This window comes from Camellia sinensis, chromosome 7, assembly GCF_055761805.1.
Source record: "Camellia sinensis isolate YWXY chromosome 7, ASM5576180v1, whole genome shotgun sequence".
NCBI classification, from domain to species: Eukaryota; Viridiplantae; Streptophyta; class Magnoliopsida; order Ericales; family Theaceae; genus Camellia; species Camellia sinensis.
The window spans coordinates 12,216,397-12,288,485 of NC_138967.1; the positions used below are offsets into that span (position 1 = coordinate 12,216,397).

At 37.3% G+C, this 72,089-nt stretch overlaps 2 protein-coding genes and 1 long non-coding RNA gene across 3 annotated transcripts; 2 read left to right on the forward strand and 1 right to left on the reverse strand.

Moving 5' to 3' along the window:
• Positions 1 to 9,498: 9,498 nt before the first annotated feature.
• On the forward strand, positions 9,499 to 13,590 carry LOC145794957 (uncharacterized). The gene is made up of 3 exons (XR_014334972.1): positions 9,499 to 9,833; positions 10,069 to 10,877; positions 10,967 to 13,590. It is a non-coding gene; the product is annotated as an uncharacterized LOC145794957 (long non-coding RNA).
• Positions 13,591 to 31,939: 18,349 nt separating this feature from the next.
• On the forward strand, positions 31,940 to 33,192 carry LOC114291862 (F-box/kelch-repeat protein At3g23880-like). Its single transcript, XM_028235746.2, has one exon. The coding sequence runs from the start codon at positions 32,059 to 32,061 to the stop codon at positions 33,190 to 33,192; it is 1,134 nt and encodes a 377-aa protein (XP_028091547.2). The 5' UTR covers positions 31,940 to 32,058.
• A 28,189-nt stretch (positions 33,193 to 61,381) lies between these two features.
• On the reverse strand, positions 61,382 to 62,730 carry LOC145795607 (zinc finger BED domain-containing protein RICESLEEPER 2-like). Its single transcript, XM_082880438.1, has 2 exons — positions 61,542 to 62,730; positions 61,382 to 61,446 (listed from the first exon to the last, which is right to left on the reverse strand). The coding sequence occupies exons 1-2, from the start codon at positions 62,728 to 62,730 to the stop codon at positions 61,382 to 61,384; spliced, it is 1,254 nt and encodes a 417-aa protein (XP_082736564.1).
• Between the last annotated feature and the right edge of the window lie 9,359 nt (positions 62,731 to 72,089).

Genomic DNA, 72,089 nt, shown 5'->3' on the forward strand with positions numbered 1-72,089 from the left:
CCATGCCAAAGGCACACTTAGACGCATTCAGGCGCAGCTTGTGTTTTTTGAGAATGGCGAACATTTCGGCCAAGTCGGATAAGTGGTCTCCTGCATGCCGGCTTTTAACCACCATATCATCAATGTAGGCCTCCATTGTCCGCCCAAGCAAAGGAGCAAACATCTTGGTCACCATCCTCTGAAAAGTTGCCCCGGCGTTCTTCAAACCAAAAGGCATGACTCGGTAGCAGAAGAGTCCCCTTGGAGTCATGAAGGAAGTAATCTCTCGGTCGGGCCCATGCATGGCAATCTGGTGGTAGCCGCGATAGGCATCCAAGAAGCTGAGCCGATTATGCCCAGCCGTCAAGTCCACAAGCTGGTCAATACAGGGCAAAGGGAAGCTATCCTTCGGATAAGCTCGGTTGACTGTCTTGTAATCGACACAAACTCGCCACTTCCCATTCTTCTTGGGCACCACTACTGTGTTGGAAATCCACCGAGGGTAGTGCACTTCCTGAATTGCTCGTGCCTCAAGCAAGTTTTTCACTTCCTCTGCAACTACCTCGGCGTGATGCAGCGCCGATCTCCTTGTTCGCTGAATGATTGGCTTTGCTCCAGGGAAGACATTGAGGTGATGGCAGATAAAACTTGGATCGAGGCCGGGCATATCGTAAGGCGACCATGCGAAGACTTCGATGTTGGTCATCAAAAACTCAACTATCTTGGTCTTTTCTTGGGCCGTGAGGCTGGAACCGAGCAGGAAGAACTTATCCCGCCGCTCCATATCAACTCGCACCTCCACCAATTCCTCAACAGCTTTGTCCTCTGCCTTGGTGCCTACATCGTCAAGAACTCCCCGGTCTTCCGGTCCTTCTATCTTTTGAACGAAGCCTTTGGCAGCCCGGCTCCCGTTTACTGCCACGAAGCATTGTTTGGACATGACTTGATCTCCCCAAATCTCCTCGATTGCCCCCATAGCCGACGGGAATCTCATCACCTGATGGTAGGTCGACGCTACGGCTTGTATGGCGTGAAGCCATCCCCTTCCAAGGATTAGATTGTAAGTAAAAGGAACTTACAACACCCAGAACTCCACTTGCTTGACCACGGATCCCGCTTTGACCGGCAGAATAATCTTTTCCAAAGGCCACTCCGGTTGTGAGTTGAAACCAACTAGTGGCGAAGTTGCCGGAGCCAAATCTGTCTCCCGGAGCTTGAGCTGCTTGAACGCGTCGTAATACATGATCTCGACCGAGTTTCCCTAATCGATCAAGATTCGTTTGACATCGAATTCCTTGACGTGGAGTGTTACTACTAAGGCATCGTTGTGCGGCGTCTGAATACGCTTTAGATCCCTTGAGGTGAAACTAATCACATCTTTCTCTACGGTCTTTCCCCTCTTGATGGCAGGTTGTACTAACAAAACCTCCCTCATATGTTCTACTTTTTTGATCATACCCCGGAATTCGCAAACATGCTCTGGTTCCACTATGCCGTGGATGACATTAATAACTCCTTGTGGTGGCGCATCTCGGTCATCCTGTCCCCTGGGCTCAACCGGAGCCTGGTTCGTCTTTACGCCCTCATTAATGTAAAGGTCTAGGTGTCCGGCCGCGACTAGCTCTTCCAGGTGTTGCCTCAAAGTCAAACAATCCTCAGTCCGGTGGCCTCGCTCCCGATGAAATATGCAACGATACCGCGGATTGTAGCCCTTTTGTCCATCGCCCAACTTAGCAGGAAACCGGACATACTCCTCGTCTCGAATTTCACTAAGTATGCGATAGATCGGAATCTTGAAGACCGTGGTTATGCCAGTCCTTGCCTTCATCCTTCTGTTTGCCTCCGCTACGTCATCTCGGGGGTAGTCATCCCGGTCATTCCGACGTCCTCTACCCCCGATTTTTGCGATTCGAGCCACGGTCCGATTCCTCTGCTCGGTCACTTGAGCGGCTGGACTCTTGCCCAACTGCATGCACTTTGCCTGCTGTCTTCTTGTCTGTTGTTACCGGAGTTGCCTTCACGGTAGATGCTGACGCATCATCCTCGACTCGGATGTGCTCATTGATGCGCTGCATGAGCTGGCCCATGGACGTCGGTTGGTGCATGGTAAGCGAGTCCCGTAGTCTATGTCTGACCGGGAGACCACGCTTGTATTGAGTGATTGCAAGGTTGACCGAGCAATCCAAGATCTCGTTGAAGGTCTCCCAATACCTGGAGTTGTACGCCTTCAGTGTGTCGCTCGGTTCCATCTTGACACTCAGTAGGTGATCAACTTCTTTTGGTGTTGGTTTTGAAGCGCGTGACAAAGGCTTCGGCCAGCTGATGCCACCTCTCAATACTTCCCTCCGGCAGCCTTTGAAATCACTTCAAGCCCAGTTCGCCCAAACTTGATGGAAAGATGAGGCACATAAGAGCATCATTCCGCCTATGTCCGGCCATGACCTGTTGGAAATGACTTACATGTATGTAGGGATCGGTCTTCCCGTCGTATAATGTGAACTTCGGCTGGTGGAAGCCCGATGGGAGAGGTATTGTTTCTATTTCCAGGGAGAAAGGGGTGGCATTTAACCTTGCCAAATCTGAATCCACTAGGAATGGCGCTGCTTGGCGGGGTGGAGGCATTCCGACCTCTTCGCTGGCGTGAACCCCGTAGGATAACCGCTGGAACGCCGGTATCCTTTGAGCTTCCCGTCGGCTAGCCCTTTCCTTTAAGACTGCCCGCAAATCCTCTGAATGAGCAGAGTAAGAGTACCTCGACGTCGTCACTGGACGTGAGGGCTGGTAAGTGCTATCTTGCGCGCTAGACTTCTCTGCATGCACGTCGGAATCACCAACCTTGTAACTTCTGGTAATAGAAATAGACGGAGTGCGTCGCTGACTCTGACCGCCTGAATGGCGGGGTTGGGTGCGCTCACTGTGGTCTCCCACTCCAGCTACACCCTTCCCCTTAACATGCCGCTTCAGCTCCTCCATCTCCGCCGCCATTCGCCGGATGACGGCGTCCTGGTCTCTTAGCTTGTGTTCCACACGTCTGGTGTGCGATTCTCTCCGTCGCCGATGACCGTCGGGACTCCGTGAATGACCATGACTTTTTCCGCGCTTATCCAGCGCGTCTGCCGACTGTCCTCCTGGGAATGTCTCCAGGTCCCCCATCGGAGTAATGGTGGGGTGTCCCTCTCTCCGTCTGCCTGACTCCGGAGTAACTCCGTCGATGGCGGACAACGGAAACTCATCGTTGTTCGCCATGGACGGTGATCAGATGAGCGTGGAAGACAAGGTTTTATCTACAAAGTTCCCACGGACGGCGCCAATTGTACGGGGAGCAAATATTCAGGCAAGCCCGTACTCCTTTCTTCCAGGCTCTGCTTCTATCCGATCAGCTGCGTACACAAAGGCGGTGAGCTACCCGGCGGTGTGTGGCCGGAAAACCCCTCCGACGGTCAAGTTAGAACACACACCAGGGGATAGATAGAGAGAAGGGAGAGAATTGTGTTTAATGTATGTCTCACCAAATGTTCATCTGCCCGCGTATGAGAGGCGCAGACATTCTTATATACCCTCTGTGCCCCCAATCTACTCCGAGTGATCTCTCAACACGTGACTCTACTATCCCATCCGTCAGCACAAATCTTGCTGAGCATCACCTAATCTCAACTGCCAGCTTACTCTGCTGGGAGCTCGGCAGCCGGTCAACATTATCTCGGCTACCAACGGCCATTCCACACTTAAGCCCAAGCGCTCCATAACCGAGCTACTCCAGGCCATGTTCAATATCGACCGTGCTCGACTACATTCCGGCAGAGCCGAGCTCGGCTCAGCTCATGCTGGTTGGACGTCGGCGCTCCCACGAAGTTAACTCTCGAACCGTGGAGCCCAGTGAGGCAGCGAACAATTGGGTTTAGCCCTCACTTGACCGGTCCTTGTGCCGTGAAGCACCGCCTCGTCAATGCCTAGCCTTGACCGAGCAACACTCTCTAGATAGGCCCAAAACTTCCACGGCCCAATGTGCTCAGCCCAAATCTGTCCGGCCGTTACCACGGCCCAATTTCAAATCATAAATCTCCCTCTCACCACCGAATTTCATATCCGGTAAACAAACAAAGGATATAAAAAAAGTGCGACCTACATGTTTATCTTTGTTTCTTAAATCTGGGCAAAGGGATATATCTTCCATTTCAAACAAGGCCTAAGAGCAGTCTAGATTCTTAAAAGAGAAAATTGTTAAAAAATCCAAAATAAGAAGGGTATAAGGTATTAGGTTCAGTGAATATTTTTTTTGATAAAAGATCCACTTTTTATAAAATAGTTTGGTGAAAAATCTTTTTAGACGTTTTGTTTTCAATTTTACCTCTTAATTTATCTGTTGACTTTTTTTATCTGTTTGACTTTTTTTGGACTATCAGTTCAAATGTATGTCTATTTATTCAAAATTTTTAACTATTTGTTCAAATATTTTTTTATCTGTTGAATTTTTTAACTTATATATGTTGAATTTCTTTTATCTGTTGAGTTTTTATAACTTTTTTTTTCTATCTGTTCTAATTGACACTTTTTTATCTTTTTATATTTTTTAAGTCATAACATCTCTTTACTTTTCTGCATATCTTTTCGTAAAAACTTAAAAAGTACACTTATTTAGATCATCCCAAACAAACCCATCCTATTTAAAAAAGAATAAATTACACTGACACCCCCTGAGGTTTGGTCCGATTACATCCTACTCTCTGATGTTACAGAAATTACATTTGCATCCCTATGATTAATAGTTTCATTTTACAAATCCCATATTTATATAAAAGGTAACAACTCTTAATAGAAAAACATATAAAATTATATTGAAAAAAAAGTAAAAGAAAGAAAAAAACCAAAAGAAGTAAAGAAAGTAAGAAAGAAAGAGTATATAAATTCAATGTCTTTTTGATATCAGTGTTAGTTCTGTTTAAATAATTAAAATAAAAAGATAATCAATTTAATTATTCAAATGTTAAGAGTGATATGTATTAAACTTAAATTTCAAAAGATGTAAATATAATTTATCCTTAACAAACAGCTAAAAACTAATCTAAAAAATAATCAAATATGTGTAATTTTTATCCGTAATTGGCTCTACGGACTGGACTGGATGGTTTTAGTCAACCATAATACACTAATGATATGCGGATTTTCTGTTCCACGAGCTTTTTCGGCCTTTTGCCTGGATGCGCGCGTGTGGGACCCATGCTTCACTCGCTTGACAGACCAGACATGAAAGCAAGAACGCGCTTTGTCAATTTTCGATAAACAGGTCGTGATGCACGCGCCACTGAGGAAGGTGGGACCAAATATAGGGCGACGCGTGATTATGAGAGTGATAGTGGAAAAGCATATTATTAAGTGGTTATTGGGATAATATATTTTTTGATTTTTTTATAAAAAAAAAATATGAAAAAAAAAATCACTTTGTTTGGTTTAAGTTTTCTAAAATTATTTTTTAGAAAATTTTATTTTCTTATTTTTTATATATTTTTTTTTGTTTTTGTTGAATTTTTTTAATGTTTTAAACAATTTTTTTTTTAATTTTTAGATATACCTAACATAAATAAATTAAAAAAGTATAATTTTTGTAAAAAAATCTTTAAAAACTTACTAAATATCAAAAATATATATTAAAAAATAAATAAAATTCAATATATTTTTCTTATTTTTGTGTATTTATTAATTTTTTGAAATATTTTTTCATAAATTTTTATTTGTTAGATACATCTAAGTAAGGTGTATTTAAAAAAATAAAAAAAATGTTTAAAATTTTAAAAATATTCATTAAAAACAAAAAAAATATGAAAAATAAAAAATCTATTTTTAAAAAACTAAATTGAAAAAATTAAAATCAAACACACAAAATATAATCTTAAAAAAATAAAAAAAATACACATTTTTAACGCATCCCTAACAACATCTAAGCTGTTGGATGTTATTGTAGGCGAATGTTGACCCTTAATTCATTAATGGGACCCACCTTACCCCCACTTGCCTTAATTATTATTTTCATTTATTTTGTTACCATAGTTTCAACCGTATAGTATTATTTTCCGGAAAGAATTACATAAAAATAAAATAGGATAAATTATATAAGTAGTCTTTATAATTTGTATAATGTGTTAATTTAGTCTTTTTTATTTTTATTTATTTATTATTGTTTTAATTTATTTAATTTTATCCTTTAATTTAACGAATTGTCTCATTTTAGTATGATAAATAACAGTTATTAAATTTGGTGAATAAAAAATCAAATTATGTGTCAATTTAATCCTTATAATTTACACAATATATTAATTTAGTCCCTGTCACAATGCCAACAATCAAATTTTTTCTCTTTGTTCGGGTCATTGTTGTGTTGGAACTTCAGCTTATGAATTTCCTTCGTTTGAATTTTTTTTCTTCTTTATATGAACTTCATAGGTATTAGTCCCTAATTGATCCTTACTTTCTGAAGATTGAACTTCACTTTTATATCTAGATTGAACAATCAGGTAGGAACCCTCCATCTGTCCGAAACTTGTCCCCAAATTGGATCTAATTGCACTTGACGTCTTTTAACCACTACAAGAAAACTGGGTATATGAGACGGAACTTTTTGCGACGGCACACTTGCCGTCTCAAAAAGTCACTTTTTGCGACGGCAGAAAATGCCGTCTAAAAAAAGCAGAGTATTTGCGACGGCACAATTTGCCGTCTAAAAAAAGCAGAGCATTTGCGACGGCACTAAATACCGTCGCAAATACTCTCATTTTTTGAGACGGCAAATAGTGCCGTCGCAAATGCTCTGCTTTTTTGAGACGGTAAATGGTGCCGTCGCAAATACTCTACTTTTTTGAGACGGCATTTTCTGCCGTCGCAAAAAGTGACTTTCGTGTTTTTTTTTTAGTGAATATTTTTAAAATTTTAAATATTTTTTTTAGATATACCTTACTTAGATGTATCTACAAAATAAAAAAATTATGAAAAAATATTTTTAAAAATTAATAAATACAAAAAAATGTATTGAATTATTGTATTTTTGGTATTTAGTGAATTTTTAAAAGATTTTTTTTACATTTTTTTTAATTTTTAAGTGTATTTATGTTAGGTGTGTCTAAAAATTTTAAAAAATACTTAAAATATTTAAAAAATTCAGTAAAAACAATATAACACGGAAAACAATAAAGTTTAATTTTCTCAAAAGAGTTTTTCAAAAACTCTAACCTAGCATAGTGATTGTGGTTTTGAGATAGCTTCATATATATACAGTCACAAAATGGTTTGAATAAATTCAACGGTATTTTTCTGTCACAAAAAAAATAAAAAAAAACAATGTCGTCTTACTCTTTTGATATACCATTTCTCTTTTCATTCATTTTTTCATCTTCCCGTCTCTCTGTCTCTATCTCTCTCTCTCTTCTCTTTATCTCTTTCACTTATCACTCTTCTTTCTATGTCTGCCTGTTTCTCTCTCTCATTCTCTCTGTGTCTCTCGCCTATCTCTATTCTCTCTATCTCTCTCATTTCTTTTTTTTTTCTCTCTCTCTCTCTCTCTCTCTTATCTTTCTCTCTCTCTCTATCTCTCTCGCTCATTTCTCTTCTCTTTCTGTCTCTCTCTTTTTCTGTGTCTCTCTCTCGTTCATCTCTTTTCGCTCTATTTCTCTTTCTTTTTGTCTATCTCTCGCTTATCTCTTGTTTCTCTCTCTTTTTCTATCTCTCCATCTCTCTCTCTCTATCTCTTTTTCTGTCTATCTCTCTCTTCCTGTCTCTCTCTCACTCATCACTCTTCTCTCACTCTCTCTCTGTCTACTTGTCTATTTGTCTATTTCTCCCTCACTATGTTCGCCTTGTTCACTCTCTTACTCTCATCTTCTCTATTTATCGAGCTCTTTCTCGATTTATCGATCCACTATAAGAAAATACACTTTTAGCAACCACTTTGTCTATCTCTCTCTCTCTCGCTCATCACTCTATCTCTGTCTCTGTCTCTCTCTCTATCTCTCTTCTTTATCTGTCTCTCACAAAATTAAAATATTTTTAAAATATTTAAAAAATTGATTTGAATTAAGTTTTGAAAAGAGTTTTGAATTATCTGTCTTCTTTATTTATTGAGCTCCCTTTCGATTTATCGATCCACTACAAGAAAATGTATTTTTAGCGACCACTTTGTCTCTTTCTCGCTCATCATTCTGTCTCTTTCTCTGTCTCTCTATCTCTTTTCTATATTCGTCTCTCACTCATCTCTCTTTCTCACCACCCATCTTCTCTACCACATTTACCACTACTGCAAATGCCATTTAACTACCACCACTCTTCTCTTTCTCTCTTTCACTCATCACTCTTCTTTCTTTGTCTGTTTGTCTATCTGTCTGTTTGTCTGTCTGTCTGTGTGTCTTTCGTTCATCTTTCTTCTTTCTATCTCTCTCATTTGTCTTCTCTCTATGTCTCTTTTGCTTATCTCTCTTCTCTCTATCTCTCTCATCTCTTTTCTCTCTGTCTCTCTCGCTCATCTCTTTTTTCTCTCTCTGTTTCTCTCGCTCATCTCTCTTCTCTCTATCTCTCTATTTTTCTATTCTCTCTCTCGTTCATCTCTTTTTGCTTTCTTTCTATATGTCTCTCTCATCTCTTGTTTCTCTCTATTTTTCTATATGTCTCTCTCTATCTCTTTCTCTCTTTGTCTCTCTGTCTCTCTATATCTCTTTCTCTCTATATCTCTTTCTCTCTTTATCTCTCTCTCACTTATCACTTTTCTCTCTTTCTTTCTCTCTCTGTGTCTGTTTGTTTGTCTCTCACTCTTTTGTTTCTCTCTCTTTCTCTCTATGTGTCTGTCTGTCTGTTTGTCTCTCTTCCCCATTGTGTTCACATTACTCACTCTCTCCCTCATCGCTTCTCTATTTACTGAGCTCTCCACTACAAGAAAATGCACTTTTAGCGACCACTTTGTCTCTCTCTCGCTCATCACTCTGTTTCTGTCTCTCTCTCTCGCTTTCTCTCCTCTATCTGTCTCTCACTCATCTCTCTCTCTCTCTCTCTTTCACTACTCATCTCTTTTACCAACTTCACCTCTACGACTACCATTACTACTACCATTGCCACCACTCCACTACCACTACTACCACTACTGCCACTACTACTACCATTACCTCTCTTTCACCCCTGCCACTCCATTTACACTACCACTACCACAACTTCACCACTAATTTCTTTCGCTATCACCACCACCACCACCATCTCTCTTTCACCTTTTTTTCATTAAAATATTTTTTATTAAAATATTGCCCCTACTTCTACCAAATAAAAAAAAATAATATTTTTTTTCATTAAAATAAAAATGAAACAAATAAATTTTCAATCTTCGTAACTAAAATAATATTTTTAATTTATTTTTCATTAAAATAATATTTTTAATTTTACCAAATAAAAAAAAAATTATCAACTATAAAAATTATTTTAATAATTTTTTATTTTAATAAAAAATACATTAACTATAACATTTGTGGGTGTGTAGGGTTTTGTTTGATGTGTAGGGTTTTGTTTGAGAACACACACAAAACAAACACCACAGAGCCGTCTCCTCTCATCTCCTCCTGCTCGCTCTCTCTCTCTCTCTCTCCATCTAGGGTTTCGCCTTCCTCTCTCTCTTTCACACAACGACGGCGCCGATCATCCGTCACCGCCGATCCTCCCTCACTCCCGATCCTCCCTCACCGTCGCTCGTACCTCACTGTCGATCCTCCTCCCTTACCGCCGCTGCTGCCTCCCTCTCTCTCTCTCTCACAAACGACGTTGACGGTTGCTCGCCCCTCACCGCCACTCCTCCCTCACTGGCGATCTTCCCTCACCGCCGATTTCAAAGGGTATCTCTCTCTCTCTCTCTCTCTCTCTGTGTCGGGATTTCGGATATAGGGGGTTTTCATACACACACACACACATATATATATATATATACATCTGTGAGTGTATATAGGGGGGTTTTTGATCTGTTACATATATGTAACAGATCAAAAACCCCCCTATATACACTCACAGATGTATATATATATATATATATATATGATCTGTTTTTTTTTTTGATCTGTTTTTCCCATACAGATCTGCCTAGTACTGCTACTCATACCAGCCTCTTTTAGAAGCAATTGGAGAGTAATTCAATTTCTACTCATACCGGCTGGGGGTAAGTATAGGATTGCAGTATGTTCTTTGTATGGTGTAGGAGCATTCTGTCTTCCCTATATATTTCTTCAGTGGACCTTACAATGGTTTGGAATTTTGGCTCATTCATGTTGCCAAAATTTGCAAGAGTTTCTGGAATAACTTAGATGAAAATGATAAAGATAAATTTTATGTAGAATGAAATTGCTCTTCGTTCATCTCTGAGGGGATGGTTCTGTCAGTTGGTGGTTGAGAGTAATCACTGAGCTAGTCTTGTCAAAGATCTGTATGATACGTTGAATAGGAGCTTATGTGCTGGATGTGGCATTGACATTTGGAATTCCAGGTTGTCTTAGAGAACAGTAAGTCATATTATCCATGTTCAAGAGTTTGATTGGGCTTGACAGACTTGTCTGCAGCAATTCAATGAGCAAGGGGGCACCCACATACACTACAAGAAAAGTAAAACAAAACATCTAAAACTCCCATATATATCCGTTCACTCAGAAGTCTCTACATAGTCCCTGCAGCAATTCAATGAGCAAAAACTGTACACGAATTTCTGACTTCTGTTGTTTGTAAGAAATATTTTGTTAATTTTTTTTTTCCTTTTTTGAATGTCATCCTTGGTTAGTGAGTGTATTTAGATTACAAGGGGATGTGGCAAAAATATTTTATGTTGACAGGTTCATGGGCCTGGGGCTGACATGGATACCTTGTGTGTCGGACCATCTTACGTAAATAGAGAGGTTGGTTATAGTTTGGGTCATTCTTTCTTGTTAGGTTTTGCAAATCCAGAAGCTTTATATTTAAAGGTTGATATGATGTTTGTCTGCAGGAAGATTTCTTTATTATATTGCATGATATGCTGGCTGAAATGGAAGAAATTACTGAGCTTCAACCAGTTCCAGATGCTTATGTCCCAGTAATGAAGTTCAAGTATCAGGGAAGACCTCTCTTTCTTGTTGCATGGTTGTTAACTATATTGTCTGCTATTTTCTCTCATTTTGAGGCCTTCCCTTCTCACTTATTATCTTCATTTTCCCTTTTCCAATCCCTGCTCTGAAATGATTTCTGGCAGTTCTATTGAATACACTTTTCTACTTTTGAATGTGTCATTAGATAGAATTTTTTTTCAATAAAATAAATTATTCTATTTTAATTTTGATAAATCATGCCTTGTATCCTGTAGAAAAAAGTGTTGCACGTTTGATGTTTACTCAATATTAACCCGCTTTAGTTTAGTCTGTTAGCATAGTCTGTTGGCATATGTCCAGTCTCGTTGTTGGTAGTATTAATCGTTAGTAATTCTCAACATAGTTTGTGTGAGATGAAAAAAAAAGAGTAAAAAATAAAAATAAAATCAAAGAAAATACTCAAATTATTTATGTAGGCGTGAAACTGACAGGCATATGTTTTTGTTTTTGATATTTTTATGTGGTCTAAAATCGGGTAGGTAGGGGTGCTATTTAACTCACCATAAAATCTAGCTTAATGGGTATGTTCTACAATTTCACGCAGGGTTCACTTGGGACTTGTATAAACTACCATAGACTATTCATCCATAAAAATGTCAAAACAGTTTGCTAATTGTTCTCCACAAAAGGCTTTAATTTTATTTATTTTTATTATTATTGAATTGGGTTGCTTTTCCATCGTATGGTCTATTTAGTCACCATCTTGTTACTGGGACATATAGACACAGTGTCTTTATAACACGTATACGTTAGGAGTGGTTTAAAGCTGGATTCATTTAAACTCCTATTTTATTCAACGTCCTTTGCATCATCAGTCTGTATCGCTTGATGTGGTTTTTAATAAGTTGGGAAGATTTTCTTTCATTCTTATCCTATTTTCACTTTAAAAAACATGTCCACAACTTCGAATCCGATTTTGGAACATCATATTGTTTCAATTGTATAATTCATTTGGGATGTTTGGTGGTTTGTTTTGTTTTGTTTTTATGTTTTCAGAAACAAGAAGTAATGAAATTTTCAAAACTATCTTATGTTTCCATATCGTTTCTTTTTTCTTATAAATTTATCCTAAAGGCTCGTGGTGTTTCTTAAAAAATGAGTTGTTTTTAAAGAAAAAAAATCCCAATATCTTGACCTTGTATGTAGGTAAAGCTGGTTTACAATTTTTTATAAAACTAGTGAAAAAATCATTTGCGTATGGTCTCTACTAGATCCAAAGGTGTTCATATTAGTAAATAAATAAAAAAAGAAGAAAGAAAACTCTATTCATATATAAAAATTGTACAAGAAATTATGAGAAGAATGATATTCCTGTAAAAAAAAAAAAAATCTTCATTTGCATTTTGTTTCAAAGTGAAAGGTAGTCACATTATTTTGTACAAAAACTTTGTAAGAATTTGTGGAGGGATTTGGAAAAAGGAAAAGGAAAGGAAAAGGGAAAATATAGGTGAAATAACATAGTTTTGCACACATTTTCTCTTTTCATTTCTAAATCCCTCCCCAAAATCCATGACCTAAACACAGCGTAAGGGCTGAACATAGAAGCTTCATTATAGGATAATTTTTGAAAGTCTCATGTTAGATACATAGAAGCTTCATTATAGGATAATTTTGAAAGTCTCATGTTAGATTCTCAATGGGTGCGAAAAAATTCAAGCTCGTGTGATTTGCAGGTTATTATGCGTATTCAGAGTTTGAGTTTATTCACGAGGCTTTGTACCCGCTAGACACTCGCCCCACTCTGCATTTCCTTAGCTGCAAGAGTGGGAAAAGAATTATGTAAGAAAATGCAGCTGATATAGTATTTTCTATGGTATTATTAAATATGTTATGCAATGTAATCACAAAATCTAGTTTATGCCAGTGAAGGCAGGGTAGAAAACAAAATTTCTGAACTCCTCTTATTGGTGCAGAGCTTGCGTACACCATGGCCGTGACTGAGCAGTGGGATGTTTATAGCTTTGGGGTGGTGGTTCTAGAAACAATAATGGGAAGGTATCCAAGCGAACTACTCTGTTCAGTGTCATCATCATCTGCTCAAAATAGTCTGCTGAAGGACCTATTAGATCCCTGCTTCTTGTCTGCTGTCAATCAACTGATTGCTCAAAATTTGGTTCTCTTAGCAACAATGGCAATGGCATGCTTAAGTCCCAATCCGAGATCTCAGCCTACAATGCTGCAGGTGTCTTGAGTGTTTCTTGTTCATAGACCACTGTTACCAAAGCCTCTGCAGGCATTACAATGTGGGAGCTGATGAATCAGGGGATATATAATTCCATGGACGAAAATTAGGTGAGGTTGATATATAATCCCAGATAGTGTATGGTTTATTCTAGTTTTTTATTCAGTTTAGTGAATGTTTATTTTGTGTAGAATTAGCCTACACAATGGTTGCAATTGAGAAGTGTGATGTTTGTACACAAGAATTTGTTATTTGAATATCATTACACAATAAGTAATCGTATTTGGGTGAATTTTTATTTTATTATTTTATTTTTTTTAGGATTTGGGTGAATTTTATAATTTAAATATGCTTTTATGAACATGTACAGGTTAATTATTCTTTGTAAAATATTGAATTTGATGGTTTGATCAATTTTTATTTTTATTTTCTGTTATGATGTTTTTGTGAATGGAATGTAAATAATCAGCTCTTTTCACCGTCGGAAAAAATAGAAATTTTTAATATTTTTATTAATTTTGTTATAGGTTTTACTTTTTGCGACGACATTATACTGTCGCAAAAAATAGAAATTTTATTATTTAAAATAAAAATTTTATTATTTTTTAATATTTTTTGCGACGGCATTACACTGTCGCAAGAAATAGAAAATTTTATATTTTTTATACTTTTTGCGACGGCACACACCGTCGCAAAAACAGTGTTTTTTTTTAAAGAAAAAGATTATTAGTGACGGTGTTTTTTGCCGTCTCAAATAACATTTTTAGCGACGGTAAAATAGGGCCGTCGCAAAAAAGTCAAGAAATTTCAAACGTTATTAGCGACTGCACGGTGCCGTCGCAAAAAGGTAAAAAATGCCGTCGCAAAACATTAGCGACGGCACTTACCGTCGCAAAAACTCTTTTGCAACCCCTGCAGTTGCGACCCCCTCTTTGCCGTCGCAAAAAGTCATTTTGCCGTCGCAAAAAGTATTAGCGACGGCATTAGGAGTATTAGCGACGGTATTTTACCGTCGCAAAAAGTCAAATTTTTTGTAGTGAACTTTTCTTCTTTCAAAATAAAATGTATTTGGTTAATAAAGTCACACAGTTGCCCTCACTCGTAGGCTGGTTCTGCTACTGTCTTGAGGCATATGTATTTATTAGTAACCTTCACATGAAAATGGCTATGTTACAAGATCACAATTTGGTTACAATAACGGAGTCAAAACATTGAAAGTCCAAATTTGGATGTATTTTGGTGCTATCTGGGTAAGAATATATGTGCAAACAGATGAAAAATAATACTTTTTCGGTAATTTTAATTTGAAATTAAATTGAGACTCAACCGTCGGTTGAGGTGGGTCTGAGTGGTTTTGTATTTTCTTAAATGAGAATATTGCAATACAAAATAATGAGCCGAAATCATTGAGTTGTAAATGAGAATAGTCTCATAAAGTGGACACCAATAAAGTTGTGTTTAGATTTGGACTTAATTTGGACTGGATCTAGACTTGTACTTGTATATGTACTGGGTTTGGTCTCAGATTTGGATTTAGACCTACTCTTAAGCTTTGGGCTGAACTGTATTCGGCTTAGTTTGTGCATGTGTTTGAGATTGAATTTAGATCGGATTGTAACGCAACACCCGTATCTATTTTGTAACCCATTTAGTTTGATTCTCAAAACTTATGCATTATATACACATTATGATTTATATAATAGTTTTGAAATTTTGAATCTTTGTAACTCTAGCCTTAATGGCTAGAGTTGATGGCCTTGGTTAATGATCCTATTGATATATAGTCTTTATAGTTAGAGATTCTCCTACCTGTATAAATAGATACATTTTCCCTCCAACTTGGAAGAATAATTTTGGTGAGGGTTTTGATAGAAAATGGAAATGATGTTTTGAGATAAAAAGTTGGAGATGTTTTTTTTTACCAAAGAAAATGTTTCCTACCTTCTTTTGCTAGCTCTTTTTTTGGTTATTGTTGAAAAGATTGCAACCATTTTCAAGTTCATTGAAACTATTCAAAAGATGTTTCTACATTAGCTGGTTTTGATTGTCGTATTCTGCGAGACAAACGCTAACATACCTTCAACCTTCATTGAGGGACGGTAAATCTATTTAATTTATTTTATATGTTTTTCTTATATTATTATGAAAAGTACCAACACAAACAAGGCAGAGAAGGAAATAACTTTGTCCAGTGCTATTTGTCAAATGTGTGGTGGCAGTCTAGTGGCCACTCATCACCACTCAAATATATTGGAGAGATGGACCCTTCTCTTCCTCCCTCAACAACACTAGAAAATAACACTACATAAGGAGAAAAATTATTGATAAAAAAATTCAAAAAATTACATTAGCAGAACATATTCAGGGGTTGTTTGGGATGATCTAAATAAATGTACTTTTTATCTTTTTACAAAAAGATGTGCAGAAAAGTAGAGAGGTGATGTGATGAAAAAAAGATAAAAAGATAGATTATATAGGGGATACCAAACCATCCCTCATTTTAAATGTGATTTACATTATATTAATTTTAAGGCCTCGTTTGGGAACCGACTATTTTAGTAACTTTTTAATTTTTTGGCTAAAATATGAGGTAAACAAAACTAGTATGTTTGGGGTGACTTTTTGACTTTTTACGAAAAGATGTGCAAAAAATAGAGAGAAAATGAAATCTTTGACTTTTTGGTATAAGTTATGGACTTTTTAGGTTTTTTAGTAACTTTTTGACTTTTTTACTAAAATGTTAACTTGTCAAACGAGGCCTAAATTTATATCATACAGTTCACTTTCGAGACACAAATTCTAGATACATAGCATTTTTTTTCTCCATATGTAAATAAATAATCGACAAAACAAAAAAAAAAAAAGAAAAAAGAAAAAAGAAAAAAGAATAAAAAATTAAGTTAATAGATTTAGTTTCAAACCAACTTGAAACCAATGATAGACAAATAAACAAGGACCTGGCTCTTTTCCGGTTATTGGAGAGGGCTATTTGGCATTAGTGATTTAGACTCGTGTTGATAATTCAATTATTTAATGTATAAAACCTGTCAAGTATATTATTTTTACATTAATTTGATATCGATAATCACTTGATCGATCTTATTTCTGTCATAATTTATTTTTGAAAATTATTTTGATTATGTGATCTGATCAAGTAGTTTTCAATATCCAATCAACATATTTTTTTCAAGAATGATGTACTCGACGGGTTTTACATATTAAACAGTTTAAATTATCGACATGAGTTTGGATTAGGGCCCATCAATGCCAAACAGCCATCTCCAGCAAGGTTGTTAAGATCGCGATCCGGATCGTAGGATCGTACGATCCTACGACTCATTATACACTATTCGATCTGGATCGTACATCGGATCGACCCCAGAGCAGGATCGTGGTGGGATTGACGGAATCGGTAGGATCGCATTTGGATTGCGACACCATGCGATCCAGATTTGAAGGATTTTTTGGGCAACTTAAAAGCCAAATCGGGACCTAAAATGAAATGAGAGAAGCAGAGAAGCAAAGCAGATTAGGGCAAACGAAGAAGATTGACCTGGGGAAAAAGAGGTTCAATCATTTAACATCAAACGAAGCCTGACCTGGGCAATCGACTCTAGGTACGCTGCTTCCTCTTCTTCTTCTTCTTCTTCTCCCTCTCTTCTCTTCGCTGCGACTCCACTCTAGGTGTCTACTGCTCTGTTTTTTTTTTCTTCGAATTCGAAGACTCTTCTTCTTTCTTCGCTGCTCAACAGCTCTTCTTTCTTTCTTCATTGATCTCTCATTCTTTCTTCACTGAATCACCTCCTTCGGTGATTTTTTTTGGCTCTTATTTATTTATTTATTTTTGGTTCTGTAAATTACCTCTGATTTATTTATTTATTTATTTTTGTTCTGTAAAAAAAATACTAAAAATAACTGAACAATCATTCTTCATCAATAAAGAAATTTTACTATGTGAATCAACATCTGGGTATGATCTGAGCACCTTACTGTTGTAAAGCTCTTTAGATGACAAAGTCATTATCTTATCTTATTTATTTATTTATTTCTTCATTGAATCACCTCTTATTTATTTTTTTCCTTCACCGAATCGCATTTATTTTGGGGCATTAGTCTTCCACATTGAATCACCTCTTATTTTTGCTCTGTTTCTCTTTTTTTTGTTCTTCAATTTTCCTTCTTCTTCTTTGTTGCCTGCAATCCTATAAATGATAATGCTACTACTGTTTTAATTAGCCCCTGGGAATGGAAATTAAAAACATGAACTGTCTCTGTCTTGTGCCTTTTTACAATTTGCCAAATGTTTACAATTTGTTGCAATTGCAGGAATGCCAGCCTCTGGTTCAGGAAGAGGGGGGAAGAGGAAAAATGTTGCTGGTCTAAGATCTGATCCTGGTTGGGAACACGACATTGAAGTGGATGCTGCAAGCAAAAAGGTAAAATGCAAATACTGTAATATTACTCGTTTTGGAGGAATATATAGATTGAAACACCATTTGGCATGCACTCATCAAAATGTTGAACCATGTCCCCAAGTTCCGGAAGATGTTAGGGAAAAATTTATGAGTCTTTTGAGAACTCAAACATTGGAGTCTCAAAATAAGAAAAAGAGAATCCTTGATATTGGCGATGATGATTCTGATGAAGAAGTGGAATTATTGCATGCCGATGGCCATGGATACAAACAAAAACATTATGGGCGTATGGATAAATTTGTGGTGAATAAGTCTCGGCATCAAAATCAAAAAACCATCAATCAATTATTTAAGAAAGAAGAGAGAGATGATGTTTGTCAAACAATTGCCCAACTTTTTTACACTAGTGCAATTCCTTTTAATTGTGTCAACAATCCTATATTTCCACTTATGGTTAAGAAAATTGGAGATTATGGAAAAGGCCTTGTGCCACCATCTTACCATGAAATTAGGGTGACATTTTTAAAAAAAGAAGTGCAAGAGACATTACAATTGCTTGATGAGTTCAAGGAACAATGGAAGAAGATTGAGTATACAATTATGTCCGGTGGATGGTCGGATAAAAAGAGAAGATCAATTTGTAATTTTCTTGTCAATAGCCCTAATGGAACTATCTTTCTATCCTCATTGGATACATCCGACATTTCAAAAACCGGTGAAAAGGTTTTTGAGATGTTGGATGAGATTGTTGAGAAGGTTGGAGTGGAGCATGTTGTGCAAGTGGTGACCGATAATGCTTCTAATTATAAGTTGGCGGGAGAAATGTTAATAGATAAGAGGAAGAGCTTGTTTTGGACACCTTGTGCCGCTCATTGCATAGATTTGATGTTAAAGGATTTTGAGAAGCAAATCCAACTTCATCGAGTTATAATTAAAAAGGGAAAAAGAATTGTGGCATACATTTATTCAAGAACAAATCTTATTCATTGGATGAAGGAGTTCACAAAAGGTATTGAACTTATTAGGCCCGCGGTAACATGATTTGCCACATCTTACTTGACCTTGAGGCGCCTTCATGAGCAAAAGGGTGCATTGTTCTCTTTGTTTACATCATCCAAGTAGAGGAATAGTCGATTTGCAAGGTTTGAAATGGGTAAAAAAATTGAAGATATTGTTTTAGATAATCGTATTTTTTGGAAGGGCGTTTCTATGTGCTTGAAAGCTGCGGTACCTCTCATTAAAGTACTTAGATTGGTGGATTCGGATGAGCATCCGGCGATGGGATTCATTTACGAGGCAATGGATCGTGCAAAAGAGGAAATTCAAAGCAATTTCAATAATGTTTTCACATGGTAAACTTTTAATTAGTTAAACTTATTTACTTTACTATTATATTTCTCTAAACTTTTTATTTGTTCATTAATACTCTTTATTTAATGGTGTTAGCTATGATCCTATATGGACCATCATTGATAGAAGATGGGAATCCCAACTCCATCACCCATTGCATGCTGCAGCATACTTCTTGAACCCTCAGTTTCATTACAGTCCTAATTTTTAGCCTGATGCGGAGGTTAAAATTGGGCCGTACAAATGTCTTGAAAGAATGGTTTCTGATGTTAATGAGAGGGTGAAGATAGATTTGCAAATTGATGCATTTAAGAGTGCAAGAGGGCTCTTTGGCATACAAAATGCAATCATGACTAGGAAAAACAAATCTCCAGGTGTTTTGTTATTTTTATAATAAGTTGATTTGTATCATTTTAATATCTTATTATTTGTTTTCATTTCATCAATTTTAAATTTATAACTAAACTTTCATGTAGCTGATTGGTGGGACTCTTTTGGTGATAAATGCCTTGAGTTGAAGATGTTTGCAATTAGAATATTAAGTTTAACATGCAGTTTATCGGGGTGTGAGCGAAATTGGAGTGCTTTTGAGATGGTACATTCAAAGCGGAGGAATCGTTTGCACGAAAAGAGAATGAATGACTTGGTATTTGTCATGTACAATTTGAAATTGAGACAACGACACATGAATAGATAAGCAATCGTGAATCCATTATGTTTGGAGGATATCCCATCAGATGATGAATGGATAATAGAGAGAGAGACTCCGATTCTTCCAAGAGAAGGAAATTGGTTGAGTGTGCTTGATAGGAATGCTTGACATGGATGTGATTCGGATGAAGACGAAGTGGAGGCCATTGCAAGGAATTTGGAAGAAGCTTGTAAGTTTATGTACACATCTTTTAGTTTTAATTAGAAATTATAACTTTAATTTTACTTTTAATTTTTTTGTTTACTGTAACTTAGGTCGTGATCATATTGGTAGAGAACATGATGAAGTTCATGAAGTAAGTGATGATGATGCTATGGATCAAAACATGGATGCTCGAAGGGATTTTGATCATGACTTTGAAGATGCTACTATTGGTGAAGACATTGAGGACTTGGATGGCACCGGGGGTGGTGATGATGATGGTGATGATGACGATGATGATGTGGCAATGATTAATGCTGATTGTGGCAATAATGATGATAATTTCAACGACAATGATGGCTTATTGTAGTTTTTATTTGTTCTTCCTTTATTTAGTTTGTTTTGCTTTCATTAAGAAACAATGACAATGGTGTGCAAGTGTTAGTATTTGGTTTTATTATGTTTTTGACTTCTTTTTTTGAAAAAAAATGTTTGAATGCTACATTGAATTGATATATTTCTTTTTTTGGGGCTTATTCTATATATTTTTTGATAGTATTATTTAGTCATATAAAAATTATTGTATTTTTTTATCATTTTAGTAGGATCTTACGATCCTCGATCCGATCCTATGATCTGATCCGACAGACCCCTAAAACGATCCTGTGTAAGATCCCGATCTTAACAACCTTGATCTCCAGTAACCGGAGAGGAGGGAGAGGAGCTAGGTCCAATTAACAATAGAATAACAAGTAAAGCAGTTTGGATGCATGATGGTCCTCTATTTGGCAACCCTGAAGAAGAGCATTGTTGTTGAGTTAGGCAAAATTGGGGGAGATCCCATACTGTGCTCTACTGGATGACATTCAAACATGGATGTATGATAAAAACAACTCACTTTTAAGATACTAGCAACCGGGCACACGCGATGCGTGTGCAATTTCTTTTAGAATTATAATATGAATTTTGTTTGCAAAACCCTATTTACAATTTGTCAATTTACAATTACAATTTTTACTATAAAAAAAAAAGCAACAACAAATATTAACTCCACACCTAGGCTAAACAAAAAAAAGTGAATAGGTGAAACAAAATTAAAAAAGAACAAAAAATCCACTAAGGTTGTGTTTAGATTATAGATTTAAATAGGGTTTTGCAAACAAAAAAGAAACGATGAGAGAAATGCAAATAAAATATAAGCCATTTTTTTTCTCCATTTCCCTTGTATTTTCCTTTCCTTTTCCAAATTCCTACCCAATCCATGATCCAAATACAACCTAAATATATGATTGATTTCAACTTGACTTTTGTTAAATGAAAAACCCAGAAATTATGTGTATCAAAAGATGAGAAAAAGAAGTTATTGAGTGATAATCTGGGAGTAACAATGTATATAGCATATGTATAAGAATATGTGGATATTCATAAATCTATTGATATTCATCCATCAATATCTTTAAAAAAATAAAATAAAATAAAAAAAGGAAATTGAGAAAACATGAATATTCGAAAAACATAATCAATAATATTCAAACAATTTCAATTCTGTTACTGTTGGAAATGGTTATAAAATTCTGGATAAAACCAGAATTTTTTCCTAAGTTCGGTCTATTTTTTAGGTGGGCCCCGAGTGTCGATTTACTCGGGTCAAAGTGGTAACGCGTTCTATGCCGCGTTGTGATTCACGTGGTATATTTGGTTGCTCAAAACCATTACCGAGTGAATGGGAAATTGAAGCCAAAGTGTGCTCCATAGAAATGGAGTTTTGGTGGAAATTTCTTAAGGTTGTAAATTGGCTTGTCCCACATTGATTTGGTGGGAGGTTTTGAAAGGGTTTATAAGGCTTAGGGTGTGATACTTGGGGTGTGCCCCAAGGGGTACCCAAGTGTTTTAGAGGGAGAGGTTATGGGCAAAATGGGCTAGACCCATTGGACCCAAAAAACCACCACACGCGCGCGCGCCGCCGCCGCCGTCCGGCCGGTCGGTCGGGCGGGCTGGGCCTGGGCGCGGGTGCGTGGTGTGTGGTTGGGTTGGGCTTCTAATCTTTTTGGGCCAAAAACATTTGAATTTAATTTTATTTTTTATTAAAATAAAATCCAGAATTCAAATTAAATTGGTTTGGATTTTTTGTACATCCAAACAGGGCCCTTCCCGTTTTCAAACAGAAATAAACTGTTTTGGAATTAGTGTACATCCAAACAGAGCCCTTCCCGTTTTCAAACAGAAATAAACTGTTTTGGAATTAATGCACACCCAAACAGGGCCCTTCCCGTTTTACTATCTGTTTGAATTGATTCAAATCTGTTTGAATTCAAAACCCAACAGGTATGATACCTGTTCAATTCAAAACAAAGAGTCACCTTCACATCTATAAATAGGACCACCCTCATTTGGATTTGGTAACTCTAATTTTCGTTCTTCATAATTCTGCAAACTTCCTCTTCATTTTGCTGCATTATTTTCTTGTCAGAGAGAGTATAAACACTTAGTGTGTTCGTAAGGCAAACAATTTGTAGTGCTGCTATTGTTTGTAGTAGATCATTTTATCCTGGGAGATAGACGTCCAAATTCTGAAAGCACCGTGGAGAGGACGAATCTGTCTTAAGGACACAGTGTCAAACACTGGACTTGATCATAAAATAATTCGAAGAAATTAAATCAAGTAAGTTATTTAATTTATTTTCAGTGTTGTTTTTATTTATTTAAATCAGATTTTAATTTTGTTTTTGTAACAAAATAAAATCTGTTTTTATTTATTTATTTTTATTTCGAGTTTGATTTTTGTAATCAAACAATTTCTCTCCTTTTCTTTATTTCTTTAAATTCTATTTGTTGTTGTGTACACAATAGAATTAAATCTTTTTAAATACAGTGAAGATTGGCTAACAATCTTAAGACAGATTCCGTTTTTGGGTATCTTCATTGTATTTAATTTTCTGTGTTTTCAAATTAATATTCTGGTTGGAAAAACAAATAGTGATTTATGCTATTTGACAGATAGTAGTAATATACTGTCTCTTTTCTTTGACAACTACTAGTAGTACGATACTGGTGTCATTAACAATTCAGAATATTATTTGGTATTACAGAAAATTCTTGTTATATTTTATTTTTCTAGTTTTAGTAATAAGGAAAATAAAATTATTTTGTTGTAATAATTATTTTCTAGTTTTAGTAACTAGAAAATTAATTTGTGTTTTAATTTATTTTCTGGTTTTGGTAACTAGAAAATTATTTTGTGTTTGTTCTGATTTTTGTAATCAGATAGTTTTGTGGTATTTTATTTCACTAGTTTTAGTAACAAGGAAAATAAAATTATTTTGTATTGTAATTTATTTTCTGGTTTAAGTAACTAGAAAATTAATTTGTGGTTTGGTTTTCTGATTTTTGTGATCAGATATTATTTCGGTATTTTATTTCACTAGTTTTAGTAACAAGGAAAATAAAATTATTTTGTATTGTAATTTATTTTCTGATTTTAGTAACTAGAAAATTAATTTTGTTAATCAATCATGTAACTTTGTGACTCGGTCACAATCTGTTAATTTTGTAAGTAACTTATGGTTTCATTTGGTAGACCACTTATTTTTGAACCCTTTGTGAAAAGGTGTTAATTATTTTGACTTTATCATAGTTCATCGTGAGTATACATGGAAGAATTTGTTTCTAGAGTAAAAATATTAGTTTTACAAACTAATTTTATTTTATTACAATGTGGATTCATAGTCTTGAATTGTTTCTGCACTTGAGTCGGAAAATATATATATATATATATATATTCACAAGAACATTTTAATGCATATTTAATTTATTTATTTATGTACAAATCAAACTTGTTAAATGAAGGTATGCTTTGTAATTTTGAAGTTTAAAGTATAAATGCGTTGGATTTTATTTATGAGTTGAAAATCCTTTTATTTCATGATGCAAGTGATGGGATCGTGCATGATTAATTTATTTTGTTAAATTCATTATTTTTAGTTGATGCGTTTGATATGCATGTATGATATCAATTCATGTTATTTCTTAACAATAATTTCAAGTGATTTGAAATGATAAATTATTATGTCGATTTTGGACATAAGCAGGTTAATTTGAATATTTCTAATCAATTTTGAATGGGTGTTTAAACACCAGAGAAATTTAAACATGCAGATGTATGTAATTATATCGGTCCGTTTAATTGGGAAGTAATTTAAGAAATCTTTTATGTTGATTATTGAATTATGTGACATGAGATGTCATGAATAATTATTTTACTTGCGTAGTAGAATTTGTTAAACCATGAACCATTTTATTAATATGGGGGTGTATCTCTTGCATTAGTTGAGATAATTTAATTTTCTTCTGTCACAAATATTTTTATGACAGTGACATTTATTTGTTATTGAGTTGCAAGAATGTATACAATCAAATGGGTTTTTGAATTGTTTAATTCTTAGGCAAAAATTTTTATGAGGATATGATTTTGTCAAAACATTAATTCTGACTTAAGTAGTCATAATTATTTTGGTTTTTTCTTGAATTTGTTTTAAAATTCATTGATTTATATTAGAAGTGATAGGGGTGGTGAATATGATGCACCATTAAATGAATTTTGTGCACAACATGGCATTATTCACCAACTACAGCCTCTTATTCTCCACAGCAAAATGGAATTGCTGAAAGAAAGAATAGAACCCTAAAAGAAATGATGAATGCCATGTTACTAAGTTCAGGCTTACCACAGAACTTGTGGGGGGAAGCAATATTGTCTGCTAATTATGTTCTTAATAGAATACCCCACAAGAAAACCAAAAGCATTCCTTATGAATTGTGGAAAGGTCGACCACCTTCCTACAAATACTTAAAAGTGTGGGGGTGTTTGGCAAAAGTTGAAGTACCTGTTCCTAAAAAGACTAAGATAGGACCAAAAACAGTAGATTGTGTGTTTATTGGTTATGCTCAGAATAGTAGTGCATATCGGTTTCTGACTTATAAATCAGATATACCTGATATAAATGTGAACACTATTATAGAGTCAAGGAATGCTGTGTTTTTTGAACATGTCTTTCCTTACAAGAAAGGACAGGGATTAAGTTCACAGAAAAGAACTTATGATTGTACACAAAGTCAAGAGACTAATGACAATCAAACACAAGAGACTAGTAATAGTCTCGACCAACAGGATTTAACTAATGATGAACCAAGACGAAGTAAAAGAGCGAGAACATCAAAATCCTTTGGTCCAGATTTTCTGACATACTTGTTAGAAAATGAACCTCAAAGCTTTAAGGCAGCAATGACAGGTCCTGAAGCACCTTTGTGGAAAGAGGCTGTTAATAATGAAATTGAATCCATTATGCAAAATCATACTTGGGAATTGGTGGATCTTCCACCAGGTTCTAAACCTCTTGGATATAAATGGATATTCAAGAGAAAAATGAAAGCAGATGGTTCAATTGACAAGTATAAAGCAAGACTTGTTGTTAAAGGTTACAGACAAAAGGAAGGTCTGGATTATTTTGACACATATTCCCCTGTGACAAGAATAACATCCATTCGCATGCTTATTGCTATAGCAGCGTTGTTTAATTTAGAAATACATCAAATGGATGTTAAGACAGCTTTCTTAAACGGTGATCTAAATGAAGAGATCTATATGGAACAACCCGAAGGGTTTGTAGTATCAGGACAAGAAAAGAAAGTTTGTCGACTTGTAAAATCCCTTTATGGATTAAAACAAGCACCTAAGCAATGGCATGAAAAATTTGATCATGCAATGCTTACTAATGGGTTTAAGATAAACGAATGTGACAAATGCGTCTATGTTAAAAACACTGACCAAGGATATGTCATAGTTTGTCTTTATGTAGATGACATGCTTATCATTGGAAGCAGTCAAAACATGATCAAATCAACTAAGCAGATGCTTAACAAAAGATTTGATATGAAAGATATGGGGGTCGCAGATGTTATATTAGGAATGAAAATTACTAAAACATCTGACGGATATGCATTATCTCAATCTCATTATATTGAGAAAATTCTTGATAAATTTATCAAGGATGATTTGAATTTAGCTAGAACACCTGTAGACATCAGTCTTTATTTATCGAAAAAAAAAAAGGTGATGCAGTGTCTCAGTTAAAATACTCCCAAATCATTGGAAGCCTAATGTACCTAATGAATTGTACTCGTCCTGATATAGCTTATGCTATAAGTAAATTGAGTAGGTACACTAGTAACCCTGGAGAAGACCATTGGAAAGCGATCATTCGAGTTCTTAGATATCTAAGATTTACTCGTGATCATGGTTTGAACTTTACTCGATATCCAGCAGTACTCGAAGGTTATTGTGATGCCAATTGGATATCGGATACTAAAGATTCAAAATCCACTAGTGGATATGTCTTTACTCTTGGAGGCGCTGCTGTTTCTTGGAAGTCCACGAAACAAACTTGCATCGCACGATCCACAATGGAATCCGAGTTCATTGCTTTAGACAAAGCAGGTGAAGAAGCAGAATGGCTTCGTCACTTCTTAGAAGACATTCCAATGTGGCCAAAACCTGTGCCAGCTATTTGCATTCATTGTGATAGTCAATCTGCAATGGGCAGGGCACAGAATCACATGTATAACGGTAAGTCACGACATATACGTCGTCGACATAATACCGTAAGGCAATTGTTGTCAAACGGAATAATCTCAATAGATTATATAAAATCTAAAGAGAATATTGCGGATCCGTTAACAAAAGGTTTGACAAAAGAGCTAGTGTATAGTTCATCAAAGGGGATGGGATTAAAGCCTATTACATAAGAGTCGTCATAATGGTAACCCTACTTATATGACTGGAGATCCCAAGAACTAAGTTCAAAGGGACAACTAAGTTATGTATGACTCGCCAGAAATCACCAAGGGATTAAAGTTCCTACCCATTCCTATGGTGAGAGTGATATCTGCAACATATGTTGTCTGCAGGGGTATAAGGATAAGCTTAGCTTTTAATGATTACTTATATCTTGATTAAGACATAAAATCAAGACGAGTATAAGGAGATACTCACAATAAGAATCACCTATATGAGTGTTGAACTGGGGCCGGTTCTATGAGAATGAAGAAGGCTACATTCTCTAGAAATACTCATGAAAACCAGGTGCGTTCAAGGCCAAAATGAACACAACAGTGAGAACCACGATGTGTTAGAAGATATTTTGTGTGAAATCTATTGTCTTGGCTTACACAAACGGCTGAACAATTCAAGGCATCGCGTCCATTGGTTAGCCAGTAAGTCCGATAGGTTATCACTAGGGAAGGTTCAAGGCCGAAAACTACCTATCCTGATGCAAGATATTTTCGACTTATACTCTTTCGATAAATCTGCATATTGTTGCATTTCTGTTGTCATCAAATTCCATTCATGTGGGGGATTGTTGGAAATGGTTATAAAATTCTGGATAAAACCAGAATTTTTTCCTAAGTTCGGTCTATTTTTTAGGTGGGCCCCGAGTGTCGATTTACTCGGGTCAAAGTGGTAACGCGTTCTATGCCGCGTTGTGATTCACGTGGTATATTTGGTTGCTCAAAACCATTACCGAGTGAATGGGAAATTGAAGCCAAAGTGTGCTCCATAGAAATGGAGTTTTGGTGGAAATTTCTTAAGGTTGTAAATTGGCTTGTCCCACATTGATTTGGTGGGAGGTTTTGAAAGGGTTTATAAGGCTTAGGGTGTGATACTTGGGGTGTGCCCCAAGGGGTACCCAAGTGTTTTAGAGGGAGAGGTTATGGGCAAAATGGGCTAGACCCATTGGACCCAAAAAACCACCACACGCGCGCGCGCCGCCGCCGCCGTCCGGCCGGTCGGTCGGGCGGGCTGGGCCTGGGCGCGGGTGCGTGGTGTGTGGTTGGGTTGGGCTTCTAATCTTTTTGGGCCAAAAACATTTGAATTTAATTTTATTTTTTATTAAAATAAAATCCAGAATTCAAATTAAATTGGTTTGGATTTTTTGTACATCCAAACAGGGCCCTTCCCGTTTTCAAACAGAAATAAACTGTTTTGGAATTAGTGTACATCCAAACAGAGCCCTTCCCGTTTTCAAACAGAAATAAACTGTTTTGGAATTAATGCACACCCAAACAGGGCCCTTCCCGTTTTACTATCTGTTTGAATTGATTCAAATCTGTTTGAATTCAAAACCCAACAGGTATGATACCTGTTCAATTCAAAACAAAGAGTCACCTTCACATCTATAAATAGGACCACCCTCATTTGGATTTGGTAACTCTAATTTTCGTTCTTCATAATTCTGCAAACTTCCTCTTCATTTTGCTGCATTATTTTCTTGTCAGAGAGAGTATAAACACTTAGTGTGTTCGTAAGGCAAACAATTTGTAGTGCTGCTATTGTTTGTAGTAGATCATTTTATCCTGGGAGATAGACGTCCAAATTCTGAAAGCACCGTGGAGAGGACGAATCTGTCTTAAGGACACAGTGTCAAACACTGGACTTGATCATAAAATAATTCGAAGAAATTAAATCAAGTAAGTTATTTAATTTATTTTCAGTGTTGTTTTTATTTATTTAAATCAGATTTTAATTTTGTTTTTGTAACAAAATAAAATCTGTTTTTATTTATTTATTTTTATTTCGAGTTTGATTTTTGTAATCAAACAATTTCTCTCCTTTTCTTTATTTCTTTAAATTCTATTTGTTGTTGTGTACACAATAGAATTAAATCTTTTTAAATACAGTGAAGATTGGCTAACAGTTACATCCAGAAAGCGATTCAGATTCAAAACAGTTATACAGATTGGGGACACAACTATGTTCGTTTCTTTGATAAAACCATCAAAAGATTAACTAATGAGAGTTGAAATGCAGAGAACTTGTCATGTTATCCTTAACTACAAATTGATGTTAGTGTAAAAATAATGTAATTATTTAAGAAGTTATGACTAGTTTAGGAAAAATGAAAAAAATTTCTAAGAGAGGCTTCAGGACACCAAAGTTCCTGTTGGCTTTTAATAATAGTATAGATATTAAAATGTTGTTTTCGAATTTTTGAAAAGAAAAAAACAAAAATGTTAGTATTAAGTTGCCCAACTTCTAGCAACATATTGGCATAATTACTTGTTACCCTACAAATAGTTATAGGACTAATTCAATGGAATCAAACAAGTAATTTATTAAATTATTTTTTTAATAAAAGATTATGCTCAAAGCAGAAAGGACTTTGCTTTCCTTTTCCATATCCTCATGTATTAAAATGTAAAGAGAAACCGAGCACACTCATTATGCTTCCACCAAAAGATATACTTTTGAACAGGAGTTCCAAAAGAAAAGAATTGTTCGGATTGTAGAGGGCGGATTTGTCTGGCACTAGTTGAGAGCAAGATGGAATGCCTTCGCCTCTCTCTAACTTGCAAAACAAACAACACCGTTAGAGGCTTTTCTGACTTGGTTTTTGGTCAGAAGAACTTTTTGATGATTAAGGATTGATTTGGCAACCAGTTAAAAGTTAGTTTGTAATTTTTAATTCATTTTAAGTCACATCACCTCTTACGTTTTTTATTTATAAAAAAACAAAATAGTCAAAAAAAAATAAAAATAAAAAGTCAACTTTTAACAAATTTTTCAAAACCCCCTAAGTTAATATTTGATTGGGAAGGAAAATAATATTGAATAAAATGATTCGTTGTCGTTGTGTACCTCACTTACTACTTCGCCCCCTTTTATAGGCCTAAGCATGCTCTTTTAAGCAGAAATTTAGCCACCCATCTGGGCTGTCAGATATCCAATGATCAAGTTTTGATATGCACCTTTTTATCCTTTGATCGACTATCTTGTGCTTCTTTTAGCCGATCTGCCTTGATCGACTCTTTTGATGTTTCCTTTCTGATTTGCTGCTGGGCCAATGCCAAGTCTTTAGGCTCTCGAGAGGTCTCGATATTTCTGAATTTTTTCTTCACACTTTTGCTTTGGACTACCCCTAAATCATGATTTTTTTACTTCCCCGCAGGATCATTATGAGCTTTTGTAAGAAAAATAGATATCATCATGGAATGGTTTAAGTTTTAGAACAATTGTGTTATTATTCTTGTAGTCCTTATGTTTCTATGGGGGTAATGATTTTCACGCAATCTTCAATCTTATTTGATAGGTTGGACAATGATCCAATCTTAATTGATTAATCACCGGGTAAGGCCTCGTTTGGCAAGTGGATTTTTTAGTCAAAAAATTAAAAAGTCGCTAAAAAAATTAAAAAGTCAACAATTCATACCAAAAAGTCAAAGATTTTCTTTTCTTTCTACTTTTTGCACATCTTTTCATAAAAAACTAAAAAATCATCCCAAACATACTAGTTTTTTTTAGCTCATTTTTTTAGCTAAATAGTCAAAAAGTTACTAAATTAACCTGTTCCCAAACGAGGCCTAATTCTATTAGAAACGCTATATCCGAAGGTGTAAATAAAAAAAAAAATTAAAAAAAAATGCAATAAGAAGTAAAGTGATGCCAATCCGAATTGTTTACTAGATGTCATGGACTATTGTTTAATATGATTTTACACCGATCAAGTACACTATATTTTTAATTATCAAACATAAAGGTAGACAATATTTCTTATTTATTAAAATAATTTTATTTTATTTTTATATGTGTTTACAACCAACATTTAATAAGAGGGCAAATTAATTTTTTTGGGATCATATAGACTAGGCTTTTCAAATTTTTTGGGGAACCAAATTTAATTTGAGGGTATTATATAGGATGGGCTATTTTCGAGAGTGCATTATGATAAGAGTGTTCGCGGTTCGGTTATGGTCAAAGAACTTTTAATTTATCATCCGTCCACTAGATTGGCAGGTTAGAAAAAATCAAGTCGCATTCATCTACCGGATTAGCGGATGCAAATTGAGTGGATTGGTGGATGAATGCAAATCGGTTTGGTGGTTAAATTTTTACAAATTTTGAACATAATACAATTTGTCAACATTTTTTTTGGGATAACAATCAAACTCAACATAATCAAAAGATTATCAAGTAAATTTTTAAATACCAATAATAAATACATATAAGAAAACTATACATTATCAAAACTATTTCATTACTATTTTTTTAATTCAAAAACTATTTAATTTGATTTTTTTTTTTAAAAACGACAAATTTAAGCGTTATATTTTTCACACAAAAATATCAAATATCAACACTTGTCATTTGATAAAAAGATTTTTAAATTGAAAATAAATTGAAAACACAGCAGAATATCTAAACTATTTTTTAATTGAAAATATAAACATAATATCTAAGCATATTGAAAACACAAAGTTACAAATTACTAGGGGTGCTCCCGGTCTGACGATTCGGTTGCGGCAAAAAAAATCTTAAATCCACCATCCATCCAATACTAGGTGGATTAAAAAAAATCAATCCGCAACCATTTACTCATCATCATGCATTCGTCCAAAATGTAGCGGATCGGTTCAGTTCAATCGGTTTAGGCAGATTGGAATATCCACTGAACACCCCTACATTATGAGTCAGATGGTCTTTCACTTTGGTCATTGTAATTTTAATTTTAACAATTTAAACTCTATACTTTCTTTTTTGTTATAATATGATTTTTCTATCATACATTGTTAACATTTTTAATTAAAAAAATAAAAAAAATCAAGTGAAAAATTAGAGGGATCAAAATGGAAATTTTCTTGTTTCGAATTGTGACGGTAAGTGAACAATAAGTCACTTAGAGCCAAAAACAAAAAACAAAAAAAAAAAAAAAAACAAAAAAAAAGGAAAAAGTGAACAATAAGTCACATTGTAACAAATTAAAAGCATAAGTTTAAATTGTTGAAATAAAAAATATAGAAATTAAAGTGATACTTCATTTAGATTATAAGATTAATAAAATAATTTACTCTTTTTATTTTTATTTTTTAATTTTCTTGCTGGTGAAGTCTCCTTGTTTATATGTAACTAACCCTAGTTATTAGCATCACGCGCCTTTTTCTATTATATGGTTAATCAAATAATTAACCTTTTTTTAATTTTTTTTTTTCTCGTTTAGGAAGTCTCCTTGTTTATATGTAACTAACCCTAGTTACTAGCATCACAGACCTCAGAAAAAGGGGATAAAAACCCTAGCCCTGATAAGTTTTTTTTTGAAGAAAAGAATGGTAACCCTAGGAAGAGGCAATAAGGAAAAGAACATCAGAGCAAAACTAGAGCCCAATCTACCAAACCTTCCTGAAGAAATCATTCTCAACATACTATCAAGATTACCCCTCAAATCTCTCATTCAATTCACTTGTGTTTCAAAGCAATGGGGTTCTTTGATTCAAGGTTTTGCGAAAAGCGTTCAACGAAAAAAGGTTTTTGTTTGTATTGACAATTCAATTAACTCCATCGACGAAGAAGGTCACGTGGAAAGCATTCTTGAACCAAAAGAAAAATTCCCACCTCATTTTAACCTTGAAATCTTTGGTTCATGTAATGGGTTGTTGCTTATACTGATTTCCGATGATTTGTTTTTATGGAATCCGCTCACTAGGTGTTCGAAGAAAGTCATGACATCCGTGCATCGCGGCTACTATGCTGTTTCCGGGCTTTGCTTTGACTCCTCAAATAACGAGTACAAAGTTGTAATGGCGATTATTCATGATAGCACAAATTATGGTGGTAAATTCGTGAAGATTGGTAGTTTTCGAAACAAAACTTGGACATCAGTCTATGAATTCCCTTACCATGTTTGTAGTATGATTTCGGGGCCTGTAGTGAATGGATATCTACACTGGTTTGTGTTTAAGGAAAGTTCGGATAACTTTCCATCCCACCAAATTATTTACTTTGATCCGCGGATAGATGAATTCAAGGAGGTACCAATGCCACAAGCTAAGCATGTTGATGGATATACTATACTTGGTTTGGGAGATCTGAATGGATGCCTTTGTATGTCTCGCTTCAATCATTCTTCATGCATTTTTGTTGGCAATAAAGTTGAGGTATTGGTTATGAAGGAATATGGTATGGAAAGTTCTTGGATTGTTCTATTTAGCATAGAGTATTTGAGTGGAAAAATTTATGATTATTTTGTGCCATTGTGTTCTACAAAGAATGATGAAGTTATAATGAAAATTTTCACAGGGTTGAAGGGGTATATAAGGGCGTACAATCCTAATGACAATTCACATAGGGATATTCTAAATTTTACCCATCGTAGCTCTCTCGAAGCAATTATGTATGAGGAAAGTTTGGTTGTTCCGCCTGACTATAATTTTGAAAAGGAAGAAAGTGAAGAGAAAGAATAGGAAGAGTGTGTTTGGTTTGTAAGTTGGATGAGAAATAAAATTTTCTTATTTTATAAGTTTCATTGGTGAGATTTAAAGGTAAACAACTTCATTGGATCTATAATTTCATAATACCAATCTATTATCCATTGAAGGAAGAAAAAAAATTCCTTATATCCTTTGTTTTCTAATGTGGTTTGGGATTTCAGATTTGTGGTAAGCTAGGCATGTTAAAAAATTTAAATTCTGAAATTCATTTACTTTTGATGCGTTACACTTGTGTATTATGAAATTGTGTCTTGAATTTTTCCTTAAAGATAAAATGATTAGTATAGAATTAAAGTTGGGCTTCCTTCCATGTGGGCTTCTGAATGGATCTCACAATTTGATACTCAAATGTACAAATCTAGTTGGTTGTTTTTGCGGCAATTGAGTTTTTGTTGTAATTCTTATTTTCTTGAATTACCTCGTTTAATAATGGTTTTAATAACGGTAGAGTTTTTTATAGAAAATTTTCACTCAATTAGGCCTCGTTTGAGAACAGGCTAATTTAGTAACTTTTTGGCTATTTGGCTAAAAAGGTAGGTAAAAAAAACTTGTATGTTTGGAATGACTTTTTGGCTAATTACGAAAAGATGTGCAAAAAGTAGAGAGAAAAGAGAATCTTTGACTTTTTGGTATGGGTTGTTAGCTTTTTGACTAATTTAGTAACTTTTTGGCTAATTGGCTAAAATAGCCTCTTGCCAAACGAGGCCTTAGTTGAGGCTAAATCATTAAATTTGATCAAGTTTATAATTTTTCTTAAAAACATGACACATTAGTTGATGTACGCATTTGTTATCACCACAATATATAAGAGTTTTAGAAACCAATATTTGGTGTTTAAAAGTGAAAATTTATGGACTAATTTCCATCGTCATGAGGATAGTCTCTAAGAGGTCGTCCCGAAAAGTAAAAAATAAGGCATTTAGCGACAAAATTTTAAAAATGTCATTAATAAATAACTTTTAGGGACAAAATAATTTTATCTTAAAATGGTTTATTTTTGAGACAAAAAATTTGGTTCTAAAAGGATAATAATTCATCACTAATATCCAATTTTTGTTGCTAAAAATATAATGACGACACTTTTTACAACAAAATTATTTGGTTCCTAAAAAATAATTTTGTCTCTAAATTTTGATTTTTAAAACCTTATTTATTTATTTTTTGTAGTGTATAAAAAAACATTAACAATTAGAATTAATTGCAATAAGTTAAGACAGTCAAAATATTTAGGATCAAAATGATCCAATTAAAATTATAAGTATCAAAATGACACAATAATTAAAGTACAAGGACTAATAGTGTAATTTGTCTTTTTTTTTTCCGACTATGTATGTAATTTTGTAAAAATTTATTTTCACTTTTATTTTTTTACGATTATTATTTTTATTTTCTTGCTGGTCAAGCTTCCTTGTTCACGGAATTTCCCTAGTCAATCTCTCTTTTGACTCTCTCTCACTCTCTCTGAATATATATATATATATATATGTATTAAAATAAAATAAAAAACTAGCTCCGTTATCAATTTTTTTAATGTTAGAATGGTAACCCTATATCTGCTGACAATTTTAAGCGAAGTAAAGAGACGAGAAAGAAGAAGAAGACAGCAAAAAGAGAAGGAAAAAACCAAAAAATCAATAGCAGAACCCAATAATCTACCAAACATTCCAGAATAAATCATTCTTGAAATACTCTCAAGCAAGGTTTTAAAAAGCGACCGCAATTGTTACGTAACGCTGTTATGTAACGGTTTTGGCGGTTACCGCCATCCGTTACGGCCGCTTTTGTAGTGTGATTGAGATTCACAGGTGTGTCGGCTGTAACGGCTGCCGTAGCGGTCGTAACGGTGCCGTAACAGTGGTAACGGCCTATTACGCACCGTTACGTAACGATTCCAAACTGTTTCTTTCAAAAAAACACACACAAAAAAAAAAGCTAAAAATGGGGGAAGAGGGAAGATGAAGAACATGTTATTGATTTGTTGAAACTGTATGACCTATGCTATTCTATTCAGCTGCTATCACTAAACCATTTTGTTTGTGTATGTCTATCTATATTTTGTTTGAAAATAATAATAATAATAATAATAAGTGTGGTCATTATCTATTTGATTTCGTTAAAATATGTATATATATATATATATATATATATTTAGGCTCTTATTTATTCTCGTACTTTTGTCATTGTTTATCTTATATATAATAGTTAGTGATTGAATTTTTGTATAATATAAAGTCATTAATTATTAAAATAAAATGTAAAAAAACTCAGTTTATAGTGATTTAAAAATATGAAATATATTGGATCATACTTAAAAATTTATAAAAATTAATCAATATTTATTTTTAATCCAATAAATATGATCATGGAAAAAAAATATGTGTATCGATAAGGTTTTTTCAAATTGTGCGAAAAATAAAAAAATTCACGGTTCCGATTACCGCAACCGTTACACTACGACCTTTGCACCCCGCAACTGCAACCGCAACCACGTCACCGCTACCGTTATGACGACTGCAACCGCTTTTCAGAACCTTGCTCTCAAGATTACTCGTCAAAACTCTCATACAATTCAGTTGTGTTTCCAAACAATGGCATTCTATGATTCAAGTTTCTGCGAAAAGGTTTTGACAACATAAAGTTCTCATTCAATGTTTTAAAAACCGGACCGGTGAGCGAACCGGAAAAGAGATCGGGTGGACGGGTCACCGGTTCAACTATCGGGTTGAATCGGAATCGAACCGTGACGTAATAAATTTATTAAAATTATATTTAAATAAAAATATAAGTAATAAAATTATAAATTAAAAATATTAAATTATCTTAAATATTTGTCCTAATATTTTTTTACTAAAAATATAATAATATATTTTAAAATATTATTAATTTCAATTTTGGAAGATGAAATCAAATATTTAATATTCCCTCCATATGATTTTAATTCAAATAATTTGATTGATAGGAGAGTAAAATTTTTGAAGGATATCAAAATTTCAATATTCCCTCCAATACATTTGATTGAATCCCACATGGATTTCTTGAGTCTTTTTGAAAGAATTTTTTTCTTATAAATAGATGAAACTTTCACAATAATTTCATCAAGCTTTTAATGAGATTCCTCACAAGAGAAGACTCTTGAAAAAGAGTTTCAAATTAAAATTTTCTCATATTTTTAAATTATATATATATATATATATATATATAAAATAAGAAGAAAGAAAGAAAGAAAATAAAAAAAAGAAATAAAAACTAAAAAAAAAAAATCGAGCCGCACAACCCAGCGAACCGGCTCCGGGTCGACCAGTTCGCCGGTTCAACAGCCGGTTTTCCCGGTTCTCACTAAATACGCCGGTTTTTAGTTCTGGCCGGTTTAGAGGGTATGTCCAGACCGGAATCCCGACCGGTCGACGGTTCAATCAGTCGAACTGGGAAGTCTGGTCCGGTTTTCAAAACCTTGTTCTCATTTGCAAAAACCTTTCACTTCACTCCATTGACAAAGAATGTCACGTGGAAACTCTTCATTAACAATGGGGAACAAAGAGATCTCTTTATAATTATATTAGATTATTCGGTTCGTGTAATGGGTTGTTGCTTATAAACATTTACGACAATTTGTTCTTGTGGAACTCGCTCACCAGGTGTTCGAAGAAAGTCCTCTCATACAACGGCTTGCGTAATGGTGACTATCGTGTTGTTTCTAGGCTTTGCTACGACTCCTCCAATAATGACTACATGGCTGTAATGGCGCTTGCTCACCAAACTCCATCTTACGGTGGTGAAATCGTGGTGGTTGCTAATTTCAAAAACAAATCTTGGACTAGGGTTCACTTCCCTTATTCTATTCATACATTGAAAAATTCAGGGACGGTCGTGAATGAGCATCTACATTGGTTTGTGTCGGAGAAAGGTCGGGGTTTTTTTTTCTTTCTATGGTTCGCTCAGAGTATCTAACCTATTGCGCGAGCAATTTTGAGGTGATGGCAATGGAGGAATATGCACTACAAAAAATTAAGGTTTTAGAGACAAAAATTTAGGGACAAAATTATTTTTTTAGGACCAAATGTTTTTGTTGCGAAAAGTGTCATCATTATATTTTTAGCAACAAAAATTGGACATTAATGATGAATTATTATATCTTTGGGATCAAATTTTTTGTCTAAAAAAATAAATCATTTTGAGATTAAATTATTTTGTCCTTAAAAGTGTATTTATTAGTGACATTTTCAAAATTTTGTCACTAAAAGTCTTATTTTTGACTTTTCGAGACTACCTTTTAGTGACTATCCTCGCGACGATAGAAATTGGTCCCTAAATGTCTTTTGCAATAAAATTTTCATTTTTAGAGACCAAATAATTTAGTCTTTAAAACTCTTATATGTTGTAGCGATGGTAAGTAGGAATCTGGGACTGCTATGTTTGTCCTATCAAATTTACCCTAATTGAATGTTTTTGATGAATTAGTGCCATTTTGTTGTACAAAAAATGGTGAAGTGCTAATGAAAATTGGTAGATGTACAAGCATGAAATAATTCTTGTTATATAATCTTGTTGATCAAGTTTGCATTTCTCCAAACGTCGTAATCCAATCACCTGACAATACAAACGTGAGCTTGCTGGCGAGTGTGTACTGGAAACCCCTCATCTGCCTAAATCAGTAAGTAGACAATTGACAAAAAGCTCTGCATATTTGAGAGTAAGAATTGCAATACCTGGAAATAGGTGAAGTCATGAGCTTTTATAGATTTTGTATGGCACAATCCTAATAGGATTCTATCTCTCCTTAAAAGAGTTATCCTGGGAATCACATTCCTAAAGGGTAATACTTATCCGTAGAACACTCTTCTCACTGTGAGCCAAGTGAGATGGAAAACACTCTGTTCGGCTGTCAATATCTGATTGAGCCATTTAGTCCAGTCCTGTCTCTGGTAGAACTATGCCAACCCTGATCGCCCATGGTGTATTGCCGAGCTATAGTTAGCTCGGCCTTCTTTAATACTATGTCGGTCATCCGTGGACCGTACCAAGATAACTAGGTCTAGGCCCCAGAAGCCTATCTCTGGCCGGCCCAGACCTCGTTCTGCCTAAGACCGTGATGTCTAAGCTCTTATCACAGCCTAAAACATGGCCTAACCTCCACAGATAATTTGACCTAGCTCAGCCCAATTTGTTACACAAATTACCCTTTCAATTGCCCCTTAATTCCATTTGCGAAACATGATTAGGATTACTTTCCTCTAGCTGAGCTAAAATGCTCAATTCAACCGAGCTAGAAAAGTTATTCAGTTGTCACAATTTGCTTGGTTCTAAGAAGTATTGTCAGTTACTCAGCACGTTCTCTCATCATTTTGACTCGTCTGACACGCCTGACACGCTTGGGACATATGGCATGCCTCCATTGTGCCCGTATCCCTACTACAATCGCCATACACTGCCCAAATATTTAAACAGTCTCGCATTTCTGCTTCCGTCGTATACATAGCATATATGTATAACTTTTCATTTTTACTATTCATCTTTTCCCACTGCAAACCTTAGAACCAAAGCACGAAACCTTTTGGATTTTCCCATTTTTAGCCTCAAATCGCAGCACCTTTATTGCAATAGTGAGCTTACAATCATACGAAAATGCTCTTCCACCAATTAGAATTTGATTTCACGCCAAAATAGTAAGTTCTTCGTGCCTTTCACTATTTTTTCATGAATATCCACACGGTTCTTTACATTTCTGGGTATGTTCTTAATGTTAAACTGCTATCTACATCCATAAATAGTGTCTTAATATTGAAATTTGCAAAAATATGCATGAAATGAGTTTAGCAATAAATTAGGACCTCGGAAAGCCTCTAAAACCACAAACTTTGGAATGAATGTCATATGACTGGGATGAAAACCAGTCAGAGGCAGTGATTTTGATCCAAAATCGCACCCTAATCGAACTAAAAACTTGTTTGTGCATGTTCAAGTGAATATAACCGAGCCAAGAACCCAACAACTAAACTTGATCGGGCTAAAACCTTGCCCCTTGTTAGGATCGGGCTAATTCCTTGCCCATGTCCTCGGTCGAGCTAAAACCTTGCTCTATGGTGGATAGACCTGTGGCCACTAGTTCATGACCAAGCTAAGCAGCACATGCACACACTTGTAGCTGAGCGAACCAATTAGTTTAGACTTTTCCCCTAGCCCGGTCAACCTTGGGCATACCACATTTTATTTCTCATTTTGCAGACTTGAATAGGTTAGGCAAGCACACCGTTACTTCACCACTTGGTGGTGTTGCTCAACTGAGCAAACAAATCAAGCCGGACTCCTAAGCCTAGCAAACCCTAGTACACTTAAACCATGTGCAAATATCACTTCAGGGTAAGCTCACACCCAGCGCCATAGTTGAGTTCCGAAAGGACTACAATAGTCCAGACAATGTACACTTCACTTTAGCCGAGCAGGACACCACACCTTGGGGCAAATATGGTTTCTACCCTTGCACTGTGTTGTCAGACGTAGAGGGTGAACTCTAGTTCCCGGTCTAGACCCTCATTTGTGAATTCCTTAGACAGAGTTATAATTTAAAACTATTAGAGTCATTAATTCAAAATAGGATCATGTTTGTTTGAGAGATTAGAATAAGAAAAATATTGTTCATAAAAAGAATAGGAATAATAAGGGATAAGTAATATCATGGCCTTGCATGTAACTTTTTAGTATTATTGAATGATAAGTTATCGATTGACAAGTCACAAAATCTCTAGGTCAATGTTTAGGAGACTGGATCAGTCTGGTCGGTTCAATAGATGACCGAACTTAGTTCTAGGCCAGATAAATCTCTAAACCCATTCTATGTTCAAAATCGACTTTATTTGTGAAAATTGAAAAAACCTACAAACCGTTTGCAGGTCAACATAACCGGCCGGGTTTGAAGAATTGATGATTCTTTCAAAAATATGTTGTGAAGAGGACTTGAGCATAGAACCAACTATATTAAAAAACAAGCACTCTAACCAGTAAACCACAAACACTATTGTTAACAATGCAATAATATTCAATATTATGTTAATTATTTTTACTCAAAAAATCAATGTATAAAAAATATAAAATAAATTCTATTTCTTTTATAATTGTTTATTATTTATTATTTTTGTAATCTTAATATCTCTATTTTTTATATTTATAAATTTTAATATATTTATGATATCACGATTTAATTACAATTCATCTGTGGTTGAACCAATAGCCTGTCCATCTAATCATTTTTCCAATTCACTTATTGATCCGGTTTTCAAAATGTTGATATAGTTCTATATATAGCAAACCCTAGTATTAGCATAATAGTGCTCATAATTTAGATTTCAGGGAGAGAACAATGCAAACCCTAGCTCTCCGAACAATTTTAATGAAGAGAAAGTGGCGAGGAAGAAAAATAAGAAAGAAATAGAAAAAGATTAGAGCAATATTGGATTCAGAACTCAATCTACTAAACCTTCTAGAAGAAATTGCTATCAAAATACTCTTAAGATTATCCCTCAAATTTCTCGTGCGATTTTGCTGCTGTTTCCAAGCAATATCGTTCTTTGATTTAAACAGGTTCTGTAAAAATCATAACATGAATCAATGTCATTGTTTCTGATTATTTTTCTCTCTACTCCATCAATGAAGGTTGTCACGTGAAACCCATTGGTGAACATGTGAAGAAAATCCAATCTCAATGTTATATTAGAATGTTTGGTTCATGTAATAGGTTGTTGCTTATTCAGATTCGCAATGATTTGTTCTTGTGGAATCTGTTCACCAAGTGTCCGAAAGAGTCCTCTCATATTGTCCTTGTTTAATATGACTACGGTGTTGTTTCTGGGCTTTGCTTTGACTCTTCGAATAATGACTACAAAGCTATAATGGCATTTTTTCCGTCAGACTCCAAGTTATGGTGCTAAATTTGTCGTAGTTGGTAGTTGTCGAAGCAAAACTTGGTGTAGACATCCCATTTTTGACTGCCCACAAGACTTTGGCGCTTTGTCCTGGGCACTCAATTATGAAAGTTACATTGTGTATGATTCGAATTTTCAACAAAGGAATCCAAGGTTGAGTTGTAAAACAATCCCAAAACCTTAATATTTACCTTGTTCCTACTTCAGAGGTCCCTTATTGAACAATGTGCCATCCTACATTAAGCCCTAAACAGAGGAACAGGGGAACACATTAGGGCCCGACCGTGCATCAGTGAAAGCCGGCCATGGCCATTTGGGGTCGGCCGTGCCTTGTGGGTGATAAACACTGTTCTGAGCGGGAGCCTACCAGCTGTCCATTTTTAGAGATATTTTTGACATATTTTGCTCAAATTCTATAAATACGAGGTCATATCTTTGTTTTGAGGGTTGAAGAATTTCAAAAGAGCATATACACTCACTTGAGAGCTCTGTCTTCTTTGCCAAGCTATCTTTGAGCAAGCTTACCATCCTTGAGCTATATCCATACACCATACACACCCTGAAACCTTAACCTTGGAGCGTTGGTTGAGCCTTGAGAATCATAATTTAACCTTGAGAGTGTGCTAGGATCAAGTTTGATCACCAACTAAAGCTTACTCTTTTTAAGAGGTATAAGCTTGTCACTTTTGTTTTTACTTTCATTTCAATCTATCTCTATCTATTTCTTGTGTTCTTATGTTGTTTTGGATCTATTTCAAGTGTTAGAACTTGGGTTTTAATAGCTACCAAAGGTAGAAAGGCTTAATATCCTTTCTTGCACCTAATGTTTTAAAAATCGGACCGGTGAATGAACCAGAAAAATGGTTGAACCGGAATCGAACCGTGGCGTCATAAATATATTAAAATTATATTTAAATAAAAATATAAGTAATAAAATTATAAATTAAAAATTTTAATAATCTTAAACATTTCTCTTAATACTTTTTTTATTAAAAAATATAAAAATATATTTAAAAATATTATTAATTTTCATTTTGGAAGAAGAAATCAAATATTTAATATTCCTTCCATATGATTTTAATTCAAACACTTTGATTGAAAGAAGAGCAAAATTTTTGGAGGGATATCAAATTTTAAGTTTCCCTCCAATGAATTTGATTGAATCCCACATAGATTTCTTGAGTTTTTTTGAAAGAATTTTTTTCTTATAAATAGATGGAAGCTTTCACAATAATTTCAAGCTCTCAATGGGATTCCTCACAAGAGGAGACCCTTAAAAGAGAGTTTCCAATTAAGTTTTTATTATATATATATAAAATAAGAAAGAAAGAGAAAAGAAAGAAAATAAAAAAACAAGAAAAAAAAAGGGCCGGACCGGTTCGATCAACCCGTGACCGGGTCGACCGGTTCACCGGTTTAACCGGTGGGTTCACCGGTTTTCAAAAAATAGCCCGGTTTTTTCAATTGGCCGGTTTAAGAGGGTTGACCGGACCGGAACCCCATCCGGTCACCGGTTCAACCGGTTGAACCGGCCGGTCCGGTCCGGTTTTTAAAACCATGCTTGCACCTTATTTCATAGCTCACACCCTTATTTTCACACTCTTTTCTTTGACTTTAAAACTGATTTTCAGAGTTTAAAAAGGCTCAAAAACATGGTATAGAAGTCTCAAAAGTGGAGGGGTTAGCCACATCTCCTTGTTCTTGTTTACTAGTTTAGTGTCTTCATGCTTTTACCTATCTTTTTGTGTTCTTTAATGCACTTTTTAGCTCCTATTTTTTGTGTTTTAGGGGCTATTTTGGCTTGCTTTATTTCATTTAATTAGTTTATGTTTTGAATACTTTGCCTATTGTGTTGTAAGTCCTCATGGCTTTGCTTGTTTAGGCTTTAGACATCAAGCCATTTGAGTTGATAATTTTCTTTACTTAGTTTCTATTTAAAGTGTCTCATTTTAATAATCAATCTTGCATAATCATTTCTGCACTCTCCCTCCTTTCTTCTTTTCTTTTGTTTGAGAGTTATTTCAATCGATTGATTGTTATTCAAGACATGAGAAAGAGATCTATGCTCAATGGCTTAATCTCTATGGAGGTTCATCGTCAATGCATAGTCTCTCTTTCATGCTAAGGATCACTTCTCGTTTGACATCACTTCTCATTTAGTGGACTTAACTATCACTAAGAAAATTGGCTTAAAATCAATGAAACCAACATAAAGAAAATGAGTAAGATTGCTTGGATTTGGTCGGACGTTACACTTTCATATCTATTCTTTGTGAGAGAATTATTATAAAAGAGAGTTTAAGTACCACTTATTTTTATTCATTATTTTTGTGAGAGATTTTGTAAGGGTAAGACATTTATTGTTGAGTGAGGCTCAATAAATAAAAGTAAGTCTTGTGTAAAATCTACAAGCTTGGTGAAGACTTGTTGGTGTAGACACCCCATTTTTGACCGATCTTAAGACTCAGATGTCACCGATTGAGCGCTCGGTGATATTACATATTGTGCTCGTTCTGAGGTTTCAAAGTCTCGGCTGCGAGCCTTGCCTTCGGACTTCCGGACTCTTTTGTACTTCACCTCGATTTGCGAACCAGGTCCCATTTTCTCCGTTTTCTCTTCCCGAAGGGAGGGAGAGGTCTCGTAGACCATCTCTCAGTGGCCGTAGGCTACGTTTCGTGGTCGTAGGCCATTTTTTCCGTTTGGAGCCCGGTTTCCGATTTTTCAGAGCCGTCAGTCGTGTGCCTCGGTTCTGGACCGCTTAACCACCTCCGTTTGCTCTGGTTTTTGGCACACACCTTGTTTCCTCCCTTTTGAGGGACACTGTGGCCCAGGAGACCACCTTTGTGGTTACATGCCACTTCCGATGGTTTACATGGTGGAGAAAGATGTGCAGGGCAAAGGTTCAATTTCTTCGGCAAGGAGAGAGTCAAATCTCAACTTCATACCCCTGTTCTAGACCAAAAACAATCTTGATCAAAAGATTTTAGTCTTAAAACCCTCTCTTTCAAAACGTTTTTGAAATAAAGTTTTTACGATGTTCCGAGGCTCGCATTTTGACAAATGTTGCGCTTTTCGATAAACCGAGCAAGGACAAAGTGGAAATGAACGAAAGAGAGATGAAATCTTTGAAAAATCTTTCAAAACACCTTGTCTTGGGGTTTGGAGTTGAAGAAAAGAGGAGAAGAGAGAGGAAAACTAGTTTGGGAGAAGTTCGGCATGAATCCGGGTAGGACCGAAACTGCGCGGCTTCACCGAAACGAGCATAACTCTTTGCACAGGAGGAATTTTGATGCAAGGTTGGCACCATTGGAAAGATAACTTCATGGGCTTCAATGTGGCCACACGGAAAACCAGAAAATCGGATGGCCGAATAGCTTTTTTTGGTTAAAAGTGGTTCAGCATGAATCCAGGAAGGAGAGAAAACACTGCGCGGCTTCACCGAAACGGGCATAACTCTTTGTATACTTGGATTTAAGATATGAGGCCACCACCATTGGAAAGATTAATTCTGGGGCTTCATTTTTCACTCAAGAATCTCCTAAAGCCATGTCTGGTTGGGGGAGATATGGTTGGTTGAAGTCCGGTTGGACCAAATTTGCGCGGCTTCACCAAAACTGGCATAACCTTTTACACAGGAGGAATTTTAATGCAAGGTTTGTGGCATTGGAAAGCTAACTTCAAGGGCTTCATGGATGACCAGATTTAGGGCTTGAACCTTTTGACCCCTGGTCGGCCGACCACCTTGAACCTTTTTAATTGGTCGGCCAGCTTTATCTCAGTAAGTGTATTCCAGCTGTGCCAGCTGTTTGCCATTTGTTGCATCCTCCATACACGTGTATGGAGGATGTTTAACCTAGGTTTTAAGCTTCTAAGAGAAGCTTTAGCCTCTCTTCTCTATAAAGGAAGGGCTCCCCTTCCATTGCAAGGGTTCTGAAATTGCTGGAGCAAAAAACCATACATCTCCCTCTATATCTCTCCCTTTTGGCTTCAAAAGTGTAAAGTCTTTGGCCCTTTGCACGCCACCTCACAACCACGCACTTCCACCATTGCTTGAAGGTCCTTGGAGCTTGTTTTCAGAGGTTGAAGACTCACTATTTTGGTCCAGGAGCTGTTGGCCTTCTTCTTTACAAGGGTAAGTCTTTATTTCCCCTTTTCTAGCCTTATTTTGCTTCATTACTTAGCCCCATTTTCAAGCATTTTTGGGCCTCGACTTAAACTGTAAAGTATCTTATTTTGAGCTCCTCTTCAACTTTGTTTAAGGGCACTTTTCTGTTTGAGGTCATCTACTTCCCTTTACCCTCTATCTCTCTTTTAGGGCTATTTTTGCATCATGTTTTAGCCTTACTTGTGAAAATTTTCGAGATTTGTCATAAACTGAAAAAGATCTTGTTTTAATCTCCTCTTCAAGTTTGGTTAAGGTCCCTTTTCTGTTTGGGGTCATCTTCCCCCTATGCATGCTTTATCTCTTCATGATTAGGGCTATGCATTAGAGCACTTGCATTGGCCATGGTTTGGCCTCTTAGCCACTGAAATCCAGTGGATTTTTAGTGGCTAAGATACATTTTTGGGAGCCAAAATCAGAGGGGGGTGACCCTCTCTCTCATTGTCTTGTTTGGTGGTCTTTTAGGCCTTCCAAAGGGACCCTATTTTTCATGCATTGGAGTCATGTTTCAGGCCTCATTCTGAGGGTTTTAAGGTCTTCCTTGGCTCTGTCCAAGGCCCTTTTGGGCATATTTTATGTCTACAATGCATGTGTAGAGCAATCCCATTCAAGGCCTTTCAAAGGGGCCTTTATTTGCACATTTTCGAGACTGATTTCAGGGCCTATTTGGTGAGTTTTAGGGCTTTCATAGTCCATTTCCAGAGGTGGTTTCTCTATGCTTCATGTCTATCTTGTATGTGCTTAACAACCCCTTGCATGGCCCTCCAAAGAAGCCCCTCATTTTTGCATGCATTGGCTGCATTTTAGTGATTATTTGGGCATATTTTGGCATGTTTTATTCACAGTTTTTGGCTTTTTTGATGAGTTCTCATACGCTTCATATACATGCCATGTAAACCATGCTTGTTAGCCAATGCTGCATGCTATGTTAGTCCATCATGTTAGCATCTTTTGGCCATGCTTTAAACCAGAAATGTGCATATTTTGGGACTGCCTTGGCTCTGTTTTTATACTTCATGATCAAATAATGCTTGCTTTGTGCGCTTGTGGTTCCATGCATGTGCCTAGTTTTGAGTTTCGGAGCTTATTTAATGCATCGGGTGCCATATTTCCATGTTTTGGGACCATTTAGCATCATGTTTCAGTGCTGAAATTTACATGTTTGAATGCCATCTTGCATCCCTTGGTAGAATGGTATTTTATGCCTTAGGTTCGGTCCTCGGTTTGCGTGTATGTATGCACGCATTTCGGTTGTCCCATTTTCATCTAATGGCTACTGATGTGAGTGTGGCTGAGGTCCACTCATGTTGGTGTAAGTCCATTATGCATTATGTATGCCTTTTCAATCCATAGCATTGCGTATGTTAGGTTGCATCTTAGAGCATTGTGTATGCCATGTTACATTACGCGCATTGTGCATGCCATTTTAGTACAGAGTATTGCGTATGCTAGGTCGCATGTTAGTCGCATTGTGCATGCCATTCCATTTGCATGGTGCTTGGAATAGGGTTTAGACCAAGCATGGGAAACGAGGGGCGTTTCGTACTCCAAGTGACGAAACGTGCCTCGATTCCCGGTCCCCGATGTTCTTGATTATCTATGATAGAATTGTTGGCTTCATATGTTCATACCTGCATTCATGTCATATTAAAACGTGCAATTCGGTCTCTCTTCCATCATGCATCGAGATGCGTGATTGGTGGCTCGAGAACCGAGGGCCACACTCTCTAGAGCTTGTGCAAGGACGGGGAGGAGTGGTCGCGCACACATATGTTGAAAATACATTGCTTTCCCTCTTTCTTGCCTTTGTTGCAGAAAAACCAGAGTCCAGGGGCAGAAAGTGGTCGGCCAACCAGGTTTTCTGGTAGGCCGACCACCTTTTTTGGTTTTCACCATGAGGGGTGGTCGGCAGGTGTTTCCCAAGCCAAGAGTTGGTCGACAGCCTTCCCCAGGTGGAGTTTCAGCCTCCTAGAGCTTTGTGTAAGTTTCTGAAATCAGCTGCAAACAAAGGCGAGACGAGGCATCGCGATGGAATTTACCGACAAAGCGCATCGAGCATGCATGCATCCATTATCATCCAAAACAGAGCCGGGGCAGTCCATTTGCATGCCAGCTTATAGCTTACTTAGCTAATTTGTTAGTTAGTTAGTGGATGTGTAATAATTAGCTGTATTATTATTTGGACTATATTATTTATTCGGACCCTCTGAGCGAGGGCATAATTGTAATAAGTGTGCGTGTGTGTGATGTATGTCTTCCAACCCCACGTCTTTCTCCCTTTTATTTACCAGCTTATGATGGTTAGATTAGGGCATGTTTCAATTAGCATACAGTATGATAGCATGTTTGCATTCATTCATTTGTCTTGCATGCACCGGGCTCGGCGCATCATACTAACTGCATTTGTATTTCAATTCCGAGTTGAATACTTGTTAGTTGTAGCATTTCATATGCCATCTTTAGAATAGCCGAGCCTATCTTAGTTGCATTTTGCATGTGTTGCGTTAGGCATTTCTGTATAGTTAGGATCATGCATGGATTTCTAACATAGCTTTTGTTTTGGCTTGGAGTACTCGGTAAGTGTTTATGCTTTAGCATCCTTGCATGCGTGTGAGTGACTGCCATGATAACATGCTTACCATGAGGCTAAGTGCTTATATGATATAACTGCCTGAATGCCTGTGGGTGAAGGTTGGGTTATTTGAATTGGAACAATTCATTAATTGTAAGTTTTAAGCCCACTAGATAATGGCAAAATCATGTTTTCTAAGCCTACCTGAGGGTGGCAAATCCACATTTTAGCCTACTTGTGAGTAGCAAACCGTTTTCAAAACAAACATGAGATGTTTCATTCCAATTCAGGTGACCCAGTCTATACTTGTATGTTGTGCGCATCACATAGTAATCTAGGCTAATAACCGGATTAAGAACGCATAATGTTTTCAAAACTAGATATCATGGTTAGTAGAGGCCGATCTTTGATCGGGCGAGCGGGGGTGCTCACGAAGTGACCTTCCCCAATCGTACCTAAGTTCCTGAGCCGAGGCAACTTTGGTGATGACGGACACGTGGCCTTAGGCAACGAGTCAGGGTTTCCTAAATTTTCCCCAAAATAAAATATTTTGGTGGCGACTCTGTATCTGGCAAAGCAGTCCATGTTTGGCACTTCTTTCAAAAAAATATGTTTTCAAAAACGATTTGCCGGATTTGGACTTTTTGATGATTCATCGGTCTTGCATTGCACTCCACGAGATTAGATACAGGACCGTGACACAAATTGAGTCCGAACTGTAGCATGAGGCTCACGAGGACGCGTCTACAGGTGGTGTATTAATTTATTTTGATAGTAAAGAAATTCTCAAGGAGGTTCCTTGGGGAGTGGACATAGGCCTGGCGTGCCGAACCACTATAAATCTCAGTGTTTGATTCTCTCCCTATCTCTCATATTTTTATATTGATAATTATTATTCTGTTTTTTATTTGTTAAAATTTTGAATATTGTGTTTATAAAATTTAATATTGGAATTTTTTTAAAATAACCCAATTCACCACCCTCTTGGGTTGCTTACCTGGGATAACAATTGGTATCAGAGCCTAGACTCTAGTTTGTGTGACTTAACCGTCTTAGAGTAGATCATGGTAACCCCTAGTTATTCTTTACCTGAGGGACAAGCATCCAATAGGCTACCATTATTTAGCGGCACAAATTTTAGCTATTGGAATACTAGGATGACTATACATGTTCAATCTAATGATTATGAATGCTGAAAAATTATTTGCAATGGTTCAAAAATTCCTACCAAAATCGTAGATGGACTCAGGGTACCAAAACCTGAAGGTGAGTGGAATGAATCAGTTACTAGAATGGCTCAAATTAATGTCAAAGCCACAAACATATTGTACTGCACCTTAGATGCCAACGAGTTCAACAAAATTTCCACATGTAAAACTGCAAAAGAAATTTGAGATAAACTTATAGTGACTCATGAGGAAACCGAACAAGTTAAAGAATCTAGAGTCAGTTTGCTAGTCCATAATTATGAACTTTTTAAAATGAAGCCTGATGAAACTATTTCTCAAATGTTTACTCGCTTTACTGATATTATTAATGGTTTAACTTCTCTTGGCAAAATATATACTAATGCTGAAATTGTAAGAAAAGTACTTAGGTCATTGCCAAAAAGTTGGGAGACAAAAGTCATTGCCATTACCGAAGCCAAGGATTTATCAAAGCTAAGTCTAGATGAGTTAATGGGATCTCTCTTAACTCATGAGCTCATAATGGAAGAAGGAAAAGAAGAGGAGGACAATAACAAGAAGAAAGGAATACCCTTTAAATCCACATCGAAACAGCAAGAGGATGAGGAAGATGATTCGGATGATGATGAGGAAATGGTATTCATCACTAGGAAGTTCAAAAGGTTTGTGAAAAAGAAACAAGGTGTGCGGAAATTTTTTAGAAAAGATTTTAATAATAGGGATTTTCAAAAGGGAGAAAATCACAAAAAATTTGAAGTCACCTGCTACGAATGCAACAAACCTAGACACCACAAATCAGAATGTCCAGAACTTAAGAAACAATTCAAGAAGGACAAGAAGAAAACCATGATTGCAGCATGGGGAGAAGATAGTGATGAAAGCGACTCAGAAATCGAAGTTTGCAAAATTGAGGTTGCTAACCTATGTTCAATGGCACTTGGAAACGAAGATGAGGTAAATGACGAATCTTTTACGTTTGATGAATTACAATAAACTTTTGATGAATTACATGCTGAATTTATGAAACTTAGGTTGAAATATAACTGTCAAAAGAAAGTGATTTCAAGTTTATCAAAAGAAAATGAAACCATGAAAATAGAAAAGGAAAATGGTATTTTAACTCGAAAAGAGTCTTCAATTTTTGAGAAAACATTAGTTGTATTGCAAGAAGAAAATGAGTTTTTTAAAAAAGAGCAAATTGTTTTGAAAGAAAATATCGAAGTCTTGAAAAATACTCTTTCCAAATTCACTCAAGGTAGAGAGATTTTAGATAAAATTCTTAAAAATCAAAATCGTACTTTTGGAGGAGCCGGAATTGGATATAAACCTTTTCAAAAGTAAAAACTGTCAAAAATGGTTTTGTGCATGCATCTTCTAATCACTCTTATCTCACATGTCATTTTTGTGGTATAAAAGGTCATATTTCACCTAAGACTTGTTAAAGGAAATCATTTTTCTAAAATAAAAAAGATGTGGGTTCCTAAGGACATTTCAAGAGTGTCAAATTCTAACTTTTATGGACCCAAGAAAACATGGGTACCAATAGAAAAATCAAATTTTTGTAGGTATGTTTCAAGACAAAATCTAATAACGATAAATGGTATCTCGACAGTGCATGTTCAAGGCACATGACCGAAAATAAAGCTATGTTTGCCACACTTCAACCAAAGGATGGCGGATATGTGACTTTCGGCGACAATAGTAAGGGTAAAATCATAAGTGTAGGTACTATTGGTAAAAATCATTCTCCTATTATTGAAAATGTTTTACTTGTTGAAGGTTTAAAATATAACTTGCTTAGCATTAGTCAATTATGTGATAAAGGATATAGAGTTATTTTTGAGAAAACTCATTGCACTACTGAGAACATCCTAGAAAACAAAACTTTATTTGTAGGTTATAGACATGAGAATGTATATGTGTTTGATTTACATGATTTGTCTTCTTATTTTAACATTAAATGTTTATCTGTTATAAATGATAATGGTTGGTTTTGGCATAAAAGATTAGGGCATGCTCATTTTGATTTAATTTCCAAGCTTTCAAAAAATGAGTTAGTCATTGGTTTACCAAAAAATATTTTTGAGAAAGACAAACTTTGCGATGCATGTCAATTTGGAAAACAAACTAGAATTTCTTTTGAATCCAAAAATATTGTTTCAACTACTAAACTGCTTCAACTCTTGCATATTGATTTATTCGAACCATCTAGAACATTAAGTTTAGGAGGAAAATCGTATGCTCTTGTTTGTGTTGATGATTATACTAGATATACATGAGTATTATTTTTAGCACAAAAAATGAAGCTTTTTATAATTTCTCAAGACTTTGTAAAAGAATTCAAAATGAAAAAAAATCTTAATATTTGTAGTATTAGAAGTGATCATGGTAAAGAATTTGAAAATGATGAGTTTATTATGTTTTGTGATGAGTTTGGAATTAATCATAACTTTTCTGCCCCTTGAACTCGTCAACAAAATGGTGTAGTTGAAAGAAAAAATAGAACTCTTGAAGAAATGGCTCGTACTATGCTTTGTGAAAATAATTTGCCTAAATATTTTTGGGCGGAAGCTGTTAACACTGTATGCTATGTTATAAACCGTGCTATGATTAGACCTATTCTTAGGAAAACTCCTTATGAACTTTGGAAAGGTAGAAAACCTAATATTAGTCACTTGCGTACTTTTGGTTGTAAATGCTTTGTATTGAATAACAATAAAGATAGCTTAAAAAAATTTGATGCTAAATCGGATGAAGCTATATTTCTTGGTTATTCTATGTCCAGTAAAATTTATAGAGTATTCAATAAAAGAACTCTACTTGTTGAAGAATTTGTGCATGTTATTTTTGATGAATCAAACAACATTATTTCCAAGAATCATATAAGTAATGATATTGTAGAAAATCAACCAAGCATGGAGAGCATTTACATAAAAGAAAATGAAGAAAAGCCACTATGCGAACATGAAGAAGAAATGACAATGGAGAAACTTCAAGAAATATATACTCTTCTAGAAAACGACTCAAATCTACCAAAAGAATGGAAGTATGCTCATAGCCACCCCAAAGACCTCATCATATGTGATGCGGCGGAAGGTATAAAAACTCGTTCCTCTGTTAGAAATGTTTGTGGTAACTTAGCGCTTGTTTCACAAATTGAACCAAAATCGTTTTTAGAAGCTGAAAATGATGAAAACTGAATTTTAGCAATGCAAGAAGAATTAAATCAATTTGAAAGGAATGAAGTTTGGTTTTTGACCCCTCGACCTAAGGATCATCCCATTATTGGTACAAAATGGGTTTTTCGAAATAAAATGGATGAATCCAGAGTTGTTACTAGAAATAAAGCTAGATTGGTAGCCCAAGGTTATAATCAAGAAGAAGGCATTGATTTTGATCAAACTTTTGCACCGGTTGCTAGACTTGAAGCTATTAGAATGTTACTTGCTTTTGCATGTTTTAAAGATTTCAAATTGTATCAAATGGATGTTAAAAGTGCTTTTTTAAATGGGTACATTTCAGAGGAAGTTTATGTTGAACAACCTCCCGGTTTTGAAAGTCATAATTACCCGGATCATGTTTTCAAACTCTCAAAAGCTTTATATGGCTTAAAACAAGCTCCTAAAGCATGGTATGAAAGATTAAGTAATTTTCTACTTGACAAAGACTTTTCTAGAGGAAAAATTGATACAACACTGTAGACGCGCCCCCGAGGGCCTCATGCCTACAGTTCGGACTCAAATTGTTATGGTTCTGAATCTGATCTCGCAAAGTGCAATGCAAGACCGATAAATCACCAAAGAGTCCAAATTCGGCAAATCGTTTTGGAAAACTAATTTTTGTAAAGAAGTGCCAAACATGGATTGCTTTGCCAGATACAGAGTCGCCACCTAAATATTTTATTTTTTGGAAAAATTTAGGAAACCCTGACTCGTTGCCTAAGGCCACGTGTCCGTCATCACCAAAGTTGCCTCGGCTCGGGAACTTGGGTACGATTGGGGAAGGTTATCTATGAGCACCCTCGCTCGCCCGATCAAAGATCGACTTGTACTAAGCATGATATCTCGTTTTTGAAAACACATGTGCTCTTATTCCGGTTAATTAGCTAGAATTACTATGTGATGCACACAGCAAAACAAGTATAGACTAGATTGCCTAATTTGGAACAAAGCATTGTATATCCGTTTGTTTGGAAAATGGTTTGAAGTTTGCTACTCGTAAGTAGGCTAAAATGCGGATTTCAATGAATTGTTCTAATTCAAGCAATCCAACCTTTACCCACAGGCATTCAGGCAGTTATATCAACTAAGCAAATAGCCTCATGGCAAGCATGCTTTCATGGCAGCAATGACACACATGTAGTATGCTAAAGCATAAAAGCTTACCTAGTACTCCGAGCCAAAACAAAGAACTAGTTAGAAATCAATGCATGATCCTAGTTCATGTTAAGATGGCTAATGCAGCACATGCAAAATGCAACTAGAAATAGACTCAGCTATTCTAATATGACATATGAATGCTACACTTGATACATGTATTCAACTTGGAATTGAAATACAATGCAGTTAGTATGATGCGCCGAGCCCCGTGCATGCAATATAGATGAATGATGCAAACATGCGAGCATAAGTATGCTAATTGAAAATGACCTAAAACTAACCAACAAAAGCAGGTAAGTAAAAGGGAGAAAGAAATGGAGGTTGGAAGACATGCACACACGCACGCACACTTATTACACAATTGGCCCTCTCGATGGAGGGTCCAAATGAATAATACATGTCGACTAACTAATTAACTAACAAGCTAATTAATTATTATACAACTGAATTGAATAACTAGCTACAACTAATTATTACAAAACTTAATTAATTAACAAATTAACTAATTGAATTACAAATGAAAAGCAATAAATAAAGCTGCTCCAGCTCTGTTCACAGAAGGAGAGTATGCATGCTCGCATTCGGTTTCTCGCCTCGAAACGCCTTTCGGTTGCTCTCTTGAGGCTCTGTCTGCAGGGTGTCCTTGAGAATTTGCTACTGGAACTTACCAAAAACATGCTGGATAGCGCATCAGTGGCCTGTCGGCCATGGGGAGCCGCTGTCGACCAAAGATGGTATACTGCCGGCCATCTGTAAGGCACTGCCGGCCACTGACGTGTTGGGACACCAAGCTACAGTAAAGCACAAAACAGAGAAAAGAGAGGGTCTTCCGAGGGTATGTACATACTATGCCACCCCATATCATCTCAAAGCATCAAGGAAGAGGCATAGTCGGATCCACGGCCATCAATCACGAATCCCGATGCATGATGACCAAAGATCCAACTTGTTAAATGCACAAATAAACACATAAAGCCTAGAACTCTATCATGGATTATCAAGAGTGTCGGCAACCGAGAATTGAGACACGTTTCATCACTTGAAGTATGAAACGCCCCTCGTTCCTCGTGCTCAGATTAACACATCCAAACGACAATGCAAAACAAGCATGGCAAACATGTAATGCAACAAGCATGCAAACATGTAATGCAATAAATCAAGCATGCAACAAGCATATAAGCATGATGTGTGGTAACAACCTTGAATCACATGATAAAATGCAACATGAACATACAAACAAGCAAGTCATGCGAAACAGACAAGTATGCAACAACATACGAAATGGGACAAGCATGTGACAACATGGTAAGATGGGCTTACACTAAAGATGGATAGGCCTCAGCCATGCCTAAAATCAGTGGCCATTAGTGATAAATTGATGGTACAAAATGCTAGACAAGCAGGCATGCCAATGGGCCCAAGAATTAAGGCATAAAGATGCAACTCTTAAGCATACTTAAAGAGCGACAAGCATGGATATGTGACAACAAGATAAGCTCTGAAATCTCATGTAAATTGATGCCAAATCAACTAAACAATGCAAGCATAGCATGTTAAAAAGCTCAAAGCTCAAAAATAACAAAGGGATTTAAGCCATGACCATACAAGGCAAGCCCCAAAGTGTTAAGGTAACCTAAAACAGTCCCAAGGCAGGTCCAAACAAGACCAAAAACAAGCTCGAAGCTAGGCAACATAGGCTAGAACATAAGGCCAAAAGCATGGAGCATGCGAGGCTACAAGAGAGGCAATGCACTACACCTATTGAAACCAAACATGACATGACTTGGACAACATAAAACAGAGTTACATCATGGTATAACAGGACCAAAAATGCACTGATATGATGAGCCAAAGGCTTAGGCTTAATGGCATGCACAATGATCCATTCATGAGGCATAAAGAGCCAAGCCTCCAAGGCATTAAAAGCATGTCAAATGCAAGTGTATGGCCACATTTCATGGACTGAAATAACATGTAAAATGATGGCAAAGCATGCAAACATCACATGTATGGCATGGTAGGGGTCTCAAAACCCAAGATTAACCTAAGCATTTACACTATAGCTATACAAAGCATGAGTGATATGGCCATGGCAGACTAAAACAGTCCAAGAACACCTCAAAATAAGAACAAAATCATGCTGGAGCAAAGCCAAAATATGCTAGGATGATGAGTCAAAGCATCATGCACATAAAGGTAGTAAGTAAGATTTGTTCTACAAGTATATGGAGCATGCAAAATACGACCAAACCAGCAAAAGATAGAGTCATGACATGCCAAATGATGACCAAATATATGCTGAAATGGACTGAACATAAGCTAGGATGACATGCTAAAGCAAGAAGCATATAAAGCTAGTTTATGAGATTTACACTACAAGTGTATTGCACATGCATGGAGTGACAAAACTAACCCAAAAAAGATCTAAAGCATGGTAAAACATCACCAAAAATCTACTGAAATGGACTCAACACAGGCTAAGTAAACATGATACTTTGATGAGCTGCAAATGGGTTTACACTACACATACAAGATGCATGCAAAAGGTGACCAAACAAGCCATGGACAGAGCCAAGGCAGGTCCTAAAAGTCACAGAAAAGGGCCTGAACCAAGCCTCAAAAATACATAGAGGCATGCTCCTTTGGAAGGCCAAAAATGAAAGCAAACAAAAACCAAAAGAGAGGGGGCCACCCCCTCTGATTTGAGGCCTCAAAACTACATGCCTACCACTGAAAATTCATTGGATTTCAGTGGTTAGAAGGCCAAACCAAGGCTAGCTCGGAGGCTTTAAGGCATGGCTTAAAACAAGGCCAAACAAGGCCAACAAGAGGGTTGAAGACCCTCAACAACAAAAAGACCTTAAACAAACTTCAAAAGTACTCAAATACAAGACTTTTTTCAGTTGAAAGAAAGGCCTAAAGCAATATGCAAGGATGGCCAAAATGAGGTACAAAAAAGTGCTAAAAAGGGGAAGAAACTCACCCTTGAAGATCAACTTCGAAACCAGCAACTTCAGGGGGTAAAACCTCACTTTCAGAGCTCAAGAAGTCCTCTCAAGAACCTCAACCCAAAGATGGTGGTGTATCTCTATGTGTTGTAGTGTAAAAGTGCAAGAAAAATGGACTTCAAGGCACAAATGAACAACAATATATAGAGAGAGAGATATATTTCTTCTCAAAAAAGCTGAACCTCTGCTAAGGAGAGAGGCTCTCTCCTTATATAGAAGAAAAGCAATGCAAAGCTTCTTCAAGAAGCTTGGCAAGACCTTCATACCTCCATACACGTGTATGGAGGGCAGATAATAGGATTCCAGCGGCTCAAAAGATCTGGAGTGAAACTTGCCAAGACAGGGGTGCTGCCGGCCATCAGGGATGGTCGGCAGTGGCTTACTGATGGCCGACAGGCTCAATCAATGGCCAGCAGCAACAAAGCGGGGGCCGACAGGCCCAAAAAAGGGCCGGCAGTGCACCAAGAAGCACATTCTGAAAGGACCAAGTCATGGTCCAAGAATGGGGCAGAAAGGATACAGGGTTTGGAAAGCTCAAACCTGTGACGTTCCGTCGCAAAAGTCGAATACCCAATGAGCAATCGAACTTATGTTTGGATGTACCTACAAGCACAACCGAGTCTCGAGGACGGTAAAAAATAGGGTGTCTACAGTTGCCCCTCTTTGACAGAGCTCGAAAGTCACAAAGTGACGGGAGTGAGTGTCAAAGCCCAGAGACGACCTATTTTTAACAAGGCCGAAGACTCAGGCAGACAATCAATATAAGCATGCAGAGATGCGCTTGTAGGCTGGGGCATAATGCAAATGATATGCAAGATGCAAGAGCATAACTTATGATTATGCAAAGAAAAACTGTAATGAAGCAGTTATGCAAAATAAATGCAACATTTTAAGCGAATGAATAACAGTCCTAAATATTTCAATAGAAAGAGTGTAAGAAAATCATGCAATTCTCACCACGTCCATCGTGGAGTGCATACAATACCGTCCAGTTCGTCTGGTCGTGTCGACTCCAAATGAACCGTACATACAATATCGTGCCTGTAAGAGAAAGAAACTCGACAGGTACAATATTGTTAAAAACATGCATAACAATGCAAGTGAAAAGTGCGTGATAACACAAGTAAACCATGCGTGATAGCGCAAGTTAAAGGGAAGTACGTGACAGCGCAGGATAGAGTGTGTGCGTGACAGCGCAAGTAAAGATAGTATGCGTAACAGCGCAAGTCAAAGAAATAAACATGCGTAACAACGCAAGTAAAACAAGTAAAACATGCGTGACAGCTCAGGTTGAAGAGATAAACATGCGTGACAACGCAAGTTAAAGAAATAAACATGCGTAACAGCGCACATAACCCGCGCAACAGCGCAAGTTAAAATAATAGTGCGTAATAGCGCACATAACCTGCGTAACAGCGCAAGTTAAGATATGAAGTGCATAACAGCGCACATAACCTGCGTAATAGCGCAAGTTAAGATAATAAGTGCGTAACAGCGCACATAACCTGCATAACAGCGCAAGTTAAGAAAATGAGTGCGTAACAGCGCACATAACCTGCGTAACAGCGCAAGTTAAGAAAATGAGTGCGTAACAGTGCACATAACCTGTGTAACAGCGCAAGTGAAAATAATAAGTGTGTAATAGCGCACATAACCTGTGTAACAGCGCAAGTTAAAATAAGAAGTGCGTAACAGCGCACATAACCTTCGTAACAGCACAAGTTAAGATAATAAGTGCGTAACAGCACACATAACCTGCGTAACAGCGCAAGTTAAAATAAGAGTGCGTAACAGCGCACATAACCCGCGTAATAGCGCAAGTTAAGATAAGAAGTACGTAACAGCGCACATAACTTGCATAACAGCACAAGTTAAGATAATAAGTGCGTAACAGCACACATAACCTGCGTAATAGCGCAAGTTAAGATAATAAGTGCGTAACAGCGCACATAACCTGCGTAATAGCGCAAGTTAAAATAAGAAGTGCGTAATAGCGCACATAACCTGCGTAACAGCGCAAGTTAAAATAATAAGTGCGTAACAGCGCACATAACCTGCGTAACAGCGTAAGTTAAAATAAGAAGTAATGCGAGATGCAAAACAATGCAGGTTTGATGGGATGCAAAACAATGCAAGTTTGATTAGATGCAAAACAATGCAAGTTTGATGAGATGCAAAACAATGCAACTATGAACTAGATGCAAGACAATGCAAATATGAACCAGATGCAAAACAATGCGAATTAAACTAGATGCAAGACAATGCAAATTAAATCAAATGCAAGACAATGCAAATTAAACTAGATGCAAGACAATGCAAATATGAACTAGATGCAAAACAATGCAAATATGAACTATGGGTGTTTAATTTAATAAGCGAATGCAAGGTGACAACAACAACAAAAACATGCTTAATGAAGACACCTTAAAAGGGGATTTCTGGTTTTACTTCCTGGAAGGTTTGTGATGCGTCAAAAAGGATACACCTTGTGCGCATTGATGGGCGACGACCACCGTACATCGAGACCATGATTCCCGAGTTTCCACGGAGGCGTTTTGAATCAAATTTTGAGCATTCCTCGGGATTGTTGGAACCCAGGGACATATATCCAAATCAAATAGGCAAAGGGAGCTGGTAGAGGACTGTTGGCCATCAGGGAGAGCCGCCGGCTATCATTGGCCACTGCCAGCCATCGATAGAGATGTGCCAACCATCAATGTGCCCCTGCTGGCCATCGGTGGCAGATTCGGGCAAAATGGTCTTTTCGGCCATGGGTCTTTAAATAGGCCCAAAATTAACCCATTTCCTCACAAACCCTTGCATAGAAAACATTTTCCTTGCCCTCTAGGTGTGCCTTCTCTCTAGATTTGCGCATTCTACGCGTTTCCCAACACCCTAAACAATCTTGAATCGTTAAAACCTCTTGGTTTTCTTCGATTCGAACCGATCAGAAATTGCATCTGAGGTCTCTTTCATCATTTCCCCCATTCGAGGATCATTTCCCCCGGATTTCTTTCGAGGTTAGTTCGCTCTTTGCGGGCTTTCAACTTTTCTTGAATTTTCTCTTTCTTAGGGTTTGATTTGTTCAAAACTTCATCATTTGCTCATTTTTGCTCATTTTTGCATCTATCTCAGATGGCTGACGATATCTCACATGATGAGGGCTTTCCTGCACTCCCTCCAGTAGAGTTGGCGGCAGACTTCGCGGCTGAGCCGGAGGTTGAGCCTCAGCCTTTACCATTGAGCGTACGTCTCTTCGACCCCGCGAGGTATCACCCGGAGACTCACATTATTCTGGTGGCGGGAGGCATCCATACTTTCACCGATTTTGATGAGGGCACGCCAAACGACCTCTTACTGAGGGAGCCGATGTCTCATTTGTCGGCCATTGCTGTTGAAGTACGAACCCTACTTTTCTGCAGTATTACTTTCAACCATTTGTATTTCTTGCACTGTTTCAATCTGATCACATCACATGCTTTGACCTGACTATATCTCATACATTATTGCTCTGCATTGAACTGTACTTCGCGCATCACTGCTCTATATGTACTGTATACGAGTGCACCTCAGGCGTCACTATTCTGAATTCAACTGTATCTTCGACACATCACTGATCTGGTCTGAACTGCATTTTCAATACATCACTGATCTGATCTTGAACTGCATTTATGATACATCACTGATCTGATCTAAACTGCATTTTCGATACATCACTGATCTGATCTGAACTGCATTTTCGATACATCACTGATCTGATCTTGAACTGCATTTACTGTTGCAGGATGGATCTCGCTCCTTCAGGGGTTATGGTGCTACGACCGTTCGGAATTGGTACGATGTACTTCCCGCGAGGGTTCGCCGGATCATCGACGAGACTGGCTTTGGTGTATTTTGCTGCAGCTTGACGCGGGTTACAGCGAGTCGCCCTCTTCTAGGAGATCTCGTGGAGAGGTGGTGGGACACCACCAACTCTTTCCACTTCTCCACGGCGGGAGAGATGACCATGACTCCTCTCGACTTTGCCATGATCACCAGCCTAGGCGTAGGAGGTAGGGGTGTCCGTGGTTCGGTTTAGGACGGTTTGCGGTTCGGTTTGGACCCGCCCGCATCTATGCGGTTTGGGAAAAAATCAACCCGCAACCGCCCGCAATGCGGTTTGCGGTTTGTGCGGATAGGGTTCGCGGGTGTGCGGGCGGTTGCGGGCGATTTGCGGATTGAACTTTTTTTCCAAAAAATTATTTTTAAACCGTTTTTTTCTCCCATTTTGTCAATCTTTATTTTGAACCTTTTTTCTCATATTTTCTAAAATGCTCCAACATTAATAATTAATGAACTAAAACTTCTAAAAAAAAACTTATAAAATAAAAAACACAACAAATTCAATTCATAACCTACACAAATCATTCAAAATCTACATTCTATCATTAACTTGCATTCATCCTATCCTACATTCATCATTCATAATCCAAATAAGAAAATCCTACATTAAAAATTAAACATTCATCCTTCCTAACCCAAAAAAAAAAAAGAAAAAAAGAATAATTCTTCATTAGCTTACATTCATCCAAAATGCCAAAAAAAAAAATAAAAATGCATTAAGTTACATTCATCCAAAACCAAAACGCAATTAAAAAAAAAAAAATTGTCAAACTTAAACTTCATTCAATACAAACCCATGAAATAAAATTGAAACACTTCTAAAATATCAAATTTCATCTTCATGAATCACATCCAATTCAACTTTAACAAATTCCAATTCCAATTCCATGCATTTGGTTGATGAACCCTACACAAACAAATTGAAAAAATATAAACTTTAATCTTCAATTATAAATAGTAAGAAATGAAAAAATAAACAAATGTCTATATATTGCATCTCAATATAGTAAGAAAATGTGTTGAGTATATGAAAAATTACCAATGAACAAATGGATATTAGACATCAATTATAGCATCAACATTATAGGTTGAAGTTGAAGATGAGCTTGATTCCAAAGTACCTAATTAGAAGTCAACAAGAGAAGATTAATAAAACTTACATTAGAAAATGAATAATAATACAAATTAAAATAAAGATAAATAAATTATCATTTACCCGAGTCATATTGCTCAAATTCTTCCACATCATCCATTGTTTTTCGAAGAGAAATTGGAAGGTTGCTTCGAAGCCAATTTTGAGTACATACAAGAGCTTCAACCATAGAAGGTGAGAGTGAACTACGAAATGGGTCAAGAATACGCCCTCCCGTACTAAAAGCCGACTCCGATGCAACGGTAGAAATAGGCATGGCCAACACATCCCTAGCAAGTTGTGATAACACCCTATATTTTGTTGCATTCACCTTCCAATAATCCAAAATCTCAAATGTTTGATTCTTTGCAAAATGTTCAACCTCGGATAAATATTGTTCCAATTCCGACTTAGATCCACTAGTGCATCGCCCCTCCAAATAGGAACTAAATTGGGAGTCAACTAAAGAATAGGGATCATCATCATCATCATCTTCCACTATATTCACAACTTCACTCACACTTGGAAGTTTCTCATGTGAAGGATAAAGTGTAACATAATGGCTATACAAACGACTCAAGCAACTCTTAACCTTGTCTACCATCTCTTCCATCTTCCTATTATCTCCAAGAAATAAATTGGAAAAACAAAACTCCAAGTATGTCATTTTTTTGGTAGGATCAAGAACCACCGCAACATACAACAACAAATTGATTTTACTTCCATCCCCCCAATACTTGCTAAACTTTAGCTTCATAGTCTTTGCCATTGTGCTCAAAGTATCATCCTCCTCTAAAATTAATTGATTAATTTTGCTTTCAATAACAAATATCTCTTTGTAAAAAGCATTGGAAGTAACAAAGAGAGACCCCGAAAATTTCTTGGTTGCAACATAAAATAATTTTAAAAACCTCAAAAAAATTCTACACTTTGTCCAATCCAACTCATTCGGACTTCTTCTTATGCCACCATCAACATCCTTGAAATAAGGTTCAAAGTTGGAATCCACAAACTTCAATCGGTTAAAAGCCTTCTCATACTTTTCGGCGGCCTCTAACATCAAATAGGTAGAGTTCCACCTAGTTGGTACATCTAGGCATACAAGAGCTTTTGAATCAAGTTTGAGTGTGGCCGCACACTTCTTAAAAACATCATGCCTATGAGGAGAAGACCTCACATATCTCACCGCAAGTCTAATGTTAGCAATAGAATCATCCATTTCTTTCAACCCATCACTCACAACAAGATTAAGAATATGTGCACAACAACGCATATGAATAAAATCATGTTGCAAAATAGTCCCCTTCCAATCTTTGGTTATCGTTTTCAAATATTGAATGGTAAGATTATTTGAACTAGCATTATCAACTGTTAAGGTGAATATGCTATCAATGTTCCACTCAATCAAACACGACTCAATTTTTTGACCCAATGTTTCTCCTTTGTGATCCTCAACTTGTTGAAAATTTATGATTCTTTTTGAAGTTTCCAATTATCATCAATGAAATGAGCAGTCAAACACATGTAACACAAATTCTGAATAGATGTCCAAGTGTCCGTAGTAAAACAAATTCTACGACCCTTCATGGCCTTCTTTAACTTATCCCTTTCATTCTTGAATATATTGAGCACTTCTCTAGATATGGTTTGACGAGAGGGAATTGGTGTGAATTTGGGTTGCATGACATTACAAAATCTTCTAAACCCAACACCCTCCACAAATCTAAATGGCAACTTATCGATGACCACCATCTCTGCAAGAGCCCTTTTACAAGTATCAAAATTAAAAATTGTTGCTACAACCTTAACACCCTCTTCATTTTGCTTCGGTTTAAGATTTAGTGTTTGTTGACCATCTGTATCCCTATTTGGATATTCTTTACAATTGGGTGTATGACTCCTTAAATTACTAGTCCCATGAGTTCTAGAGTCAGCCATATACTCTTTCTTACAATATTTACATATGGCTCTACGCTTCCCATCGGTCCCTACAACCTTGTCAAAATGATCCCAAACTGTGGATGGTGCTCTCCCCCCTCCACTCTCACTCTTTCTCTTTGGGGGTCTAGGAGGCTTAGGTTCAAGTTCAGGTTTGGATTCGACTAAGAGAGGATTCATTTGAGAATTAGAGGATTCCGGAGGTACAAGATTGATTGCGGGAGATTGAACACTATCCTCCATTTAAACTGAATTACAAAAATACAATCACAGAATCAATTTTACAGACAGATTAAATAAACAGATAGAACAAACAAATTATTCTATAATCAATTTTACAAACTAGGGGATTACAAAAATATCCTATCCTCCATTAAATAAACAGATTCTACTGATTGACTAAATAAAAGAAACAAATTCAACTAAGACACAGACAGATTACATAATCTGAATTAAATAATCTGAATTTCAAAAATTAAATAAAAATTATATGGCTGACTCAAACAGAAATTATATGGCTGACTCAAACAGAATTAAATAATTAAATAATCAGATTCAAACAGAAATTAAACACAAAAACAAAAACAAAAACTAATCAAAAATTAAACAGATTCAAACAAACAGATTTAATAGATTCCAAAAATTAATCAAAAACAGATTCCAAAAACAAACAGATTTAATCAAAAATTAAACAGATTCCAAAAATTAACCAAAAACAAACAGATTCAATAGATTTAAATAAAACAAACAGATTCCAAAAATTAAATAATCTGAATTCCAAAAATTAATAAACTAAGATCAAAACAGATTCAAGTAAGGCATAACTAAAATCACATCTGTTGGTCCACAACAAAAATCAGATTTGTTTTGGTCCACAAAAAATCAATGAATAATCTGTTTGTTCTATCTGTTTATTGAGAGAAATAGAGTTCACACTGTGAATGAATGAAGTAGATCGGCTGAGAAAGAGAGTGATCGATCGGTGTGTGCACACTGCAGAACCGAGGAGAAGAGAGTGAGAAAGAGAGTGAGATGAGACTCAGAGAGAGAGTGAGTGAGTGAGTGAGTGAGTGAGGAGGAGAAGTCGATTAGATATTAGGGTTTTTTCTTTCCTTTTGTTTTGTTATATGAGTGAGTTGGTGAGTCAAATAAAAGATGGACGGTTAGATTTGGTTTGGAAGAAAAAAAAAAATTAAATTAAATTAAATGCAGGCGGGTTGGGCGGGTGCGGTTCAAACCCGCAACCCGAAATTCATATAAAATCCAAACCGCACCCTACCCTAATGTGTTTGCGAAACCGCCCACATGCGTGCGGTTCGGTTCGGGTAGGGCGGTTTGGGTAGGTCGGATGACCCTATGCCCAGCCCTAGTAGGAGGTGATCCGATTCCCCTTGATCCTGACATGGGAGAGTGGGTGGCTGCATGGGACACATTGCTTGGAGCACGTCCGCCTATACTTCGAGCAGACATGGTTAGATACTCTTGGTTCAAGGAACATTATAGGAGGGAGGATCCCGATACTGATGAGGAGGCAGAACAGTACACCAGAGGCTTCCTTGTGTTCCTTTTCGGTACCACCTTGTTTTCGAACAGGTGGAATACCGTAGGTTTATACTTCTTAGGCGCTCTGGTGGTACTCCAGCGAGTCTGTTTTTATGACTGGGGCGTGACTGGCCTTACCACTCTTTATGGATACATGAGCTCCACTTCTCGGATGCGTGGGAGGTTGATCGGTGGCTACTGGCGGGCTTGGGAGGTACACAACCTAGTTTTCCCTTTTTATTGCTTTACTCAGCATTTGTACTTTTGCTTTGTTCGACACTTGTACTTTCTGTATTTTCTGTATCTGCTCTTACACTGTATGCTTTCTGCTTTACATTTTCTGTACACCATACATGCTGCACACTACATACCATACACTGCACACACACAATCAAATATTTGCTCTAGGCCTGCAACCTTCATTCATTGTACTGCGTTCTGTTTTCTGTAATCTGTTCATACACTGTACTGATCACATCTTTCTCACAGCTGTGGGTGTACGCATACTTCTCGACACTTGCTCCGGAGCCTGTGGAGGAGACCCCAGCGAACATCCTATTTTCTGATGTATTCGACGGCCAGCTCTGTCGTAGGACCTGAGAGAGCTTCACGTTCTTTCGGCAGTATTTTGACATGGTCATGGCGCGCGAGGTAAGTCTGCAATACGATTATTTCAATTAACCTGATGCACCCTCATTCGTTATTTGACAACTGATCATCTTGTTTACTCTCTTTTCTCAGATCACGTGGCAACCATGGGATGCAATCCCGTCAGGGCTTCGAGACCAGTACCATACTGCTCGGACTATGTCTCAGTTCCACATCTTCTTCGAGGGGCTGATTTGCCGCGTCTAGTTTTTGAGTGAGCGCTTCGTGCGTCAGACCTTAGGGTCGCCTGCTTCATTCATACTGATGGCACCTCCACCATCGATGAGGGAGACACATAGGTTGTCTGCCGACTAGGTGATTCAGTTCATAGTAGGACTGGAGACGGAGTACTTCAGCGCAGAGGGCGACTACACGACCTTTATTCAGACACATCTGATGCCACCTTTGTCTGGTATGCGAGGAGCAGAGGGTGAGAGGGCTCCAGCTGCGAGAGGGAGAGGCAGAGCGACTAGGTCTCGTAGGAGGAGAGGTCCTGAGGGGAGACAGGGGACTGCATGGTCCATGCTGCCTGCTACTATGACATGCCGAGGGCGGGCTGGAGAGACTTATCAGATTCCCTTCGTTCCTCCTCCAGCTGGTCATGAGCTTATCGGAGTTTACGGCTTGACCCCGGTATGTGCTATACTTTTGATTTTGCACAGTCATTTCATTTCATTGGATATCCCGCAGAATACTAATGACTTCAACATTATTTTGCAGGCTTCCATTGAGTATACTCGTCAGTCTCTGGAGATGATGGCTTCGGTGATAGGGATGCTGCAGATGAGCCTGGACCTGCTTAGCATTTACAGTATTCTGGTGAGTTCTTTCAAACTACACTTCATGCCACATAGTCTTTTCTCGACATGCCATCATTTTGCACAGTTGCACATTACACTGATTTGACACATCGCGCCCATACCCCGCTTACGGTACACATTCACTGCAAATCATTCACTGTTCACAGCACATTATTCTTGGCATCTGATACATCTTGATTACTAATGCATTTTGGTGGATTGCCCTTTTCAGGTTCCTTTCTTGGCGCCAGGCCCATCCGGTACCTCAGCAGGAGTAGGGACAGGTCCTTCGGCACCTCCCCGAGTAGCAGGGGGAGCAGGATGAGGGACCAGTTCACGGGGGCCTGCCCCAGATGATGATGAGTCTGACGAGGAGGCAGTGAGTCCGCGGTCAGGGTCGTCTCAGGATAGAGATGGAGCTGGAGATGACTCGAGTTCGGAGTCAGGTGTTGACGGCTGCGATGTTCCAAAGTCCTCTCAGTCGAGAAAGAGGACGAGGAGGACCCCTCAGTCTTGAGGCGACTGGTGCCGATCCAGACATTTTGCTGAGCCAGACGTTGCTCTTCTTTCTACTTTGTTTTCCTTTTTACTAGTAGTTTTGCACATTGTACTGCGTCAGGCAGATTTACTTTTCAAAACTATGCTCTTTTGTAAAAAGAATCTATGATGAAATGAAAATAGTATTTTGTTGAAAAAGTGTTTCATTTGTACATTCTATGCATCGCATCACTTTACACAACAATGTAAATGAGAACGAACTTTTGTTTGAAAACCAACACTCGAATTGCACTAATCAGGTAGTGAACTGACTAACAGTAAAACAACTTGATAAGCAAAACAAAGTCTTAACAAGTTTACAACTCGATAAGCAAATTACAACAACTCGATAAATGAAAGGAAGATGATTACAACCTGACACAAAAAAGAAACTAATACGTCTTAAACGAGACATGACTGAGTCCAACAGGACAAAACAAGAACTTAGAAGACCTAGGTAACAGGACTTCTCTGCAGCAAACGACTAGGTTTTCAACAAGAAGGTCACTGAGAATGAGGGAGAGACTACCGGCCACATAGGAAGGCCTGCCGGCCATCAGTGTGCCACTGCCGGCCACTGATGAGCCACTGCCGGCCATCGATGGCAGACTCTTCAAAATGTCGACATCTGTCCTCCACTTACTGCCTTATCTTCTATATGAGTTCCAGCTTCGGGATTCTCTTCGTTTCAACTCGAATTTGCACCAAATGGAAGCATTCCTTGCTCAAAACCTCACAAATTGGATTGCGAACTTAGATGGCTCGGAAAGCTTAATTTCTGAGGTTTTGGCATAAGTGCACTATTCACGTTGGGTCGCATCCCGCTGTGTTTTCCGTTTCTTCATACCGTGGCAAGGTTTTGGAATCCGGTGACACACGTCTTTAGCTTTGGCGGGCAAGAGATGTGTCCCACTTTCGAAGACTTTCGAGCTTTAATGGAATCCGAGCGCGATGAAGAAATCTTGCCACAATACCGCTTCGGCCACGTCTAAGCATTGGGGCGGATGTGTGGGCTCACTTTGCATGATGCTCGATCATTGATACATGATAGAGATAGACATTCCGAGCTTGGTTTGTCGGTTTTCTGATGCTGGTGACCGCGGCGACCATCATTGGCAAGGTTGTCGGCGACATGCGCTTTACTTGTACATGTTATCTCATTTCTTACTTGCCCCTGGCTCCAGTGGGTTTAACATTCATTTGATTGAAGTTGCTGAGGGCTTGAGGGAGGGCAAAAGCTGCATCGCCATGACGCTTGCTGAGACGTTGATAGGCTTGGACGCTTTTCATCGCCGGGAGACGGCTAGCTTGGCGGGGAGTCCACTATTATTGCAGGTAATGTTTCCCACCCCATCTTGCATATGTTTCTCACATCACTCGGCCCTCAAGCTCCGTTTTTCTCTCAAAACCCTTTTTCTCACTTTTCTCTCAACATACACCTCTCTATTCTTTAATCTCTCATTTTTCATCCCTTCCCAGGTGTGGTTGATGGATAAATTGAAGGTTGTGGACTCATGTCCAGCATACTCAGCTCGCAGCTACTTCTTTCGGCAACGTCTAATCGATGCCCCGGATGAGGGATGGTGGTTCAACTGGATGTGCAGTTTATCTGCTCTCGATATTGCTTGGCGTTGCCCTTGGCTCAATCTACTGGCAATGAGTTACAGTATGACCCGTGAGCCCGGGATTCAATTGGTTGGCTTGTCACACTGCGTGTTCTACTTTCCATTCTGATTCCGGCGTCAGTTTGGACATGATCAGACTTGCCTGAAGGAGGGGATAAAGTACCCTGTTACATTTCCGGTTCGAGGCACGCAACTAGCTCGGTATGCCACCGCCTGGAGGACAAGAGAGCTTCTGGCTCCTGCTCCCGCTTTCAGCTGCACCCTTTCTGATGAGTGCCTAGATTGGCTCAATGAAGAGGCACAGGTAGGTCCCACTTTGGCGTCAGAGGCTTCCACAAGCTCTGGGAGGGGACGCAGGAACACCTAACTATGCCCCGGATTTATTTTGCTTTAATTAGAACTTTTAAGTTTTCTTTTGAATGTAAAAAAAAAGCAACTTCAATTTATATTCAAGAGCAGGAGAACTCTGTATTGAAATCAATGAAATTGAAGGTTGTGGGTACTGAAAATTTCCCGTTTGGTCCAAAAATGGTCTAAGTTGTAAAAAGATTAATTTGAACAAAATCAACTTTTATTAAAACTTTTCAAAATCATTTTCGATATGGATCAAAACTGGACATGCCCGAGATCTATCACTGAGATGTATAACCCCAGATCCTAGCAACTGGAAAGTTGCCCCTAGTCTGAATAGCACTGCGTTGGAGATCATAACTGAGCTCTTGAATGCTGAATAGACAAAGATGACCAAACATGATCACATGGACAAAGTTGCTTAGGGAAGTGTTTATGGCTGGACTTCAGAATGAAGTTGCCTACGTATCCCAAAGATGGGAATCAAGCCTTATGTAGTTCGGCTTGGGTTCACTCATGTATTTACTCTCTCCTTTTGCGCTCTAACTTTTGCCAAGGCCGCCCTTTGCGGGTTTTCAACCTTGAGAGCTCAGTTTTTGTAATTTCAAATTTTTTATGCTCTAACTTTTGCCTAGGTCGCCCTTTTGGTTTTTCGGCCTAGCGAGCCACTCAGGGGTAATATTTCTTCAACTTGTCCATGTTGATCGGCTGTGAGAACTCTAGGCCATCTAGGTCCATCAGAACGACAGCTCTACCCGACCAAATAGACTTAATGATGTAAGGGCCAGTCCAATTAGGTCTGAACTTACCCCTAGGGTCATGGATGGGTGCTCGGTTGTCCTTGAGCACCAAATCTCCCTCTTTCAAATTCCTGGACTTAACCTTCTTGTTAAAAGCCCTAGCAATTTTGCGTTGGTAACCTTGAACATGGTATAGTGCTTTCAGCCTTCTTTCATTGAACAACATTAGTTCTTCGAACCTGCTCTGCTGCCAATCTACCTCAGTTATCTAACACTCAGCCAGTACTCACAATGACAGAATCTCAATTTCGATAGGTAGAACAGCCTCCATTCCGTAGACCAAGGAATATGGAGTCACTCCCGTAGAAGTTCTTATTGAAGTCTGATAGCCCCACAGAGCAAACGGCAGCTTATCTAGCCAGTCCCGGTAGGTTTTCACCATCTTTCTGTAAAATGTGTTTAATATTCTTGTTGGCAGCCTCAACTGCTCCGTTGGTCTGCGGCCGATACGTAGACGACTTATGAAATGCCACGTTGTATTTCTCCAACAGGTCGATCACCTCCTTCTTGAAGTGGGAACCATTATCTAAAATGACCTCGTTCGGGACCCCATAGCGACAAATGATGTTGTTCCTGATGAACTTTGCGACATGTGAAGCCTTCAATACCTCATAAGATTGGGCCTTAACCCACTTCGTGAAATAATCTATCGCGACCAAAATGAACTCATGCCCATTGGATCCTTTTGGAGTAACAGCTCCGATCACATCAATCCCCCAGACTGAAAATGGCCATGGCGAAGTCATGTTGTACAACTTAGACGGTGGGATATTTATGCGGTTCGCATGGATCTGACACTTGTGGCATCGCCGAACAAAGCCAATGCAATCCTCCTCCATGGTGGACCAGTAATAACCCTGCTTGAGGATCTTTCGGGCTAGCATCACCCTATTCGTGTGCGCTCACCACTCTCCTCCATGGATGGCTTCCATCAGGCGCTTCGATTCTTCAGCATCAACACACAACTTATGCATTCCCAGATGACCTCTCTTGTACAGTTTACCCCCGCAGATGATGAACTGAGCAGCCATTCTTCTAATTGCCCTCTTATCTTTGGCGTTTGCCCCTGGTGGATATGCTTCTTTCTCCAAGAAGTTTCAAACATTGTAATACTAGGGGTTCTCATCTTGAACCTCATCTATGGCAGCAATCAACTCATAAGCCGACACAAACTTCTGGTCAATGATGATTGGACGCATCCGGACTCCGAAAGGGATGTCTATCATAAAAGATAGAGTTGCTAGTGAGTCGGCGAACCTGTTGTTCTCTCTTAATAGATGAGCAAAGTTTAACTTCTCAAACTGAAGAATCAGCAAGTCCAAGGTCTGGTGGTAAATTCTCATCTTTTCTTCTTTGACTTTCCAATCTCCTTTAGCCTGAGATACAACAGGGTTCGAGTCCTCGATGACATCCAACTGTTTTGCCCCTAGTTCTAGGGCAGCTTCTAAACTGGCAATGCATACCTCATATTCTACTTCATTGTTTGATACTTTGAAACGGAGTTTGAATGCCAGAGGGATGCGGGAATTGTCGGGCGCTATCAATAACACTCCTATCTCATACCCGTATTGGTTTGACGCTCCGTCAAAGTACATCGTCCAAAATTCTTCTTTGATGTGCAGAATGGCCTCGTCTGGGAATAGGTACTCAACTGCTTCATCCCCTTCAATTGGGTGATCGGCAAGGAACTCCGCTATCGCTCTCTCCTTTACTGACTTGCGCGTCACGTACTTCAAATCGAATTCAGAAAGTAGAAGCAGCCAACGAGCTAGCCTACCCGTAAGTGTTGGTTTCTCGAAGAGATATTTGATAGGATCCAATCTGGAAACCAACGTTACAGAGTGAGCTAACAGGTAGTGCCGCAGCTTCTTGGTAGCCCATACCAAGGCCAAACAAGCCTTCTCCAGCGGAGTATAACGGGTCTCGTATTCCAGCATTTTCTTGCTCAGATAGTAAATAGCCCTCTCCACTTTGTCCTCAGACTCTTGTGCAAGCATGTAGCCCATCATACTTTCAGTCACTGAAAGGTACAAAATCAACGGTTTCCCCGGCTCAGCTGGTGACAACACAGGTGAGTTCTGTAAATATTGCTTAATCTGTTCAAAAGCAGCTTGGTATCGGCCGTCCCATTGGAACTTCGTTCCTTTCTTTAGGAGACCAAAGAGTGGTTCAGAAGTCAAGGTTAATTTTGAGATAAACCGTCTTATGAATTGCACTTTACCCAGAAAGCCTCGCACCTCCTTTTCAGTCCTTGGTGGTAGCATTTCTAAGATGGCCTTGATTTTGGAAGGGTCGATTTCGATGCCCCTTTGTGTGATCAAGAACCCCAGCATTTTTCCTGCCGTAACACCAAACGTACATTTCTGAGGATTCAGCCGCAACCGGAATTCT

What these genes read in the sequence shown, in the direction of transcription:
- LOC114291862 (XM_028235746.2), top strand. Translation starts at nt 32,059, where the DNA reads ATGGTAACCCTAGGAAGAGGCAATAAGGAAAAGAACATCAGAGCAAAA.
- LOC145795607 (XM_082880438.1), bottom strand. Translation starts at nt 62,730, where the DNA reads ATGCGTTGTTGTGCACATATTCTTAATCTTGTTGTGAGTGATGGGTTG. An exon ending in ATTTGAGCAATATGACTCGG is followed by an intron (nt 61,447 to 61,541) that starts GTAAATGATAAT and finishes ACTTCTAATTAG; the next exon opens with GTACTTTGGAATCAAGCTCA.